Source organism: Anas acuta, chromosome 3 (genome assembly GCF_963932015.1).
Source record: "Anas acuta chromosome 3, bAnaAcu1.1, whole genome shotgun sequence".
In the NCBI taxonomy this organism is placed as follows: Eukaryota; Metazoa; Chordata; class Aves; order Anseriformes; family Anatidae; genus Anas; species Anas acuta.
Genome location: NC_088981.1, coordinates 24,337,357 through 24,390,028, shown reverse-complemented (window position 1 = coordinate 24,390,028; position 52,672 = coordinate 24,337,357). Strand labels below are relative to the sequence as shown.

The 52,672-nt window shown below is 41.6% G+C and overlaps 1 protein-coding gene across 1 annotated transcript; it reads right to left on the bottom strand.

Moving 5' to 3' along the window:
* Window positions 1-3,613: 3,613 nt before the first annotated feature.
* Window positions 3,614-37,665, bottom strand: KCNK1 (potassium two pore domain channel subfamily K member 1). Its single transcript, XM_068676187.1, has 3 exons — window positions 36,501-37,665; window positions 9,017-9,412; window positions 3,614-6,510 (listed from the first exon to the last, which is right to left on the bottom strand). Exons 1-3 carry the CDS (start codon window positions 36,853-36,855, stop codon window positions 6,251-6,253), a joined length of 1,011 nt encoding a protein of 336 aa, XP_068532288.1. The 5' UTR covers window positions 36,856-37,665; the 3' UTR covers window positions 3,614-6,250.
* Window positions 37,666-52,672: the final 15,007 nt, after the last annotated feature.

The window sequence follows — 52,672 nt, the reverse complement described above, 5'->3', positions numbered from 1 at the left end:
AATCGCCCACGCAGCCTCAGGGAATGCCTCACAGAGCTGCCAACGTGATGGTGTTAGGACACTGTCACATTGCTGATGCAATGCCTCTAAAAATCATTTAAAAATTAGTTTGGATTGCATTCAAGAAGGGTGGTAGCCCCTGGATCACAGGTGATCATAAAGTGTAACCGTGATAAAAAGGTAGAAAAAGAACAGAAGCAAATGTTTGCAGCTGATAGTGTTAGCTATCCCTCATGTCAGGATGCAGACAAATTATCTTCCTGGGGTCTTGCCGAACAGAGGTTTCTGTGCTTTCCATTTATTCCCACTTCTCTGCTGCTATGATCATTTCTGGGAGTTTCCGGCAGGCTTGGATTTTGCAGCTGGGGAAGAAAGCCCTGGGTGACTATTTGCCAGAGGACGTATTTTTGTTCAAGCATTCAGTCCCAGCCTCCTGTTTGCATGCAGATCAATACGTTACTCTGTTTAGTCACCAAACTCGCATTTAAGGGCATTTGGGACTAAAACCATTGGAAAAACTATTGATGTTTTGAGATGAGTTTTTGTTTCAATGCGTAACATGCAAGGAAACCAACACCTTGTTAGCTCCCCTTGTGAACAGAAGAGCTAGCAATACTTGTACCGTCACAACAATCAGCGTCTTGGCAGCTACTTACAGGGGGATCCCCGAGGTGATGGAAAGCACTGGTAGGGGTATGGCAGCTAATGCTGCCATAGTTGTCTTCTTGCTTTCTATTTTTGTTTTCTCTTAATGTACAGAAGGAATTTGCATTAAATGGTGTGTGGATTTGAATTTTTGCAAAACGAATTTCAAACAATGCTGGATTACCTCGTGCAAACGGGAGAAATCTGCAAAAGCAGCTACCTAAACATTTTGGGGACTTAAGCCCACAGGTGACACTGTACTTTACTACTGGGTATTGGTATTTTTCACATCTCTTCAGAAAGAATACCTCAAATCACACCTGCCAATCACAAAACAAATTGAACAGGTCTTTGCCCATAGTCAGGACACCAGCCCTGGACAGCAGAACCAGGGTTTGGTAATTCCCACTTAAAGCAACATTACAGTTCGGTGCCTTCTGTTTATGCAGGCACCTTAATTAATCTTTGCCAACACGTGGCTGAGACAGCCACTTTACAGTTGTAGGATAACACAGCATCGCAGGCTAGGATAAAATGAGTCTAAATAACAGCCAGAAGCACAGTAATAAGGAACTTTGAGAGAAAAAGGAGAGAATTTAATCCTTCCAGATGAGCTATTAGTTTTTATAGTCTTTGTTACAAGCAGCATGAACTTTGGCTGGCGTACAGACAGAGCAGCCAGGTGAATTGCACAGTCCTTGCGTGGCAGATGTTGGGACCAGCTTTAGGAACAAGCTGGCAGGACCAGCGGTGGCTGCAGCCAAGCTGCCGGGTGCTCATGTGCTCAGGGACGGGGAGGTTTCAGCAGCAATGCTGACCTACGCTCCTGCTTATAGGGCTGATCACTTAGTGGACTTAATACAGGAAGATTCATTATTAGAACAAGTGCAACATGATTCGGGGAGCACAGAGACGTACGAACTGTGGAAACTGCTCTGCTGATTTGTGGTACATGCAGTGCAACCGAAGTGACAGCTGTGGATTATAAAAAAATTGCAAAAGGCAAAATTCCATCAAGTTTAGCTTCAGATGAATTTTGGGCATATCCTTCATCCTTCCTTCCTCTACATGTATTTTCCTCTTACTCCCAGCAACAGGTAATGAAGCTTGGTGAAAACTATGTGGTCACTTAACAGCCTGCCGGGATGATTTCATCCTGACATTCACAACTGCTCAGATTTCTGCTTCCACTTGTGACAGGCGCTGTGCTCTGCTGTCAGCCCATGCACCTGCCCCCAGCCACACTTTTCTTCCTCATTCCCTAAATCTGTCATTTGGCACAGACTCCACATGCGTGGCAATCTCTTTGTCAGCTAAGGCAATGGCTCTGACAAATCCACCTCACGACCAGCGAAATAACTGCATCACAGCACACATCATCAGTGGCAATGCGATGGCCTCTGAGTGTAATTGGGATAAAAAATTCACAGCAAAAAGCAAACAGAACGGTATCTTAGGAGGTGATGAGATTTACACCATTGACATTAACAGTGCTGCACATTGAGTACTCAATATACATTAGTGAGCATGTGAATTTATAGAGCTGGTCACAGTGACTTCAAAAATTACTATTTGTTTGAAGCAAGCAACACGAAGATGCACACTTTTTGGCTAAGAGCTTCTTGATACACACACTACAATGATGAATGATGACCATTACTAGTGAAATGCTCTGAAGAGAAGAGAAGCCCTCTTCTTTTGCGCATCTGTAATGACACTGCTTGCAGGAATAGCAACTTAATTTTGCCTCCACAGAAAGCAGATCTAGAAGAATAAATAATAACGGCATACCATTGGGGCAGTGATGGTGTAAGCAAGTTATGGTTCATCTCAGTTCACTTCTGACTACACAGCAAAAGGTAATGTGAAATTACAAGGCTCTGTTCCTACCTACCCAGCAAACAGCAATGTCCAAGTAACAGCAGGTAAAAGGCATTCCCCTGCCTTTTTTGAGAGACCATCCCATGCAGCTGCTTTGTGGGAAAGAAATGGGAAACCTTCATTTGATCCCGTGTGGGACAATCTCTTGCTGAGACGGAGCACACACATCAGCATAGCAAGTCTTACACAGCATGCCTGCATTGACTCTCTGTACCTCCCAGATACTGTCACGGACACAGAGCTGCACATTGCTGGTCTGGAGAATATCCTGGGGAACAGTTGTTACATGCTTGCCCCCTGCTTACATGAGCCCACACATATCAGCTCTTGGCCAAAAAAATCCTGGCCTGCACAAACACTTAGTGTACTCATTTCATTACCCATGAACTTATTTCAACTTTCAGCAAGTCTTGAGTTCACCTGCAGCAGATGCCATTGGTAATCCTTCAGAAGAAACTCTTAGGGGACTGGACATGTTCTCAGAGGGACAAACATGGCCATCACTCTGCTCCAACATCAAAACTCAACTGGTTCTTCCATTTTCTCTTCCCCCCCCCCCCATGCAACTGAATAGCCTGCCAGTTCTTTCCCTTGAAATAGTAATAAAACAAATTTGTATTTAAACTGGAAGACAGAGAAGATGGAAAGCGTCAGTTGTAGCATGGGAATAAAGCTAGTAATGGGATATGTGACTGGATCAATTGGTAACAGGAGGGTGGCTACATGATGACAGGACCCAAACAATTTTCTTTTCTGTAGGAGTTATACACTCACTTTTCTGACTCCTTCTTGCAACTTTTATTTCAGCACTGATGACCCATGCTCTCCATTTGGGTTTACATATGCCTACTTCATAGTTTGCTCCCAGGAAAGATGCGCGTTTCTTACCAAGGTACTTGCACAAGTCTGTCATCTTCTCATCTGGATACCTGCTTAAAGCACTGTGATATTCTGTGTTGGCTTCACAAGATGTAAAACCAGTAGGAATTGAAGCTCATTATTTTGATTAGTGCTACTGATAACCAACGACAGTTTTTTATTGATTCCCTCAAATATTGGAGTAGTTGGGTTATAAAGACAAGATAAATGTTATGCCACTATTTTTTATTTGCTATAATCAGCATCTGAAACAAAAACAAACACACTTTGGAATGCTTTTTTTTTTTTCCTATAGGAATAATCAATACAATGCTAAGCTACAATCAATATCAAGGTTAGGTAACACACTCTGGCATTAACCATCCCTCCTTATGGTGAGGAAGACTAACTAAAGGATGCACAATCTTGACAAATGCAGACAGGCTTTTTGCACAGTATGTGCACGCGCACACACACTACTCAAAAAAATACTCCCCACTTCATAGTGCAGGCAGCCAAAAGCCATACTCTTTAAGTTTAAAATAACAAATACTCACCTATATCACAGTACACTGCTTAGTTTATCGCTTCCACTGTGAATTCTGTGCTTTCATTTCATGTGTCTACATTTTGCAATTGTGTACACACTGCAAAATTATCTTTGTATATCACTTGGCATCTGTGCACACCCTCTAAAGCTTAATGTTATGCTGACATTAAAAGAAATCTTGAATTTTAAGATACTGAAAACAATCAATAAAATCTCACTGAAAAAAATCAGTATACATGTTTCTTGTAAGACAGTATGCTTAATTTTATGTTGGTGTCATTTTAATGCCACAGTTTTTGATTATTCATTGTATAAAGAGAAACCTAGGAAAGAAAATCTAAAACACTGTGCCTAAGTTGGTTAAACTCTGGTGATTTATGATATATGTACAGTATATAAATATATTTATGTATATATGTACATATATATTGGTTAACATTCATTATAAATAGAACTGTGTTAACTTAGGCGGTATAAAAATAGCCACTTTCCTGGGAACATGCAAACACAGTATGCTCTCACCTAATCTACAAAACCCAAAACAACCAAAATCTTTTAGCTCTGGTTTTCTACAAATATAAATTGAAGACTTTTAGCGATTTAACCATAAAGTAAGTTTTTTTCAGTAAAGATACAAAATCTGTTTGATGCTAGCTATAATTAAGCTCAAACACAGAATATTTCGGGTTATTTACTTTCAAGTATTTTCCCATGTGAGCTAATTCTAGACACGCTGCAATATTTTTTTTTCTTTTGCAGTAAAATATTGTTCAGCTCTAAACACTAAAAGCCAAATTACAGGCAATCTGGCATGCTTGCACTGCAGGGAAAAGGCTCTCCTCTACACTATTCCTATGTGGGAGGCTGTCCTAATATGGCTATTTGTGCTCCAGATCTTTTGTTCATTGCAAAGCATTACCATGATTCCATTTCATAGATACTTAAGGCCAGAAGAGAGAGTACTGTGTCCACTTAGTCTCATCTCCTGCTCCCTGAAATTCACTCCGAGGTCCCTGCATTCAGCACAGTGACTGGTAGCTGGACTAAAATGCCTCTCCTGTAATAGCCAAAGAGGTTCCAGCTTCACAAGTTGAGTGGGATCTTGACTTTTTAGTGACTTTTCCCAAGGGGAAAAAATTTCGGTTCCATCCGAACCAAATGTGACATTTTTCCTTTTTTCTTGCCGTATGAAAAACTGAAAAATTTTTTTGTTTTGCCCTGAAACTTTCCATTCTCCTTCAAAGTGTTCTGAGTACCAGTTAGAAAGCCAAAAGAAGAAGGGGCTGTGTTAAAAGTTGACACTACTGTTCTTCCCAATGCCTAACAGCTCAGTACCCCCAGCTTGGGCTATGGAAGAAGCAGAGCCAAGTCCTTCCTTGCTGAAAAGATTTCAGCTCTCTACTACACGAATGCCTTAAGCACATGACTGCCAAATATGGCACATGCTGAATTTCAGTTTTTTCATTTTGTTCCACTTAGCTAAAAAAAACATTCCTAGCCATTTCAGAGGAGAGAGGACTGAAATACAGCTGGTTTCCCATCCCTAAGACTATCTCATCCAGCATCCCTAAAACTCCCTCTCATCTTGCTAGCTCTCAGAATTGACGAAAGTATTTTTTCAAAGCAAAACAGCATGGAAGACTCAAGGCACACTCTCTTCAGGATGTTTTTCTTGTTATTAGGGGACATTTTACAGAAGTAGGATATTTGAATGTAAATGGCCTGGGCAGAGGAGGGAATGGCGCCTTGCTTTTTCATTCCTAGAGTTATTGTTTGCACATGCATGTTACTGGACAATAGGGGGATGATCTAGATATTCGCCTCCAGCAGGTCTACAGGTATTGGTCTGGAAATGGTTTCCAGAGTAAGATATTTGGTGCATTTGGATTAAATCTATGACTACCTTTCTGTGAGAATTAAAAGTGCACATCCCAAAATTTGCTGTGTCACCCACTTGCAAGATAGGGCGTGCAACTAAATGAGTTGGAAGTCAGTGAAGGCCTACTCTCCTAAAGATATATGAAGTTGCTTGTGCAAGCTTTTCTCTCTGGCACCTTTGAAAGTGATGCTCCTAACTCCTCATCTCTTAAGCAAAATGGTCTAATGTTCCCAGCCACATCCTACATTTCTTTCCCTGTTCCCAGGGTGGCTCCCACATTTTTCCCAGAAGTCTTTTCTATGTCAGAAGTGATGAATCCTTGTTAAAACAGCACAGTCTTCCAGCTTTAATATTTTCAGGAAAAAAAATGCGAGGCATTCTATATCTTATGGTAAGTAGCATAAGTGCACCAAAACAATGTTATGGACGCCCCTGTATTAATTATTTAGAGAGCTGTCATTGGAAGTTGGAGACTGGGAAGTCACAAAAGGCTCGTTTGCCTTCTGATCGTCCTTCATGGAGGCTGCTTGGTCTGAGATGGAAGAGAAGGAGAGCTGGTCATGTTCCATTATATGCACTTGGTCTTCTTCCTTGTCCTTCTTCACATAAAACAGCTTCCTAAACTTTTTGAGCTCATGGAGTTCACAGAAAGTCTCAAGAACCACCAACATTGCGATAAGGCCAAGCAACAGGTAACCTGGGTACAAAAAAAAAAAAAAAAAAAAAAAAGGTTTTAATTATTATTAGAGTAAGTAGGGCTGGTACAGAGTTTTAACTCTGTACCTTTTTACCTTTTCCCATCCCTACTATCTCCAAAGATTATGTTAGTCTTCTAAAAAAACAAAGCAACTAGAAATGCGTGCAAAAGCAATAAAAACAAAATTAAATTTTACTGTAAAATTGCTGCTGATATTTTAAAAACCTGACAAAATTGCTGTATCTGATGAAACCTTGAAGATCATTTACAGCATTTTACTAACACATAGAAACTATCCCAGCTTGACAGTGTTATTTAAATGTTACTCATGACTTTGGTAGTATAATGACTCTGATTTTTAAAGGTATTAGTTAGCTCCCATAATGTGAGACTTTTGGAAATGAGGTTTTGTATGGTTAGCAGATCTTTTGTTTTCCACTCCAAACATATGTATCCAGAATTTGAGGGAAGGTGTTAAAATGAGCATCTCTTAATCTCAGTTTTTCATTAGATCCTGGCTAATGATCTTTACAATCTAACAAGGAACATGACTACTTAATTATTTTATCATTTCAATGACTAAATCAAGCAGAAGCTAAGTGTATAACTATTAATACATCACGTTAATCCAAAGGCTAAACATTAAATGTGCTGAAAGATGAACACAGATTAATTATTATAATTTACACATGGACAGTGCTTTGTTACCAAAAAGGCAGAAATATTTTACAAGCAGTTGCACGTTATTCAGTGAAAATAACACTCCTCCCTCTCTCTCTTCCAGGAGCAGTGTTAAATCAATACCATGATGCCAGGTACTGATCTAAATCAACAGTACAGCTAAAAATTTATGAATTGTTTTTAAGCTTTATCTCATGAAATTAAATGGGAGCTATGCATTAAAGCAGGGAGAAAATAGCAAAGCTATGCCAATTAAAAAGCATCTATAAATTTGCACCGAGAAATTTTAATTTGCTCTGAAACACAGTCCAGCTAATCAATGCTTGATTTAGGGAGACCTGTGTTTCCCTTGAAAAGCCTGTAGCAATCATCCAGCATTTTCAGATCTGAACTCCAGAACTGTTATTGGAGAAAACTTAGGTTCAGAAAGAGAAAACATTTTATACATCCTGTTTGGTTCTACAAATTCTTTCTTCTTTCATGTGAACAATAATTCAAAAGTTATGACTGCAGATTATTTAACTTCAAAAGTTTAAAAATACATAACTTTGCCTACTTCTTCCATTTAGAATTTCCTTCAATATATTTCTTAAGCATTCTGAAGCTTGAATTTGAAAATTTATCTCTGTCCACAAAAGGAAGATTTGACTTTTCAGTTGGGGCGAATGGGGAGGGAAGGAGAGGATTTGATCCAACATATTCTTTTATGGTTTTAAGCTTTCAGAATGTCTACAAGGCCTTTATTATGTATGACTTCCACTCCTCACTTCATCATTTAGCATCCCCAAATCAACTCTGCAGATCAGCAGGGTAATCATTAAAATCTGCTGGTAAGATAGACAGGACAGGGAGAGGAAGAAACCTGCAATGACCATGAGCCTGGAGGGGACAGGGGAGAAAAAAATAAAGTGCTCTTTTGGCTAGTTCAAGGCCTTGCTTCAAGAAATGCAAACTGAAGGCACAGTTTTTCTTTAGGTAAAACATAAAAACAAGTTAATGGACCCTTTACCTATATTATGATTGCTGGGTCACATATAGGAGCACAGACAGAGACATACCTGACATGAAAGGTTTGTTTTGTCTGTCTAGATCTTTTAATGAGTGCTTCTGCTGATCCAGGACTGCGCAGACTGATGCCGTATCAGAAAATATATTCATTCAGAATGCTAACACACAGATAATTTTCTCAGCTGTACTCTTTGATCAAACCACTGATCTCTGTGCTTCTCTTCTGTGTCAAACATAATTAAACTACATAAATTTAACATTCACGGTCTTGCTTTGTTATCACCTCAGTCTATTTGTTTCTCTTCGACAGCTGGTATGTCCCAACACCAGCTTCCGCTACCTTCTGTTACAACCAGAGTAAGAAACTTTGCTCTTCTGCCCATTTTTCACTGCTCCTTGATTGACCTCTGTCTGTCATCTCACCTTATGAGTTGACCTTAGGTTACATGAACCAACTCCTGACTCTGTGATGTGCTGTGAAACCTTAGCCTGATATGCTCCTGACCATCTCTGTAACAGTAATATGAGCAGTTTTTGCTATTATTAGTAGGAAAGAAGTAGCTATGGATCAGCACAATGGAATTCTGTTTTCAGCTTTTCCTTTCTTTACTAAGAAGCTGACCTTATTTAAAACTTTCCTCTTTACATGATTACCTACAGTGCCCAATTTGCTAGCTGATGCCTCAAAGCAATCACCACCCCTGGAATGGATAGGTAAAGCCTGTTTTCAAATTATTAAGGAAAAAAGAAAAAACACCACAACTAAACAAAAGAAAACCAAACAACAACTCATTTAATTGTTTATTTTGACACTTACATGTAATTCCAATTTTATACAGCTCTCGGAATTTTTGATTGTAGCCTTCTCCTGGCACATAGTCTCCTAGGCCAATGGTGCTCAGGGAAATGAAACAAAAGTAAAAAGATTCCAAAAAATTCCAGTCTTCTTCCAGAACAGAAAATATTGCTGCTGGGATAAAGAAAAAGCAGGAGACAGTGATGAACCCAAGGACTACAGCGTGGATGATTGCAACGATCTGCTTGGAGAAGCCCCAGCGGATGTGGAAATAGAGCACAGGCCGCCTGGTGACGTAAACAATGATGCGCTGCACCACTGCTGTCAGGAAAAGCAGCGTAAATGGGATCCCAATGACTGAGTAGATGATGCAGAAGGCCTTTCCTCCATCAGACAAAGGCACTGTGTGTCCATAACCTGAAATAAAGCAGAGGGAAGACAGACTGAGCCAAATCTGGGACCCTCATGTACCTATTTGATATCAACTATATTGCACAAGGTAAAGAACTGCTTTGCTAGTGCTAAGTCTGAATTCTGCTGTTCTTGACAAATGCTATTCAAAGAAGGTCTGCTTTAAGCAAGCGAATAGAGCCTAAGTGCTGGCAATCGAGAAGTAAAAATCCAAAAATGTTTTTGGATTTCAAAACTGTGAACAAAATTGTATTAATGCTTATTTTGGAGAAGAAAGAAATGCCTACTTGGGAACAGGGAACCTGTGGCAGGAAATCTGAGTTTTAATCTGGGTTTTCCTCCTGACCTATTTGTTGAAGTTTTACAAATTGATGCAACTTTTTCTTTTACCCACCTTATCAAGTGGTATAATCTATACTTCAGGAAAGCATTCCTATATTTACTTTGTAGTAAAACACTCTGAGACCTCCTGTGAAAAGCATTTAAATTGCACTTAAAAGCATTTAAATCAGCATTCCACATGGCACACTTCCATATTCCCAAGAGGTGTTTAGATGATAACCCATCAAACACCTAAAAGCAGAACAACATTTTCACAGCCAAACTCCAGGATCCAACCATTGTGGTTGGATTTTTGCCTAGTCATTTGCGTACCAGAAATATCAATAGTGATCTGTTTCAGCTGCAGGAATGCATCCACTGTTTTATAAGCTGATCACGGCCAGCAACCTCAATTCCACAAACGTGTGCAATTACACTCGTATACAGTTCAAGCAGCTATGCTGCCAAAGCACACCCTGCCAGACAGCCTGGTTTTAAGTGTGAATCACGGGTGCAGAAAAGAACAGTAAAGCCAGCATAAACCAGGAATGCTTTCTTCTGTTTGCCAGCCAAGAAAAATTTGTTTTTATTGCAGCAAGGAAGGAGAAATCTCTTGAAATCTTGTTTGTAGTTGCAGCTCTTTATCCTGATATACCAAGCAAGTGCAGACAGGCCCTAGTAATTCTGCAGTATTCCCCCCTAGTAATTGGGGGCCTCCTACCTTCTGCCCCATTAAACCAACTGTTCATGGAATCATTAAGGTTGGAAAAGACCTTCAAGATTATCTGGTCCAACCATCACCCTTCTACCAATATCACCCACTAAACCATGTCCCTAAGCACCATGTCCAATCTTTACTTGAAAACCCCCAGGGACAGTGACGCCACCACCTCCCTGGGCAACCCGTCCCAGTGCCTGACTGCTCTTTCTGAGCAGAAATGTCTCCTCATTGCCAACCTGAACCTCCCCTGGCGCAACTTGAGGCCATTCCCTCTACTCCTATCACTAGTTATCTGTGAGAAAAGGCCGACCCCCAGCTCCCCACACCTTCCTTTCAGGTAGCTATAGAGAGCTACCCCTCTTATATGAACACCCAGTATTTCTCCTCTAGATTAGTGAATGTAATAGTAGAAGTATTGCTCTTTTAAGTTTTCCAGCAGAGTAAGAAAAAGTAATATATATTTTTTTTAATACACAGAGATGCTTCCAGACAATGAAAGATGGGCAAGATATTGTATCATTCCAACACACAAAATCATACCAGAAGAAATCTATGACACAAGTCTTCAGTTGTATTTGAATTCTAACGACTACCAAAAATTCATCTAAGTTCAGTCTTCTGAACCCCAGAAGATCATAATGGCTTTTTTCTTGTTCACCTTCTGTTTGCTGTATGTGTTCTGAGATGAGAGAACTGAACCACACAGAGCATGTCAGATACAGCTGAACCAGATTTAGAAACTGGCCAAGAACACTTCCAACACTTCCCACTTCCTGATTTACTCTGCTCCTAGTAATACCGGACATCTGGCTGATGCTTCTGACCATGAGTGAGAACTGAGATGACATCTTCTTGGCCCTGTCTATCGGAACGGCAGGGCCTTGCCCCTCAGAGGTATCCAGGTATTCATCTGTGCAGATCTCATCATTCCATATGTGAAACTATGATGGTGTCTGCTGCGTGCATCACTTAACATTTTATCCCACTCATTTTCAAGTGATATTTTATGGCCCAGCTGCCCTATGGTTCTTACAGCTTTTTTTTTTTTTTCTTTTTTTTAATGAAAGTAACCAACTCCAAGTTTCAAGGAAAAGAAAGGGGTGTTTGAGTTGATCATAGCATATCAAACTGACTCACGTTATACAAACATGAAAACAGCAACTGCAATGCTTTATCACATCACAGGGGCTTCAGTAAAACAGCACTAGAGATGTGTTACTTGATTAAGACATAGGGCAGACCTCATTTGGTCTAATCTATCTCATTCTCTACATCCATGCTTAAGAATGAATTCACATGGACAGAAGAACAGGGAAAGGTTACTGAAACAACCAGAGGAATAAAAACTTTTCCACGAGTGAAAGATAGAAGCGGTTGGCTTCCTTGACACAGCTGAATGGAGGCTGAAAACTGATATACTATCTCCTTGTTAATGCAGCAGCAGACAAGTGCTACCAAAGGAAAAAGAAATGTTTCAGATGAAGAATCATGTTAGCACACAAACAAACAGTTTTGATGTAGCCGTAACTAAATATAAACTAGGAATTAGAAATAAGGTTTCTAACCTTCGGAGAAGAGTTTTGCAACAGCCACACACATGCAATACCAGGGAAGGAACACAGCTATGTTTAGGATGGAGCCCTGGTTATTCATCATAACCAGATTATGATGAAGCTTGGTAACTTTACAGATGTTGTTATACCATGAAGCTATACATGACAAGCAGAAATTGAGCTTGCAGATCTACAAAAGCCCTTATGAGCTCCAGGTTCCTATAATTAATGTATGCTTGAACCTTACAATTCATCCAAGTTTTTACTAATTTAAATGCAAATATCTGTATCATGTGTAGAAAAAATAAAAAAATAAAAAAACCCTGATGCATTTGTCAGTTCTTTGGGCACAGGGCAGGTTGATGGCAATTTAATCCCAGCCTCTGTGCTGACCCAAGCAGTGATCAGCTCATTTCTCGGTGAGGACTGCTTCTGGTGCTGTTACCTCTCTATCACTTCTCTCATAATTCCTGAAGGACAGGCAAATCATCTCTCCAGGTGCTACACAGGATACACCCAGATTCAGAGGAAAGTGTAAAATTAAAGACTTCACTACAGGAAAGTTTGCAACGAGGTTTGGTTAAATTGGGTGCTCAGACCAGCCTCTTGGCTAACCCCTACCAAAATTTTCTGAGTTCACAGAATTAGCTGAGATGTCTAAAGCAGATGCTGCCTTCTAAGGTCTGTTCTGCCATACCACATAAAGGTTAGAAAGGGGATTGTGCATCCCTCATCTCTTAACAGGAAGCATAGCAATGCTGAATGCAAGCTTCAGCTTCAGACCAAGGAGAGACTATACACTCCCTTCAGCCAGCCACAGTAAGAATATGACATCTTCCAGCAGCAACAGAGGAGGGATCAACATGCGCTTGCTCCTCAGGATCCAGAGTCACTGGTTGGGAATAACTACACTGAAAAGCTTGAGCTAGAACAGTCACAATTTACGAGGCTGTGGCAGGGAGGAAGGAACATTGCCCATATTTTTTCCCAGTATGAAACTGCTTGCATGACTCATTCCTAGAGATTCCTATATGCTTTAGCCATCGCTGTACAAAAGTCATTAAAAAACAAACAAAAAGCCTACAGCCATGTATTAAAACACAAGAAATTACAGATCCATGGAAGGAGACAACACTCTATGTGTGCCTTCAGCCATTTGCACTTGATTGCCTCCCATCTCTGCTCCTGCATCCGTTTGTTGCTTCCTTGCACTGCAGCCTGTTCAGGGAAATGGCTTTCTGTGATCCCTCCATAAAGTGCCTAGCGTACGCTGGTTCTGCATTAACAATAGATAACACAATGTATGGCAGTGTGCCTTTTTCAGCAGAAACTACCATGCTCAGAAGCATTACAATTGCAATCCTGAGACATCATTTTTGTTATGAGAACAGGATGCTCACAGAAAGCATGCTCACTATTTATATTCTGCTTATTAAAATGAATACGTCTCTTTAATCTATCAGAGAGGAGTTGGATAGACTTGCTATGGGTGACTAGAATTAAATTGCCCACGTAGCATCTCCGCGGCATTTCATAATTACTGATTATAAGAGAGACAAGATTTACAGTGTGCCATATCTTCATATGTATAATCTGAACATCAGACCACAAGCACCTGTTTAAAAGCACTAACCTTTGAAAAACCAAACCTTCAGATAAACTGCTCAAGTGCGGAAGCAAAATGACACCAGGGATAAAAACATATTATTCATGCACAATCCTTTCTGTTGTCCTTCAAGAAGCTCACAAAGAAGCTCATACAAGACCAGCAGGATTTACCACATTTAATAAGATCAACAGTTCATCTAGTTCAGCCTCTTGACACAGACTGGTGTTTGATCTGGTGTTTGATCAGACAAAGAGCAAAACCTTACAGGACATGCATAGTCGGGCTTCGGTTCTGCTAATGTAAGAGGATTTTTTTTTCCTTAAAAGTCGTTTACCCTCTTATGACTCGGAGGACTTAAACTGGTAGAAGTTTACATAAATATACAAAATATATGTATCTGTTCTGATGTAATTTTGGATGTCCCCGCAATCCACAAAGGTGCTTAGTTTTAAAAGTTATTTACAATTCTTAAATCTCTTTATATTGATCTTGGTGCAGGGAATTATACAGGTCAATTATACGTTCAATAAACTATTTACTTTGTCATTTGCTGTCTTTCAAGTTAGTCTTTTGTTCTTATATCTTTCTAAAAAGGCTTGGTCATGACTTTTCTACACTTTTCATTGGTTTATATCCCTCTTGTGTGAGTTCTTCTATTAGTTATTTTCCTCTTCATTCTTCTCTATATCTAATTGTTTCTGTCGCAAAGAGATGCTCAGATCATTCTATTCCAGGTAAGAAATATTTTCTCCCTCCATCTTGATATACCACATGTGGGTAGTTAGGGTCTGGTGGCCGGAAGATGTCGCGATGTACGGGAAGGTGGAGCCCCTCCCTTGATGGACAGTAGCGTGTGGCCTGTGCTGTAAGCAAGCGGAAGTGATGCTATGGGCCTCGGGTATATAACCCCATGGGACTCGACAATAAACGCCATTTGCCATCCACCACATTGGTGTCTGTGAGCCGATGGACCGAGCGGCCTGGGGTTGGCCGCCGTGCCGTTCCTGAACCAGGTCGCCACTGCCCCCTGAAGGCAACAACCACAACACTTTGCTTGTTTTGCAGAGCCCCTAGGTAGCTCACAAGACCATCCAACTCCTAGCAGACTATGTCAAACCCAGCATCATGTACAACCATTCCATAAAACCCTTCTACCCTGTGTTAGCTTGGTGCTTGTTGGCACTGTGTTTTAACTTTCATCTTTCTCAGTTACTGCCTTTGACCTAGCTAAACAGTTCTGTACCATCATCATTGCTTTGTTTCTTCATAGTTTCAGTCCCTCCTGGAGCTCATTAAGTAATCAGACTTCCTTCTGTTAAGAAACAGCAGCCCTCAGAAAGCTTCCCCCGGCCAGCCTCTCTCAGGCTGTGGTGATGAAGCCCAGGTGTGTGAGCAGGCTGCAGGACTGGCCCTTTCCCTTGCCCCTGCTAGACCCATGGGCACTGGCTGCCCATTATCGCTCTCATGAGAACGGGGCCAGCCCAGAGATCCCAGCCCACGCCTCTCCTTTCATGACTTAATCAGTCAATGCCAGCTAATGAGTTTGTGTTGTCTGTCTGCTTCTGCCAGGTGGTGTTCTTCTCCCCACCCTGTGTTTTGCCAAGCCACTGCTCCTTCAGGTCCCCCTGCCCAAGGTGACCCATTGCAACGCCAACAGCACCAAGCTCTTCAGGGCAGGGAGCGGGCCACCCTTGGCATGTCCAGGTGGCAGAGTCATAACACCCAACCCAAACGTGGTGGCACAACACTACACACACACTCATCCTTTTGCTGCTTTGAGTCAGTATCCCTGAAGAGAAATCATCCCTTTCAAGTCTGCTTACAATCTCCGAACGCCCCAACAGACGAAGGCAATTGTGTGCTACATATTAAAGTCATGTAAAAGCCTTTTTCATTCATCCCAAGCATAACATGACTTACTGGAATATGATGATGATGGAGGCCAGAGATTACATTTACGTAATTTCTGCACAGTTGTTCTTATAAACCTTTGACATTTTCCATGTGTTAAACAGTGAAATACATCCTTCTTCATAACTGGCCTATAACCCTCCGAAATCAAAGGGAAATGTCAGCTGATGGCAGACCCATGTGGCAGAGAGATCACATAGAAGTTTCAAGTACTTTTTCTACTGCAAGGAGGAGCATAGCAGTAACCAGTGATCAGAAACTTGCCCTACAGAATTCATATCAACAACACGATTAAAGTAGCTGATTAGGAATTTTATGTAAAGTCAAGCAGTTGACTGGGCCATAAATTAGCAGGCAAAAGTCACCTACTATACAGAATGAAAGCAATTCCAAAGACATGCCGCATTACGCAGTATATCTGTACATGGCAAAGCATCTGCTGAGAATCAAGTTGTCTTTCAGGAAAGTGATTTTGACTTTTCTACTTCTATCAGGCATGCATTGGGAAGGACATAAGTTACCAACTTTAGAGATGGCAGATAGGCAGGTAGTTAACTAGCATTTTAGCGCACCATTGCAGGTAAGCCTCTCTTCCCTGTATCACAGGTGGGAAGAAGAATTTAAAAGACTTGTAAAAGACATGAAAATTTGTCCATAGCTTAAAAAAGACAGTGCAAATCAGTAGTGTTGTGCTGCTAGAAATGACTTTTAGTCAGGTTTGAGACACAGCAAAGCCATTAAAACAAGACATTTAAAACAGAGTTTTATGTGAAAAAGCAGGAGTGAAAATTAGAGAGGTCACCAACACCATTTCAGTGAACAAACCTGAGAACCCTGATTTCCAGCCAGGCTACCCTACATGGCTGAAAGGAGAAGGGGAAAAAAAAAAAGTCTATGATGGGCATTTTTAAGCAGAGGAAATTCATCTGGATGTCACATTTTGCTGCCTCCTCAGTTGAGTCATTAATGGAACTGGTTTTGTGTGCACTGGAAGAAGGAGGAGGAAGATGCACTGTAAACTGTGTTAATTAAACAATCTGCATGGAAAAAATGAGGGAAAGTGAGAAGGAAATTTGTTTGAAACCTAGCTCATTTCACTAATTAAAGCGTACAATGCTGTCCTCAAACAGCTGCATCAGCATAATTAGGGAGGTGATGAAGGGTGTGGCAGAAACCTCTAAAACCAGTTTTGCCATGAAGGAAAGCAGTCATTACATCCATCCTCACACAGCACCAGGAGGGGCGATTTAAACCTCCAGCCAAAGTGATCTGATTCAGTGCTGTTCCAGCTCCCTCCAATGACGTAGCCCTCAAACCTTGCTAGAATAAAAGTGGTAAAAGAGTATTTAAACAATTAAATTAACCTCAAGGGTTATTTCTTCTTCACAATGATTTCTCACCTTATCTCTTCTCAAAAGACCAAATTCTGTTTTGCCAATTTCTAGTTACGATTTCAGTGTGATATTTATTACAGGGACGTGTCAAGGGACTTCTTCCAAAACAAAAAGAGATTCCAACATAGTGATCTGCATGTACTTACTGTGTGTACACAATTTCAGTTCCTTATGAGACTACTTTTTTGCTGCCGTCAGTCATCAGTGCCCACGACCACTAATTCCTCACAACCAGTGTCCTGCCAGCTGAGTTTGGAGTTAGCTCAAAGGACTGCTTCATATAATAACCTCATTAATGTCATTTGCTGCACCAAGAAAGGTAGAATGGCTTTGAACACTGTCAGTTTTATAACTAGATTGATTGTATGAGTAACTTGGACAGCTGTCAGGAACATCTGAACCCAAAATATCAACCCGATAGCATGTAAATACAGGCATCTATATTCAAAGGTAGCTTCAAAACCAACTTCTACCAGAACAGCTGTACATCAGAACATTTATAGCTTGCAAATCATGTCGTCTATCACATCTGTTCCTACACAGGAAACAATATTTTTACCCATCCAAAGAAAGAAACGGGGCTACAAACTCTATCCACAGATGCTGGGAAAAGGGGAGGCTGATGAATAAAGCCGTGGAAAATGTTTGAAGGAGAGCAAGAGATACTCCCCATACGATTTAAGGGGAGCAGTTCACTTTACGGTTTTTTATATTTGGAATTGTTTAAACCAATTTGCATCAGACCCAGCAAATCACTCAGGTTTAATTCCCATCCTGACCAACATGACATGCGTCACCCTAAATACCCAGTGTGACAGAGGTCATGAGGTTATGGCTACATATTCAGACTTAAGCTATCCACTATCAGAAAGAATGACAATTGTTGACTAAAAACAAACAAATAAACAAACAAAAACAAACCAACAAAAAAGTTTCTTATGCCAAGAGCAAAAGGAGTAATGACTTTTTTTTTTTTTTTTTTTTTTTTAATGAAAAAATGTGAGGCTGAATTTGTGACTGGGAACGAGAAGGGCTGAGGCTGGCAGGGCCCTCTGGAGCCCACCTGGCCCAACTCCTGCTCCAGCAGGGCCACCCAGAGCAGGCTGCCCAGCCCCACATCCAGGAGGCTTTTGGAGATCTCCCAGGAGGAGCCTCTCACACAGCCTCTCTGGGCAGCCTGTGCCAGAGCTCTGTTACCCACAGCACAGAAGTGAGACCTGGTGTTCAGAGGGCCTTCCCTGTGCTCTTCTGTGCCCACTGCCTCTTGTCCTGGCACTGGGTGCCACTGAAAGGAGCCTGGCTCCATCTTCTTTGCAGCCTCCCTCTAGGTGTTCACACACATTGATGCAACCCCCCTGAGCCTGCTCTTCTCCAGGCTGAGCAGTCCCAGCCCTCTCAGCCTTCCCTTGTGGGAGAGGTGCTCCTGTTCCTCCCTCATCTTTGCAGCCCCATGTCTCTCTTGCACTGGGGAGCCCGGACGTGGAGCCAGCACTCCCCAGTGCTGAGCAGAGGGGAAGGATCACTTCCCTTGGCCCGCTGGCAACGCTCCTCCTAATGCAGCCCAAGGCACCGTCAGCCTTCTTTGCTCCGAGGGCACCCTGCTGGCTCGTCTGTGGCCATTAATTATGCAAGGAAAGTTGAGAGTGCATTAGGGCTTTCCACTTGAATATACCAACGGACAGCAAATTGATACATACATTGTGCATCTACTTATTTATTTTTAACTCTAGAAAAAATGCAGTGCCATCTGCTGATAACGATAACTCGTGTCTTTTTGTGTGTGCACACTATTATAAGTCCACTTACAAGTTTCTGGAGGGATACGCTCTCAGCTTCTGCAGCCTCACAGCCCTGGAAACCCCCAAATTCCAAAGCACATTTTGGAATTCCAAAATTCTGTCAGTGAAATCCTCGCATTATTCATGCTAATCAGTAATCCATTTCTTGTCCAAGGCATGTCTAAGGAACATTCTTCTTCTTTTGAGCTAGGAAATGTGTTAAGATGGTTGTTGTCTTGGTTCCTCCCTAGCTGCCAAAGCAGGCTAAGTATGTTCTAGAAGAAATTTCTGTACCCTGTATGATATCAAGGTTGCTGTACACCTCTATATATAGGAAGAAGATGGGAAAAGTGAATGTTGTGTCCTGGGCATGTCTTTGCAATTCCTTTTTTTTTTTTTTTTTTTTTTTTCCTCCTGTATCAATTATGTACAAGAGGAACTATTGCCACTTTGAACATTAAGAACAACTGACAATAAAGCACAAATAACCTTTAATTTTTCTGTCTCCACATTCTGGCATACTTTCATATGAATTATTATTAATCTTTTTTTTTCTCACTTGGAGCTGGAAATTTATAAATATATTTTCAAACTAGGAAAAAAATGTACGTTCTTGGAAACTGATGAAAATACTGTCACCATGCACCACCTGTGAGTTAGCTACTCTCATAATCCACAAACACTGACATAAGAACAGGTGTTAAAGGCATTTTTCAATTAAATTCAAGTGACAAAACAAAGCAGTACAAGTACCCTGTTATCATTTCAATGTCTGAGAGAAAAGCTGAAGCCAATGCAGGCAGGGAGATTTAAAATTTTTATTTACAGATGGTAATTTTCTATTAAAATGTGATAATTTTGCTAACTCTCTACTCTCTAAAGAGGTAGTCAGAGAAACAAGGTGCCATGATGAAGAAAATGTTTTTGTGTTTGATTTGTCAGAAAACCAAGCCCTTTAAAATGGGAAAATAATTTGAGTGAAACAGGAGTTGAGGTCTTATTTTAAAAATTTCATCTCAATTTCATGAAAAAAACTATATTTGATCAAATTACTTAAGGGATCAAGTATCTATCAATTTCTGTCCAGAACCAATTATTTTCACTATTGGAATATAAAGTATAGCAATGGAAGAAAGAATTGGGGGGAGGGGGTAAGAATTCTAGGGCCACTTTGTTCACATTATATGCCCACACTTATCGTGTTACAGTGGAACAATCAGTTGCATGGACCTAAGGTCATCATTGTAAGTGAGGGTTTACCTTCAGGTTTGCTCTACTTTGTTCATGAAGACTGGATGTACATTAACAGGTGAGGTGCACTTTGCTGCTCTCCAAGACTACCTCCTTCAGCTTTGTTCAATCGAAGAGGAGTCCACTTTGCATGCTCCAAGACTGGCCCACAGTGTGAACCACGAGCAGAAACGATCCAGGAACTTGTGGCACTGCATGCCTGACCTGAACCAAAACACTACTGCAGATGCACTGACTTGGGACCAAGGAATCAGGCAGACCTCAGCTTCTTTCAGAGTTTAAATTTAATTGATGCTCCTCTAGCATCACCTCCTGCATTCATATTCTGCAGGGCCTTGACAGAGCATCTTAAGAGTATAGCTCCCTAGACAGAAAGCATTTCCTCTTCTGATGGGCTCCAGGTTTTTGTATGAAAGCCCTTCACTTCTCTAAAGTAAAGTTTCTGAATTGCCATCATGACTCAAACACAGTGATGCAAGATGAGTGACGACAGCATTCACACTGTGAGGCTACCTGAACCACAGCTCTCAAGAACATACAAGGACATTCCATAAACTGAGGAGAAATTAGATGAAACTCAGCACCAACCCAAGGGAGTGCTTATACTTTTTTAATTCTAATACAATATCCTACACTTCTTTCCACCACAAGGTTCACTCTATGTCTCCTTCATCACACCATGTGACTTGATGCAAAGATTAGAGCTGGATGGGCAAACTGAAAGGCTAGCAAGCGGTAACGTTTGATAATTCACAGTGACTGCTGTTTTAGTCAGTTATTACCTATGGCTTCTATTTAAAGTAGTGAAAAAACCTTACAACTGCACAGCAGCAATGGTAATGCTGAACCCATTCACACACCAGTGGCTCTAAGGAACTGACCGGTACTGATGCTACTTGGTAAAAGGCTGCACTGTACTAGAGCCACACAAACAGCAGATCTGCATCTCCCTAACCCTGCCTGGATACATTACATGGGAGTGCAGTGTACATTATCAGCCCAAGGGAACTGTTAGACCTTTCTGGCACAGCCTACATGAAAGCACACGTTGCTCACCACCAGAAAGGGACCTGCTGTGTGTGAGACAAAGGTGGCAGGACTCCAGGTGAGGCATATAACCCATTTCCTGGGCTATTAAGCACACCTTTAGAAAGGACATGTAGTCTGTAGGACAAGCTTAGGCACCCCAGGCATTCAGCTGGCAGAGCTTTCCCACTTACCCTGTTTGAACAGTAAACCAGATTTTTTAAACTCTACTGCCCCACAGTAAGCTACACAGTGCCTACAAAACTGTTCATTCTGGACCTTTTTGTTATGACAAGCTAAACCTTCGGCCTGGTATGAGGTTTGTGTGGGCTGGACCTGTGTTCTCGCAGTCCTGGTAGCTTCAATCATGCTTTTTGGAGCAGTGTCATTAAAGACTTCACACTCTGTGTGCATGGCTTCAAACAGTGCTCAATGCAGGAACAAAGACTAAATATGTGAGCACATTCAGCAGACAGAAGTCTGCTAAACCTCTGAGGAAGCATTTGGGCTTCAGTTCTGTCACAGATGGTAGTCAAAAGATGTGTGCATTGCTAGGTTTGCTTGGTTTTACCTTAAAAACAATTTTATTTTAACTTTTTTTTTTTTTTCTCTAAATCTGAAGTCTGTATACTAGAATTCGGGTCCTCTCAAGAGTTATCCTGGACTTAAGATCCTATAAGGGTTAAACTGCAATCAAACTAGGATCCATCTCGGGTTGGGATTTTGCACCCCTTTCCTCCCCCGACCTCTCAATAACAGCATATTTCTAGAAATACCTATCCAAAACCAGAGCATCATATTTAGATCTGCCTCTAGCAAGCAGTTAGCATAAGTAATGAAACACATCTCTTGTATCAACAGCTATTTTCCATGAAACCTAGGATTCATTTTTCAATGGGGGGAAAAAAAAAGATGAAAATGACGAAAGTCTGCTGAATAAAAGCCAACTCCAACAGGTCAAAAGCAAGGTTAGACTTCCTGAGGGCTCCTCTGAGACTTCAGCAAGGAAAATTCCAATTATTCTTTTATTGGTTTACCTGCCCGCTAGGCAACAGATGGTCAAAAATCTGTATCAAAGTGGGGCCCCCCACCAGATTACTTTATTATGAATATTTCCTGACAGAACAAACTCTGCCTGGGAAACTAAAATTTGATTAAAAAAAAGAAATGTGAACGGGCTCTACTAGGGAAGGTCTACTTGTGGTCCTCTGAAATGTTAGAAAACAAGGCAAGGTTTTGTGCTTCTCTTTTGTTAAGGGTTTTTGTATTCTGTTTAGCAACACATGTGCAGCAACCTTCCCACAATAATGGTTTTTTGAAGCCACAGATCACCAAGATTAATATGTAAAGAAATGGATTCATTAAAAACCTTCTTAAGATTGTCAACACCAATTTCAAGGTATTGAAAAGAGGTACAAACCCTTCTGCAGTTCTTCCTAGGATTCGCATCCTTGAATATCCAATGTTGGAAAGAAAAACCTTAACGTGGAAAATGTTTTGGCAGAGAGACCAGGAAAGAAAGTGACATTTTTGACTAGATTTAGTCATTAGTTTGCACATGATCTTTTTGTTTCATGTGTTCATTTAGTAAAAAGCTCGATGAGACTTTCATCTTGTCTATAGCATAAAGGTGATATGTTTAACACAACAGTAATACTTCTAGATTTTGTCTATAGATATGGCAGACTGCAACAATATCCCCTACATAAAAATTCATTTTAGCAGCTTAGAAATGCATTTAGCATTTCATTTCAATGAACGTGAGAAGATAAACACGTTCTGAAGAGACTGGCAGAAGATAGAGCTTTTTCTTTCTTGGGAAAGGTCTGGAACCATGATTCCATTTCATGCTGTAGTTTTCTCTTTCCCTACCTCTGCTAATCATTCTGTAACAGGTTTTAAAGTTCTATCAATTACTTCAGCCTCCACCACTTGAAAGACCTTGTTTATGCACATACTACAGGGATGTGCCAGCTGCCACTGATGAGCCCAGCACCTGTGCAGTATGGTACTCAGCTTGAAGAGAACAAGTCTGGTACTGTGTAGTGGGAAGAGGTTTCTAAAATTGGTAACAGGCACCTGGTGCCATTCCAAATCCATCTTGGGAGGTGTCACAAGCTTTAAATGTGTTGCAGTGGCACTTACTGCAGTGCTTTCATCACATCTAATTAGTGAAGAATACCTATCTGGTTTTGCTATGTTATCATTTCTTGCACTGAAACGAGCCACAGTTGTTCTTCCAACCAGCTGGGAATAAAAAGAAACAACCAGCTGCAAATTAGTATGCTTCCCACCTTCACTTCTGAAACAAAAATTGCTTTATTGGACCATCAGGAAGAACAGGACGTGAAAACAGTGAATGAAACTGGTATTGTGGGCAGTAAAGAATTATCACACAACATTAAAAATTAAGCAATTTCATGCAGGAAAGTTAAAATCAAACCTGTAAGCAGCATCTTTGCATTAAAACACAACCTCACATAGAAGAAAGTATTATCTACAAAATACAGCAGGGGAATAGGAATGTATACTTCTAATCTTGTAGATTTGACATGTGGAGCTTGGGGAAATTACTAGCATCAGCTCCCTTGTTGACAGAGGAAGACACATAGTCCTTACATATGTCTGTAAGATAATTCAGTATTTCATGCTTACATCAATCAGACACAATAATGCATTTGCATACAAATAAGTCATATCCCTACCTTTATTTTTAATAGCTGTTCCTGAGAAATATGAAGGATTCAACAGTATGTGGAGCAAAACAGATGCAAATCAACACAACTAGCAGAAATCAGTGAACCAACTAACCGAAATACACAGTTAGAGCGCATCAATCTCCAGTTTTATGGAAGGTATGTTCCACCTGGAATATTCATTCCTAACTTAAAAAGTAATCCTTATCACTTCTGAAATTAAAAGACAAAGTTTAATCAATGGCCAAAGTGAAATATCTTTCAGATGAGATAGTTTATTCCAAATCAAAGTCCATAACACGATGTTTGATGGTACTCTGCCATCCAAATATAGCCTAGCTGAACAGACTCACACTTTCACATTCAAAACAGAACATTAATTTACAAGACCCAATGGGGAAATACTTTAACTGTTGAAAGCTGGCTTACTGAACTGTAAACAGATTTTACAGATATTGAGTATTGAATCATTCACACATTTAGGACAGCCCATACAGCAAACACCAACTGCAGGAACCATGAACTAAATTAATCACACTGGAATCAGGATAGCCAGCATAATCACAACTGTATGCCCTACCAACAAATACAGGGACAATAGAAGAAAAGAGCAGCACTGTAATTGCACATACTATTTCTGTTCATAAGAGGAACTGTAGACAGCTTTAACTAGAAATTCTTTAGAAATAAATCACAATGTAGTGTTTAGAAAGGCAAACTACAGACACAAGACATTTAGCCAACAACATTAAGATAGAGCAATTTAAATGCTGTGGGGTTTCAAACACTATTATTGTCTGTTTAGATTAATGGCAATTTGTTTTAAGATGGTGAACGTTTTTCCAGCTTGCTAGCAAAATGCCTCCTGGTAGGGTATATGATATCTTCAGAAATTCTTGCAACTATAGTATGATTGACCTAGTGAAAATATATCATCCTAGCCTCCCGGGGACAGAATAAGATAGCCCTGCACACAGTGAAAGCAGGCAACATTAAATCCATAGGGCAATTCATCAAAAATGCAGTGCTCCATCATAATTCTGGACCTACTGCATCAGACCAAGACCATCAACACCGATCAATGATTCTGGGTCCCGTTTCCTCAGGCCCCAGTACCTTAAGGCAGCATATGCATCAACCTGCTGAGCATCTGCCCAGCCTGAAAGACTGAATTGTGTGGGGGGTTCACATTCAGCACTTTCCTATCAGTGCTTGCATTTGCAAACCAAGGCCATCAAGAAAAAGGCTCTACGTGGGATGCTGTAAATGGCAGCTCTCAGATGCCAATGTACTGGCAGGGGAAGAAGGTGATAAACTGGCTGGTGATTCCAAAATAAAGACAGGCAGTGAAGAGCCAGGGTCAGCAATGTGCAAATTGATAGTTAGCACATCTTTTCAAGAGAGGTATTTCTTTGCAAGAGCCTGGCCCTATGCAAACATCGAGTTTCTTGTAATTTTCAAGGATCAGGACTTATGAACTAGTTACGGTAACTAAACACAAAGGTAGGACTGCATTAGTTCTGTATTAGATTCAAAAATGACAAATTATCAAATAATGCTAGTTACCTAGCAGGGTAAAAATAAAGCTCCCCCTAAGATGTGTGTACCTGGGGTAGTGGATAGAGTCCTAGCAAGGTGTGGAAATATGTCAGAGGCAGCATCTCTATCAACAAAGAGGAGCTTCTTTCAGCTTTGCTAGCTGTCAGTTTAATCTTGCTTGAAATATTGCTCCTTCACGAGGGGCAATGAGCAATTGTCAGATACATCATCATTACAGGAACACATTCTTAGGTTGCCAGCTCCTTTTACACCTGTTGTTGATCTGGCCACGCATTTCTGATCCTTCCCATGCTTTCACCAATTTGTTAGGTGAAATATCTGATCTAAGAGTTGCAGCTGAGAAAGAAGATCCTTTTCCCTTTGTGGCTCTACCCCTCTTGCATTGGTTGTAGCTTATCTGACTGCAGTAACTTGGAGCAAACTAATCCTGCAGAAAGCACCTACTTTTCTTCTAGGCCGATAAGCTGAGCTGGCTTACTGCTGTGGTCCAGGAAGCAACAGAGCTGGCACAGGGAAGAAGGCTGCACCACACACTGGGAGTCAACAGTCCAAGATATTTTCCTTCCAGTGGCAGGGTTGTTTGGTAGGCTCAGCACATTTTGGTTTACCTCACCCTGGGCAAACTTTCTACTAGATATAAGGAGAGGTAACCAGCATGCTAAAGCAGAACAAACTCTGCCTTCTTCCCACAAAGGCTATTCACACTTTTGATAAGTTGTGTGGGCTGCATTAACTGATAACCATCTTGTCTTCTGCACAGAGTACACAACTGAACTATTTCCTAGATGGGAGTGGCAGTGCTTCTGGAGTCTCTGCAGAAGACACAGAAATGCATATTACAGATTTTGATATGGCTTCTCTAAGTCCTTATTCAAGAAGCTGCAATTTTCACTATTATTACTGAGCAGAGAAACTCTTACTAAAACAATACGAAAATATACCAAAAACCAAAACAAAATTGAAAACAAACAAACAAAAAAAAACCAAACACCAACCCAACCATCCAATGCAAGAAAATGAAAGCATGCTAAAGCACATCTGCGGGATGGAAAAAGTCAGCTTACTGTAGGGAAACATGACCTAGCACCTAGCAGGAGGAACAGAGAGCTGCAAGACAAAATTCACAGGCTCCTCTTCTCAGCCATACTAATGGCTTACATTAACTTTCACAACTGCTTTTTTCTCTTTGCCTCAGTTTATCCTTTTGCAAAGTGCATACAGAAATAACACTTCTGTTCTTTTACTTGTGGGACAGAAAGTGCTTTAGCCAGTAAAGCAGTTCCTGTTACACACGTGCTTCAGCATCTACTTCTAGAAGGTGGTTCAGAGATTTGAGAGATTATCACCATCTCCCTTGTGACATCTAAGGACATGGTATAATGCAAGGCTAATATCTGGAACCGCTGTTTATGGTGTTGAAAGAATTCCTTTCTTTTAGTTGAGGCTGAGATTTGTTATTACCAACAACTTCTAGGATAAGTGACATTTTCCTCTACGCAGCACAGAAAGTTGTCAGGTAGCAGTTACTCCAGAAAGCATGACCTGAACATTCAACAGGCTTCAAGTAGTACAAATGGCTGCATGGAAAGATCTGAGAGATAAAGATTTATTTTTGCACTACATATAGGCATAAATGTGTAATAACTCCAGTAATGAAGTAAGGCAGGAGCTTGCCCTATCCCTAGATTTTCTCTTGTCTTATCAATGTGCACTGCTGATTCACAGAACGCAACGTCAGGCAATGTTCAGAGCTGTCTGTTTGCCCAACAGGAGCTGCAGACAGGTTGTGAACCTTGATTTCTCAACAGACAAGCTTACACACACAGGTGAATTAAACAGGCTCTTACACAGAAGAGCTTCATTGCCCAATACTAACCATTCAGATGATTAACAGCATTTTGCATTCCTTCCTGTGCATCACTCTTACAGTTTTCTGTAGCTAGGACTTCCAAATGGTAACACAATGACACATCTGAGTCTGAGTCCTTTTAGCTGTACTACTGCGTCACTATTCCAAGTTAAAATGTAACTGTGAAAGTAAGTAACAAGACATGCTGTGAAATGAAAATTTAATTACCCATTAGTAAATCATATACCCTAAAGCTTCCAAAGCTGTAGAAGAAATGGAAGTTCTATGGTTTCCTTTAGGATTTTCTTATTTCCTGTAGGCCTATGTCTGTCTCATACAATACACAGTTGGGTAAATAGCTACTTAAATAATACACAGAGTAGAGATTTCATGGCCTTCTCCTGTTAATCATTAACACAAGAAGATATTTTTAGGACTTCTTTCCCCCTTTCATGAAGTTAGATGTAAAGGATTGTAAAATGAAGTGTCCCAAAGTTAAACGTTTGAGCTACTACTATTTTTTTCAAACCTATCTCTGAACACATTGCTACTTCCAGAGCACACTGTTGCTGTTTCCCAATACAGCTTTCTTTAACACCATGAATCCTACTATGATTCCAGCCTACTAGGGGAGAGACAAAACCAGAATGTGTCTTGCCTTTGCATTTGGTGACTCTGAAGGAGCAAAACCCTTTTCAAACTGTATAAAGCACAAAGGTGGGCATCCACTCTAGCTTGCCTCTGGACTTTGGTGCTACTATTGCACATTACAATGCCTGAGCCTGCCAATCACATTTCAAAAGCTCAGCCTAGCAAAATATGTGGTCAGAATCTTCCTTGTAGGCTTTAAACAACAAATAAAGTAAAAGCCCAACTATCACACAAGAGAGAGGTCAGTGCAGGCTTTAAGATAAGAGCAAGCATGAGCCCCACGCAAGCAAGTGCTGTCATAATTTGAGGTTGTCTACCACTTTTGCATCTTCTTGCCAAGAATTCTTCTTGCATTTTAAAATAACTAGTTAGAGTGCGTATCTAATCTTTGCATATAACCCAAAGGGAGAAGAATCTGGGGAACAGCAGTAAATTTTATAATCATTGTCAAGCCAGCTGCCTCCTTTTCCTTGACGCAGGAGACCTTTGCCCCACAATTCTGTATTCTGCTTAGCTTCGGGATACTCGTGTGTTACCCTTAAGCACATCACAGCTGAAAGGAAGATGCAATAGCGGACGTGCACTTGTGGCAGGATTCTCACAGGCTTAGTAGTTGTGTCCTTTTCTGTAGATCAGACTACGTTTCCTTCCCCAACAGCATGAGAGACAAGCCTTGGGCTCATCCTTTTCAGTCTCACTGCATGCCTCTGTATGAAAAGCCTGGCACATAGCTTTTACCAATGCTGCAGCAAGTATTTAAGCTGAAACAAATATGTACCCTAATTGTTATTTTAAGAAACAGTGTGACCAGCAGGGCTAGGGAGGTGATTGTCCCCCTGTACTTGGCTCTGGTGAGGCCGCACCTCGAGTACTGTGTTCAGTTTTGGGCCCCTCGCTACAAGAAGGACATCGAGGTGCTTGAGCGGGTCCAAAGAAGGGCGACGAAGCTGGTGAGGGGCCTGGAGAACAAGTCTTACGAGGAGCGGCTGAAGGAGCTGGGCTTGTTCAGCCTGGAGAAGAGGAGGCTCAGGGGCGACCTTATTGCTCTCTACAGATACCTTAAAGGAGGCTGTAGTGAGGTGGGGGTTGGCCTGTTCTCCCACGTGCCTGGTGACAGGACGAGGGGGAATGGGCTTAAGTTGCGCCAGGGGAGTTTTGGGTTGGATCTTAGGAAGAACTTCTTTACCGAAAGGGTTGTTAGGCACTGGAACAGGCTGCCCAGGGAAGTGGTCGAGTCACCATCCCTGGAAGTCTTTAAAAGACGTTTAGATGTAGAGCTGAGGGATATGGTTTAGTGGGGACTGTTAGCGTTAGGTCAGAGGTTGGACTTGATGATCTTAAGGTCTCTTCCAACCTAGAAATTCTGTAATTCTGTAATTAATGGCATACAGTCATATCAATATCAGCTAAATGCAGTTCCATTACTGTAAACACTGGATGGATCATATTTAGTGACTAAATAAAATATTTTCATATTGATTTGGGAAAAGTATTCCTCTTATACTCATTTCAGCATAATAGAACCACCATAATAGAACTGTAGAGCCAGTACAACAAAGAAACAAAGTCCCACAATCTAAGTGCTGCTTGAAGTGAATTTACATCTGTAAAAGCCAAAATTTAGAACTTAGATTCATGTATCATTAGGATTAAGTTTCCGTTTATTGAGTTTTGCTTGAAAACATTCTGCATAGAAGTTCTGGCTACTCCAGAAGTTTGTTTTGTAGTAGATGACAAAAAAGAATGCAGAAAGTCTCTACTCCGTGTCAGCTTAACATCAGCCTAGACTCACGATTTTTAGGAGAAAGATGGAAAGCTGTTATTGAAGTTCCTACTGGTAAATAGTATGCAGCTTGGTCAGAGGGAGCAGCTCTGCTTTCTCACACCCAAGCAGAGTGGTACCGAGACTGCTGGGTTGGCTTGTTCTGCTGACAAAACCTGTCTCCCAGGCGAGACCAGGCTGTATATTCCCTGGTCATCTCCCTGCTTCTGTGTCTGCATTGCCTCAATGCCTCAAAGACGCTGTGATGACTTCTGAAGCTGCTTAAACTACTGGTACAAAAATCGTTTGAGAAAACGGACTGTGGTAACACTCAGTGGTTTTGTGTCTGTAGTCTGGTGACAGCTTTGATTCATATGAGGTTTTCCTCCAAGTTTTCATCTGCTACTTTCAGAGATGAACGTGTATCTTTTTCTTTCCAAGGGAGATAAAATCCCTGTTCTTGCAAAAGCCACTCTGACATTTTTTCTGAAGCACAGCCACTTGAAAAGCTTTGTTTTATTCATTTCTTTCTGTCCTGTTTCTTAAACAGATCACTTTGCATTTCTTGTCAGGACAATCTTATAAAAGATTTTAGCTAGGTTCTTTAGAGAAAAACACAGTGACACTTCTCATAGGGTCTCCTGGGTCATCATTAGTAACCACTCTAGGGCTACAGTTAAATTTCGTACAAATATCAACCTACAAGCAGCTGAAATCAGATACAGAGACGCAGTAGGAATTTAAGTAGCTAACTCTTAAAAAACATTTTATTGCTACTCTCTAATCATGAATTCATTGAAACTCACAAAGGTATCCCATTTTTTTCTGATTGCCAAAATTCCACTTCTGCACATGCCAAGGGACATTTTGGTCTCCATATGACTTAGCAGCTTGTGGCCTAATTCATAATTAACTTGGAGCAGTGGCTAAACCAGAAATTTCTCCCTGGATCATCATGTTCTTCTATCAAAATAAAGCATAGGTTAAAACAATGGTGCTACGGGTCAAAATGAAACACAGAACAAAAAACAGCCAATAGATAAATGAAAACAAGAAAAACCAGATATTTCAAAAAAGAGGTATTTTAAGTTGCATACACATACAAGTGAAAATCCTATTCAACAATGGCTAGGAACTGCAGAATTTGGTTATTAAATGCATGCATTTTAGAAGTCCTGTTCTGAAGGCGTACATAACTTCTGGCTTAGGAATCAATCTAGAGATGTCAGCAGAGCAGTAGTAAAAATTCCAACTTTGTGAAAGGATTACAAATTTTTTAATAAAAGGCAAGTTTTTGGAGATATTACTCTTCTTTTCAATAAGGACGTAAATATCACAGAACAAAATAAAGGCAAGCAGAGTAATAATTAGAAATAATAACAGAGTAACTAGAGGCCATATAATCTGTCTATGACATGTAGTTTTAAAACAACAGAATTAGGAAAAAAATAGAGAAATAGCAAAGTTACCATTTATGAAAAGAGTTGATTCATAAGCCCAGGGCAGAATACCATCAACCTAGTCCTGACGTCAGCTATACTCTATGTTCAATGGGCTGTTTTATTAATTTCTTTATTATTATTTTCTCCTTCATTAGAGGAAAAGTGACCTCAGACCTGAAATGGAAGGACAAGAAAGGCGGTAGTATTAGTCCTTCCAGTGTGGAAAGCTGCTGGGTTAGCTCCTCATCCCCGGGAACTTAGCAAGGCAGGCAGCACAGTGCGATGCAAAAGCAAGGACAGAGCAGGTAAGAGAGGCGCTTCATCCAGCACAAGCCAGCATTGCTCTGAGCAATAACACAGTAACACTACTCCTTGGCTTCTCTGGTTTCTGCCAGGAGATAGTCTTTACTACTCCTTGGCCTGGAAAGCATAAACATTAGATTAGAGCTACTGTTGTTGCCCTTTATTTTGGCATGCATGAGCAGGAGTTTGGCACAGCCAATGGCTGTGCTCACATGAGAAACCAGGAACCACCAGCTGGCCCGGAACATGAGACAGGACACACACGGATTTCCTCTCTGCTACTGTCTGCTTCAGTAGAGAAGACAAGAACTTTGTCCCAGCCACACAAGAGGTAATATGACCAGGCTGCTGGCTGCAGTTGTCATCTCTGCTAGCTAAAGAGCAGCTTGCATCCTGCAGCATGGAGCCTACTAGCCTTCCCCAAAAGTTTACTAACTTTGGCTAATACCAATAATTTATAAAACTTGTATCAATTTGATTTTTTCCCCATCCAAACTCAGAACAGTTGAGGGGTTTGTCGGTGGGGCTGGTTTTTTAAACTTAAGTTCCTTCTTGGGTAATTTTAAATTTGAGGTTGTTTTACTTGTCTTGGATGTTTCCATGTTTTTACATTCTAAGATGGGGAAACCAGAAGCATCTAGTCTACCTTTCCTGTCTTATTCTATATGTATTCCTCTTGTTTTCTCCTACAGCTTCCTAACATACGGAATGGTAGTTTTTTGTTTGTTTTTTTCTTCCTCAAGACTAGAAAACCGTAGTTCAAATCCTTCTTCTGAGAACAGCATTCAGCAGAACTCAAGTTTCCCATGTCCCAGGAGACAGCACCTTAATCCTAGGCCCAAACTGAAATATGGCAGCAGCAAGTCTGGAGCTGCTCTGTGGTCTTTATAAATTGGGATTTTCCCCAAGAGGAAAGCAGACACACAGGCAGACAGAAGGACTTTCCCTTTGTGTTTATACTACCAAAGCAAGAAGTGGGATGTCTGGTTCCTGATCTATCACCCCAATAGATCACGGGACAGTCGTTCCTGATCTGTCTGGAAGGGAACAGCCTGAGGGAGCAGCTATGACTGTCTGATGCCAGAGCAGTCTGTAACATCAGACCATTGTCCTGGGGTATGTGTTCAGATCCAAGGAGGGAAAAGAATGCGGTTTCTCACATCCTAAGTCAACATCCAAACAGTTGGCATGTTGAATGTAATCCTGCTCTGGCATCTTTCTCAACTTGCCTCTTCTTTTCCTTTGCTTTCCTTACCAGTACTCCTGCACAAACACCCTTCTATTGCAGAGCACAGCACATTTAGTTTCATCTCCTAGATAATCTCCAGCAAGCTCCATTTTCCTGTTGCTTTCTAAGTAACTAACAACTCTTTAAAAGCTCCTTCCCAAAGTTTGGCATCCCAGACCTGGTCAGTAGCTGCAATTCAAAGGTATTTAAGTGATCCATGAGTGGTTTAGAACAAATAAAAGCCTGCTTTGCCTAAAGCCTCTAAAGTATCTTTCTTCTAATGAAGTTAAATTCACCTTCTTCCATACGTTATGAAATTCCCATGTGGCCTCTTCAACCTGAGGACTCTGTTGTGCATGAATCTTACAGTGGCTTATTGCAAAGACATCATGATGCTTTCACATCATTCCTTAATTGTCCATGGATTTGTCAAGATTCATAATGCACACTAAGTCTGCATTGGATATGGGGTCTGTTCCCCCAGGAGGCAGAAATATAAGAAAGACCGTTTCTTGACAGAAGAATATGGAGAAAATGATGCAGACTGACAGGGTTTTCCCTCCCTAATCACTTCATATCAAGCCTACCTTCTTTTGCAGCACAGCCACTGACTCCAGCACCACCTCTCAGTCTGCTGTCTTTCAGAAGAAAGGCAGAGCTTAGTTTCTCTTGCAAGTCATCAGTAACAATGCTTGTGAGAAATCAGACCTAACAGAGAAAGCCCTTAGGAAGCAAATGATACGTTCATTAATTCCTCATACTGCTTGCCAGTAGAGCTCATATAAACTATGTAACTTGAACACTAAAACTTTCCCTGAAAGACACACTGTTTCTTTACTACTTCCTCACCTGAGCACTTTCAAGATACTAGACACTGTCAGCATCTAGCTACAGTTATTACACAGATCTCTTCACTCTTCTCAAAATACAGCAAGCAGAAAACTGAAGCCAGTGCCTCATGGACCTTGGGCATCACTCCTCATGGTGTGGCATAACATAACCCAGTCCCCATTGACAACACTTAAACTGGTACAGGCTAATTTCTGCAGATGTTGATACCCACTAACCACCTCACAGACAGCCACATTATGGGCTTCAGAAGCATCTGAATACTAACAGCTCTCTCCTCCCTCTTCTTACTGGTCTAAACTCTTGTGGTTTAGACAAGGATGTAGTCTGTTCTTAAACAAAAATGAGAAATGTGCATTGCTGTTACGGAAGACAACTTCTCCTCACCTTTCCTGAGGTCAGGGCAAAGTGCATCTTGCTAACTCTGCCACAAAAGAGAAGGATCCGAATAAGCTCTTTCTCACCATCCCCTCTGGTGAACAGATGTTAAGTAAAACCCTTAAACATGTTTGTGATGGAGGAAAAATACTCAAAGCCAGACAGCCAGAATAAGACTTATCCTCCTTTCTCATGAAATGCTGTAGTATATCCCTACGCTAAAAAGACCCTTTCCAAAAAAGGTGTGTCAAAATGCAGGCCTTAAGTTCCTAAATTGGCATCTCCCTTCCTTTCCTATCTGTTTTCCTTCAAAAGTAAAAGCCACTTTACTCTTCAAACCTTCCAGCACAAGTGATATCATCTTCCTTTTTTATTCTGTTCTGCCTACAGTATTCCCCACGGTGCAGCATTCCCATATTGCACTGATATGCAGTAAAATCTTAGAGCTTAACAGTGAAAGCCCACTACCTGGGAGAGCAAGGGCAAAACATTATTTCATTTTTATTATACAAATGTGTTTTGTCTTTAATAATGGCCCCACAACAAAGCCAACCAGAAACAGCTGCTTCAGCAAAATTATTCATGACATCTAGCACTGACCATACGTGTGCGTAAGGACATAATTGTAATGAGTTTGCAAGACAGATGCTATTTAAATGCACACAACTGTACATTCTTAGTGTTTATGTTGTCAGTGCTTAATGACCAAATTGCTTCATCTTGCAGACTGCTCATATGTCATTCTGCATGACTGCTTAATCTGTACAGGGAGGAATAAATATGTTAGAAGTCGTTAAACCTGCTGCCAGTCACTGCTGTCATCTACTGAAGCCTCACCCCCAGCCCATTTTGCTGCCCTCTGTTCACCCACCCTTCAGGCAGCCTGTGACTGTCCTGTGACAGTCTGCATGTGCACTGTCAATTTCTTCCAAGTAAAAATTTGCCTTATTGTATCTAATCTGCAAATGTCCTCCATTGAAGAATAATTCAGACTTTGTAAGTAGCTTTATCATTTCCTTCAAGGATTTTCTCTAGCTAGTAAGAAGCCAAAGAACACAATAAGGATGGGAGGAAAAAAAGAAGTGGAGCTGAGCATGCTAAAATTAAACGCTTTCCCCATATGCTTTATATAGAAAACTAGAAGGCTGTGAGATAAGCTTTGTCCTCTGAACAGGAGGTAGGTGTGCATTTATTTACATGATAAATGGCAAACTCAGTCAGCTGAACATATGGGACATTCAAGCACTCCCTGCAATTTCTCATTGCTTCTCCTAGCCCAGAAGCAACTATCAGTTGGTACCACCAGCACTGGTTCCCTTTTCCATGTTTGTCCTTACTGTTGAAAAATAAGAGTTAAGCACTGAAGTACTATCACAGTTCTGTGCTTGTCTCACTACTATTGCTACTGTATATTGATTAAAGCTTAAAAATATATTCACTGGAAACATTTAATTGCATATGTCACAAGCATATCACACTTTCTCTTCATATAAACTCCTTGTATAGTTAGTAGGACCAAAGGGGTGGAGTAGAATCCATAACCTTATTTTAAAAAATAAAATATAAAAAGAAATTTAAAAAATCCAACTCTTTATAATGAGCTGACAACCTGATCTATAGATTCAATGACTGTTTTTTGTTTGTTTGTTAAAAAAAAAAAAAGTCAATGCTTGTCCTAATCATTCAGGAAGTGCCAAAACATGATCAAGTAAGTATACTACAAAATATTAAATGTCATTATTGATATCAGCTCATTAAATTTCCATTAACAGTAAGAATGATCACTTCAGGGCAGAGAAAAAAAAAATCATCATTTACAGTAGTACCAATGTACTGCCAAGACTCAAATCAGTTAGAGGGCAAGGCCCTTTGTTTGGACTAGTTTTAGGGTGAATTTTTAAAGTTTCTCTTATTCAAAAAGCCTTGGCTATTTATTTCAGTAAGTAATTCAGTCGCTCATGCACTTTCACCCACAGATATTAAACCAAATCTGGAAGATTTTTTTTTTTAAACAGCTTGACAGCAAGGTGTCATCTCCCCACCCCCACACCAAATTCAGACAAATTCAAAGGAGACAGAGACCCTAAGAAGAGATCTCTAAAAGCATTCCAGAGTTCACAGAAGATGGGCACCCACCTTGCTGTGTTTTCAAAGGCACCAAAAGTTCAGGAGAGGACAGGGGGATGAGAGGTGGGGGCTTGGCAATCAGCACAGTGCCTGCCTCTTTAAGAATTAACCAAAGTCAATACTTTTGCTCTTAGTGTTAAGTAGGGCGGACTTAAAATACAGTTTCACTTTTAATAATTTAACATGTAGCAAGGGCATCAATGTACGTGTTTGTGGGAGGTCGCACCACTGCTGTCCTGGGTTGTGCACCTTACATAAAAGATAGCTTACACAAGCAAACTGTGACAGTCCCGGGAAGTCACCCTGTGGCTGGGATGCCTCCCGTTTCCACTCTGCCCAGCTCATTTCTGGGATGCCTCCTTGTTATCACCACCACGAGATACCCCACCGCCCTCCTGGAGCCAAGGGCAGGTGGGACGGGAGCTCGGTGCCTGCAGACAAGGTTACTCAGAGCCTCTGCAGCACGGCGCTGGCTGTGTAAAGCGTCTCTTCTCCCCTCAACCGCGGGATGCCCCCTAACTAGGTGAACCCACGAGCCGGTGAACGAGCGGCTGCCCGGCTCCGAGGCGAACTTCCCAGCCGCTCACCGGCCGCCTGGGGCCGGGGCCTCGCCTCAGCCCCGCTCCGCAGCCGGGGCCAGGCCCCGCACCCCCGGGGGGCCCAGCCCGGGCCTCGGCGGCCTTACCCGTGGTGGAGAGCACGGTGCTGGCGAAGAAGAGGGAGGAGGTGAAGTCCCAGTTCCAGTTGCCCGAGGCGTTGCTGAGCACCGAGACGCCGTAGTTGCTGGCCTCCAGCACCCGCAGCAGGAACTGCTCCAGCTGCTGCTCCGAGAGGCAGGCGTGCTCCTCCAGGAAGCGCTGCTTCAGCTTGCCCAGCTCCTGCCGCAGCAGGTCCTCGTAGGGCAGCTCCACCGAGGAGAAGACCACGGCGCCGAACACCAGGTAGAGCAGGTAGCCCAGCACCAGCAGGGCGAAGCACCAGGCGGAGCGGTGCTGCTCCACCAGCCGCACGCAGGAGCTGCCCGCCAGCGACTGCAGCATCTTCCCGGGACGGGGAGCGCGGCCGGGGCCGGGGCCGGGGCCGGAGCCGCCGCCTGCCGTGGCTGCGGCTGCCGCTGCCGGCTTGGGGAGCGCGGAGCGGCGCTGATGTGGCGCTCACGGGGCGGCGCGGCGCAGGTAGCGCGGCCGGGGGCCGGCCCGCCGCCGCCAACGGCCAGCAACGGCCGCCAACCGCCGCCCAACGGCCGTAACGGCGGTGGAACCGCCCGCTCGGGTGCCCGCTCCGGCCCCTTTGTGCGCGGAGGTGCCCGCGGGTCCCCGCCCCTCCGCCCCCCTCACGCCTGAGGGGAGCCCGGGCACCGCGGCTCAGCGCCTCGGGGGCGCCCCGCGGGAGGCTGCGTTTGTGCCTCCGGGGCGGTGGGCGCTGAGGTCCCGTCAGAGGGAGCTTCCTCCGAGCCTTGGCTTCACAACGGGGCCTGCTCGGGGCTGGGGCTGGAAGCTGGTGGCCTCCTGAAGCCCCATCCGAGCTCAGTTCCTCGTATTCAGTGCTGCACTCCTGAAAATGCTTAGAGTTGATCATAAGAAACGCCCAGCTGGTTCTCATATCAGTGCCCAGTGATAACGCTACATGTAACACACCATCCAGTCAGCCCTCTGTGATGGCCCAACACAGCAATCTTCCCAAGCCTCACTTGAAATATTCCTCCTGTGCCCATCTCGAGGTCTGGCCAGCAACCACACGGTTAACCCACAAAGAAGGTTCCCTGCCACATGAAATGAGAAGGAGAGATGTGTGGCTTCGCCAGCACGGCTTCTGGTAAACAAGATGGGATCTCAGCACCGCACCCAGCAGGAGCCGGCTGCTTTCGCCCCACATCTCAGTCGCTGCCATAGAAAGAAAGCAGCAGTTTGTAAATTTGGAAGTTAATGAGGTTAATCTGGGGAGTTTGGACAGAGTAAATCAAGTGCAGCAATGTATATTTGTTTGTGAGGTACGTCTCTAAGCTGTAAGGACTAAAAGAGGAGGAGAATACAAAAATGAAAGTCACAAAACAGTTTTGCATGCCAGAAACTGAGAATGATTCACTCGCATTTCCTTTCATACGACAGCTGAACGAGGCTACGGGCAGACTCTGGCCTGGCAGGACAGTTCATCCAGTTTCTGGCCCGTTCCCCACTGCCACCTACAGCTGAGTTGTTCCAGGGGCTCGTACCCCTGTCCCTTGTCACATAGTCAGGACGTAATCCTGAAGGCAAAGAGGCCGAATGCCTGGCCAGGTAGTGCCTTTGGGTGCTGTAGGAGGTACGTACGTGGCAGGCCAAACAAGCAGACTCTAGGTCATGTGCCAGGAGCCCAGGCATGCTTCAGCCTACAAATGTGTGTGTGATGTGCCTGCACTTGCACCTTTTGAATTCAATTTTACAACTGGGGAGGGGGCATTACAGACACTTGGGTATTTTGGTAGAGAGATGCACTTTTCCTCCATGGCTGAACTCCTGAACTGTTAAAAGGCTCCAACTGTTGAAACAGTTTCAAGCTGCCTCCTTCATAGATGTAAATTGTAGCACCAAATAGGGATACGGTGCAATTAAATTAGGGTGAGGGGTCTGAAGTGAACAACTGATGAAAATCTGTGCTACACGTCCAGAAATTAATTGACAGAAGCACAGATAAAGGCATAGAAGTCGTGTCCCTGCATCGTCACTTCAGCACCTTTCACTGTCATCAGTGTATCTTTAAAATATACGTACATATATACATATATATTTTCCTGTAAAATGGTGGTATATAGGTGAAAGGCTATCTAAATCAATATAAATGACGATTAAAAATGAATACTGTCTGAAATAATGTAATGCAGACAAGCTTTTGGAGGGAGTATTCCAAACAAATGCTTTATTGCATTGCACTAAGACAGCACGCATTTAAGCACTGCTGCAGAACAAGAGGTCAAGGAACCCATGGACCAATTTGGAATGCTTGGCCAACTCTACCCAATTACTTAATCACTTGTCCCCTCGATGTCCAAATGACTGAGTATCTCAATCTGTAATAGAAAAGCCATTTAGAACAACACGTCTGACATACTGGGCTCCATTTGGACCAAGTGCGCTCAGTTCACCAGACACAGTAGGCTTCATAATATGATCAAATTTATGGCAACATCTGGTAGGTACAGTTGCAGTTGTGATGGAGAATGGGCATGTCTTTGCTATAAAACAGTATTTTCCCAACCTTCAAGCCAAATATTTGTTTAAAGGTTAGAAATGTTTGCCTAAGAACACACCTCTCTTCAGCAGTGACAGGAAATTGTGGCTGGGTAGTTGAAGAATTTTTTTCACTGGCCTCTTTCAGTTTTCCGTTTTTATGAATCAGTCATTCTCCATTTTTAGAAACCTCTCACACTTGCAGGCTTGCTGGGCTAGGGAGAAGTGCAGGACTCTCTGCCAAGCAGAACCTGCCCTGCCCTTGTAACTGAGTCATTTTTCCCCAAAAAAGGTTTTTAAAGGCATGGGCTGGGGAGAGGAGGCATGAAAGCAGAGCAGCTCAGCTGTGTCACTGAAGCATTCACATTCTTACTTCCAAAGGGAATGTCTGGACAATCAGAGTTTTAGCCACTGTTGTTTAAGTTTGTGTTTTAAATTCAAGCCCTTAACATATCTGACGATTAAATTACGGATTTCTTTGGGATAAATTTGCAGAAAGAAAAGTGTCATAATGTTTAGTTTTCTGAGTTTAAGTGATATTTACTTGATAATACTGCAAGTAATTTAGGATAATAATACTGTATGCGAATGCATGTATATAATTTCATTTTCTTTACAGAGTAAATTAAGTCCATTTTCAAATCATTTTACTAGTTAAGGATCAAGCTAGTCAAGGGTTCAGTGTACTGATTTCAGTATTATGTGCTGTATAGCAGAAAGCTGCCACATGCCTCAGCAAGAAATGAATTTTTGAGCAAGCTATTACAGGTCAGTTTTTATTTATTTGTTGTTGTTGTTGTTTTCCAGCGGAAGTTTCATCCTACTGCAATCATCCCTCTTCATAAACCATTAATCCAGTTAATAAAGCAAACCATATCATCACATCACTCATACACTAGCTACGCTTAGTGATGTCTGGACTCCTTACTGCTGGAGAAATCCAGCTGCTAGCAGGGTGAGAAAAAACTTCTACTGGTAGATACTGGTGCTCATTATCGCAACAAACTCAGTTCTGAGGCACAGCAAATACAGGTACAGGCTGCCTGTCCCATGAGGGAACCCAATGGAGAGGGTAGAAGAGAAGATGTGTTCTAATTCACCCATGCAACTGAGATAGAAATTGTGTTTGTGCCCTTGGGTGCTAAAAAACTATACAGAAAGTAAGTAGCCTGCTCTAACTCTGCTACTCAGGGAGATGTAATGACTCCCCTGCCACATCACTGGGCTAGGAACCTCTCTAGTCTATTCCACAGGCTGCTAACCTTTGCTGAGGAAATCCTCTCTCATACATATGAAATGTAAGGCACTCTCAGAACAGCATGAATCACTGATGCTTTCTGTTAGGAGACATGAAACTGAAATAAAGAGGTTCTGTGTTAATCACAGCCTATATTTCTCTGAGCTTTTATGCTAACTAAAGAAATATTTTATCCTGACACATTTCCAATGAAAATCTGAAGTGCTCCAAACACCAAAAGACAAGGAGGTGGTGGTAGGCTGGAAGGAGATGACTGCCTGGTGGCAGTCAGCGAGTGACCAGAGAAGGGGGCCGCTGTAGGCTAGTCTTCGTCCCAGTAAATGTAAGATGACCTGAGACAAATGCTAGCTTTGCTTGAAAGCAAGAATAGCTCTCGATAAACTTCCAGTGCCCAATGACTGGTCTGTGCTGAATGGCAATTTGCAAAAAGGAGATTTGAAGCTGGAGCTCCTCAGCTCTGCTTGCTGAGCTCTAGACCATGAGGAGGAAGAATGTGGGGAAAGGCAAGCAACCACATTTGTTACCGTTATCACCATCAAGGCTATTTTCATTACCTAAAAGAAGTAATCAAAAGTTATTCAAGTGCACAGAGACTTTCAAGTTGAATGAAAGGTGATTTTTTTTTTTTTTAATTTATTTTTTAGAGCTAGTCTCAAAGCAAAATCACAAACTCCTCCTTTTTGACATGTCTTATGAGAAAATAACCTTCCTCTCTCTCTCTCAAAAAAAAAAAAAAAAAAAAAAAAAAGAAAAGAAAAGAAAAGAAAAGTTTATTAATTGTGCTGAAGAACTTCAAGTAACTCAAATCATCTACTAGACAATAATCATCAATCAAATACGCTCTGCTCTGGCATGCCTATAACATGAACTCAAAGTACGCTGAACAGAGTGGGGGGAGAGTGGGATGAACCAGGACAGTGTGGGAGCCAGTAAACGGTTACTTGCAGAGAAAATGAAATAATATCAAAACTGTCACCCTGACAGCTGAATACTGAACAGCAACAGGGAATTGATTTGTCCTTCAGTTGTGTTTGTTGTTGTTGTTTTTCAAAGTTAGTATCAAGTCTAAAATATCTCTGATAGGTCCTAAATTACATGCACATGAAGGAAGGAAGACATAAAGGTAAGATTCTCTGAATTCTCTTGCATTAAGGATTCTGCCACATTTAATTGTTCTGAGGAGTAAAATCCTTCATAATCTGCCATGTCTGTTAAATGGAGGTTGAAACATAATGTATTTCCTCTTCTTGTAGAAGAAAATATATCCGAACAATTGTTTCTGAATACTCAATTTGTGTTTTTTTGCAAATTAACAAGGTGATCTAGTGGCTCTGACTGAATGTCACGCCCTCGTGGGCAGCAGGATGAGGATTTTTAAGAATCATGTCCTCACAGACACCAACACAAATGTAGTTGAGAAGCAGTCAGATGGGTTGCCATGTGTTGTGTATCAGATGGGTAAGATGTTCTTTCTATTCTAGCTAAAAGAAATAATCTAGATTTGGGTCAAACAATATGAGTGTTACAAAAATTGAAACAACTCAGCCTGACTTTGTAGAAAAGAGTAGTCTTAGAAGAGAGGATTCATTCCCATCTTAATGAGGCAGGAGGATGGAGATGTGATAGGAGAGTACAGACACATTCAGGTCTTTACAATTTATCACCAAGCAAACTAGTGACAGGAGAAATATTGCCATGGAAGGAAAAAGAGTCAGCAAAGTCTGTGTCCATACCATTTCCAATATCCTGCCTGGTTGCATTCTATTTAAGAGGGAGGCTGGAGATTTAGTGGCTTCCTCAAAAATCATTTTATGCTGTTAACTTAACGGTGCAACACTGTCCACAAAGGATAAAACCACTGATCTGTTACAGCAAAAGAATGAATGTATGTGTTTTGGGGGGGCTATGCTTAGGGGAAGGCTTACGTCACGGAGTAGCAGTATTTAGAATCAAGAAAGTTTATATGCATGGTCAGGCACAAATTCTTTCTCAAGTGAGTCATGCCTTGTTCACAGTAAATGTAATTTCCTTTAGAGTTGTAATAAGGATTCATATTTAACCTGTGATCTCAGTGTCCGAGTGATACAGCTGATAGCTACTAGTTTTAATGAGATAACCATTTAATGTCATGGCAAAAATAATCTCATGTATAGATTTGCAGTCAGGTTTATCCTAGAACATTATCCAAAAAGGAGCTTGGTCACTCTGAGAGGTGTGGGCTCAGTGGTGATGAGGGCCTTGTACATAAATACGTACATTCAGAGTGTGCTTCCTCAAACTTTCCATTGTTATTTATGTTCCAAGTTGTGTCACATCTTGGAAGAAAGGTAATTATCTGTGATTTGTAGGATTGTATTAATGCTGAAGGAATGTAATGACCCAGAGAATTCAGGATGTCAACATGACCTTATTAGAGTACTACATTAAATAAAATTCAGTGTTTTAAATAAAGTGACCTTGTCCTCCTAAGTCCTGTGGCAGTCAGCCAGCAGAATCAATCTTTTTAACCTCTTGTTCAAGACGCTGAAAAGAGGAAAACCAGTCAAAATACTTAATACGTTGTAGTGAAAACAAGGGGTCATAAAATGCTTTATTTCTCTTCCTTCTACACTGTAGAATTTTTAGTACTTCCTCCCCCGTCTTGGCAGCCTGGCGTTAAATATGGTTATGGAAGAAAACTGAAGAATGCAGTAGCTGAGGTGGACTCACAGCTGTCAGAGGCTAAGATCTTATCACCAGCTGGACTGAACTTGGTTTTGTCTCGAAGGTGCTGCCCTGGTCCTTGGGCACTCAGGAAATGATGCTAACAGAAAGCCTGCCAGCTTTCTCAGGGACATTTTCAAAACACAAAGCCCCAGAAAAGGTTATGCACTGATCGGCCTGTCTGTAATAACTTTTCTTCAGCAGTTACACCTTATTCCTTGTTTTCCATGTGTGGTTAGTTGAGGCCCAATCCCAGTCTCCCAGTTTATTACTATAATTGGGGAGTATTGGTAGGTCCTTTGCCTGTTTTAATTCATTCTGCATTGCCTCAGAGTGTGTCCTCATACAGACAAGTTTATGCAGCTGGCTGAGCTGGACGAGTGCTGTGGCGGGACATGCAGCAGTGAGCCTTCATGCAGCGTGGTGACGTTGCCCTGACAAGTAACGCACCCTCGCTCCCATTCAAGGAAAGGTCACGGTAACTTGCCAAAGCTTTCAGCTTCAGCTGCCTTTGACTCCGCTTGTTTCCCTGGCCTCTGGTTGTGTGCTCAGCACAGCACAGCTCTCCAAGGCCTCCCTGACCTTGGTAATTAGCTCAGACTGAGCAGCGTGTGCGTTTGGACTTCCTCGTGCGCTGGAGACAGCGTGCCGAAGCCTAGTTCAGATGCTGACTGCTCTTCAATTCTGAACTGGGCAGCTCTTGAAACTGCTGTCACTTGTAACAGTGAAATTCTGGATGTCTGTGACCATCCTGGCCAACGTGAGGCCTTGCGGTAACCACACATCACCTCCAGGCCAAGTGACTTTGCTGCAGCAGGGAGTCTGGTGGTGCATGCGGCTGCCTGTGTGAGCACCGCACGCTGGCCATGATGCAGGTTCTTAAGATGACGTTCAGATGCTTCCTCCACACAGCCCAAGAAGTAAGGGGCCCTGGAAGGTGGAGGGATGCAGCTCTGAGAAAGACTTGCTTTCCCATAGCTGAGAGCTAGGAAGTGTGGCCATTTGGCCTCTTGGGGCCAGGCTCTTGACTTAATTCATACAGAATTTAAATTTAAACCATTTTACAACTGGTTGGCAGTCTCTAGTACATAAAACACTCTCTAGCCTGGGTCCTCAGCTATCCCTGAAAATGAGGCACACCAACACAACACTCATGTCTGATCTTAGATCTTTCCTGTGTTGGATGGATTCTACAACTTGAAGGAGCATAATGGCTGTCTGTAGGCTAGCACACACAAAACATTTTCGTATAACCATCCTAGTTGGATGGAGAACACAGGCAACCCTTTTGCCTTTACAGCCAGCATACTGGAAGGTAGTGGTGAAGCAGGCGCCATTCCCTTTGGTCAGTCCTGACAGCTCTGCGCTGGGAGTGCAGCACAGAACACCACACCCGAGCCTTGGTATTCATGCCTCACTGCCCAAGTCCCATATTATCACAGCAAAGTAAGCAGGGATTACTCTGAGGAAATACAATGCTATGATCTTAGAAGTTACAATGAGCAAACAGAAGCAATACTGTCTGATCTGTGATACTTCCACCTAGCCATGATATTCAGACAGATCGATTTTCCAGGCAACTCTGCCTCAGCAGGGTTAAATTTCAAGAACTGCAATTCATTGTCTCGCTGAACCAACGCCTGGAACAGCCCATGGGTACTATTGCCACATGCACCTGCTATAATGAATACCAAAGCCTACTTCAGTGACCTGAATCTTTTGAAAATTTAGTCCTTTATTTTTATCCACTTGGAGGGAACACAAGCTGCAGTGCCCTACTTTTTCTCAACTGTGTCATCTGACTCATCAATCAAAACTGATTTTCAGTCCTATTTTCACCCACTGACTCTCAATCAACCCAGAAAACCTTTCAGAAGTACAAAAGGACAATTTTGTCACTCAACACAAGATACCCTTGTAAATCTTGAATCATGTGAGGCATTTTAAGATTTGAGAAAATCACTACTTGGCAGAGGCCAAATATTACACTTTCCTCTGAAAAGATACACTTGGATAGAAAGAACATCATGGGAGAAAAGAAAAAGTTTTGTGTAGTAAGATAGCTTTAGTATGAGGGGATTTTATGCTATTGGGATGACTGATTTTTAATCTAATACTATCATCACTTAATCCATTTCTGTCAGAAAGAACCGTGCATTCTTGTAGCATTTACCAAATGTTCATGAGGGCATGTGTGCAAGAATTATGAAACCTCTCTGGTGTACAGTTGTTAAACAAATGGTTTAAAGTTTAAGTTTACACAGAGTAACCTTTGTTAAATACCTTACTGTTTTCCCCTGTATTTTCAGAAATGCATGAAGCAATTAAAAAAGAGAGGGGAGAGAGAGAGAGAGGAAAAGAAATAAAATAAAGAATCTGGTTTTTGTTGTTGTTGTTGTTGTTGTTTTTGTTGTTGTTGTTGTTGTTGTTTTTTTTTCCAAACAAACATCACAGACCTGATCCTATTCTGTCTAGCTCATAAGACATATATAGGAAACAATTGCAACATATGCTAGCAGATAATCATTCCCTCCTCCCTCCTGAAATCTTTCACAGAATCCAGCCTGCTGTCCTTCAAACAAGTCCTCAACCTTGCCAGGAATCAAGAATAAAAGACTGGAAAACCCCGTTTTCAGAGGAAAAATATATTTTTTACAGAGCCAACTTTCCTCTTTTGATCTCTCACACTTGATTTGAAGACAGATCTACAAAATACTTTCTCAAGATGAGATTGGGGACTAGTATTTGCAATCCTTTTTGAACATTGCCAACTATGTATTCTGATTTTATGCTGCCTTATAATTTTCTCTACCTCCCCCACTTCTTTGTTTAAACTAATAATACATGTGCCCGTTCTTGCTCCTGGCTAAAGCCCTCTTCTCCTACACACTCCACCAAATCAATTTTATAACTACATTTTTATAAAGAGGGAAATGAAATCAATGTAATGCTACGTGTATATTTCAAGCTGTCCTTTCATTAATTAACTCTCCCAGGTTCAGAGGAGTGTTGTGGGTGCTGTGCAGCACTGAACAAAGTAGCAGACAGCGCACACACATTTAGGAATATCTCTTATGCTCAACCTGTGACCTGTATTTGTGTGCTGTCTCTTTCTCGTGTGACACTTTGATGACACTCCTTATACTTTCTGTACATGCCTACTACAAAAAGATCTTAACTATGACTGAAGTCCTATGCATCACCTCAGTACAAATAACTAATGACAAAATCTTACACCAGGCTGCAGAACTGACCATTAGCATGGTTTCTTGAATGAAACAGATTTGATGTTAAATTAATTCCAGAACAGCTTGTATAAAACATTGTGTTGTTTCTGGCAGGCTATAAGCTTTAGATGGACTTCTGTTTTCTCAAGTCAACATCAGATCTCTCACCAACATAAAATAAAAACATAATGATAATACTAAAGTTTTAATTGACAATAATCAGATACATTGCCACAATGACAAGTACTGTTCTTTGTGTTTACTCTGCAAAGGGAAGTATTTTTCTGTGCCGTGCATGGAGAAGGAAGGAGGAAGAAGAAAACCCTAACATTACTGAGCATTAAAACAGCTTTTAATATTAACAGTCAATGGGATAAAGGGATTGTTTTTACATTGTTCTGATGTCTTTTATTTCACTGCTGTTACTTTCTTTCCAAGCCTAGTTTGACAATAAAATCCAAAGGCTTTCATAGGCTGTACAGCTACCACACCCCATGAAAGGTTTCTTTTCGAAAAAGCTCTATCAGTAGCATACAATTTACCTGCAACAATGCAAGTCAATGTTGGTGGGCAAAAGCTAATCTGCTGTTGCAACTTGGTACATCCAAAATCCATTAATGAATTGAAAGGGAGTGCATTGTTTGTAGAAGCAATATCTCATGGGCTAAATACACTTCATTAATTGGTGTTTGATTAGAACAAATAAAATATAATGTACAGTATGCTCTGAGGAGCCAAAATGGAGTACAAGAAAGTCTCAGTAAGTTTTTTAGTAAGTAAGATATATGATGAAATATATTAAAGGTTAGGCTTCACTGATATTAAGCTTTTCTATACTGTGGTCTATCAAATGACCTTTCTCCCAGTGGTAGGTCTTCATGGTTTGTTTTTCTCTTGCTTTATTTTAACCCTGTAGCTTTCGGTTTATCTCAACTCTTCCTTCCCTCCCACCTGCTGAAGGTTCTGTCACCAACACTTTGCACACTTTTCAAATGTTTCTTTTCTTTTGCTATTAAAATGTCTCTTCCTCCACCCAGGCATCCCCAGCCCTTTGATTTTCTTTGCCCTTCCAGGGGTTGTTGTGGATCCTCCTCCCCTGAACTATCCAAGCAGGCCAGAGACAGGCAATGTTGGCTGCCTGCCTGGCATCTGGTGGTACCATTCTGAATGTGTCACCTGCATTGACCCTTAGAGGTAATTACACTGCTCTGGGTTCTTGTTTACCAGTGTCTGCTAGCCAGCACATTGCCCTCATTGAGCGAGCTGGATTAATTATTTTAATCAACACCAAGCATATCTAACCTCTGAATTATTAATGTGTATTGCCATCATAGCACACTAAAGGGATTACAGTCTGCATCCTTGAGTCTCACATCATGAACCTCCTAACACTACGTATTTTTCAAACTTTCCACTTTATTGATGATGATTATTGTAGCTATTAGATGTTGACAAGTCTGCACTAGAAGCAAGATCTTTCCTTGCTTTCACCATGCAGCATGCTCAGTGCCACCGCAGGTGCATCAGCGATGCTGGTTCCACATTACAGGGGACAACACAGACAAGGACCTCAGTGACCTCCAACCCTCAAGCTTCCAACCTGCTCCTTTTTACTCCATCACCTCTCAGAGGTGTCAACAGGACATCTGAGCATATACAAGCCCAGGAACAGTTATATTAATATCACCAAGGCATGCTCTAATGTGTGGGTATGAACAAGCTGCCAGAAAGAGAAGACAGGGATGCCTCTAGCTGTTTTTGCTGATAAAATCCTTCTTCCCTGAAACAATCTCAAAAGAAGCAGTTGATTCCTATCAGCTGGTGGTGTACACCAAATGGTGTACAACAAATCCACAACAAGGCTGTCATATTGTAGAACAGTTCTACACTACCAGTTCTACAAGGCTCCAAATTTGCTTGCTGAGTTACCGCAATGGAAACTGAGACAGTCAGGTGATCACGGTAAGAAGATAATCAACAGGAATCAGCTGTTAGGTATCTCTGCCTCCTGAGGACCAATTCTGGTTTGCACCAACAAGAGTTATGCCCAAGGACATTTGAAGGGAATAAATGAGATTGGTATTGGAGACAGGAATATAGGAGCTGACACAAAATCCAACTGCTGATACCTGCACCCTCATGCTGTAAGGCAGGCATTAACACTGATGAGTTCTTGACTTTTTTCCTGGTGGATGGAAAATCCCCAGATCTAACTGAATTTCTAATTCTCTGAAAACAAAGTAGTCAAAATCAATGTTGCAAAGACTGATAATGCGATAATCTTGCTGCTCTTCTCTCTCCTGACTGGTTTCTGCCTTTTTCAAGTTTCTCAGTGACCTTCTACTGAGATCTCATTTTCCACAGAGCTTAATGGTAGGGTGAGCAGTCACCAGCTGAGAAGACACTGTAGTTCCGCTCTGTATAGTTTGTACAATTATGTGATCTGTCCGCGAATGCATGCCTCACCGTTACCAGGGTCTGGTTCTACACGAGGCAGTGAGAAAATCCATGCACTTAAGACGAGGCATGGTGAGATACTTGCATAAGAAGTGAATGAAACTTCCAGAGCATTTTCATCTGGCTTCTTGTGTAATTTCTGACATGGAAGTTTAAACAGCTTTGCCCCATTGGTTAGCTGCTACAAGCTTCAGTCCTTTCAGAGAACCAAAGCAGTAAAATTGGGCAAATTTAAAACAGTCAATACCAAAGAGTAATTAAACAGCAACATAGCCCTCTTCTTTTGCAGCGTAATCCTGCAAGAGTAACAAGTAAAGGATAATTCCCACAGGAATCACTGTTTCCTAAGACCAGTTTTTAAGTTGGCATTAGATTTTAAGTTGATAGTGGACAATGTACTTTTCAAATTAGCAAGGGAAATCACAAATGCAAATTCTTATGTAAGCTCATAGAGTCACAGGACCCATTAAAGAATATAATATTCATGAATTACCACATTACCATGTATTAAGATGTGACCATGGAATCTAGCATGGCTGAAAATAGAGTAAGTATATTTTAGTTTAGCACAAAGACTCTAAAAAGCAGGGATATGTTAGTAATGCCACCGTACAATTGAAAAATAGTGATGAACAGACCCCTCAGTCCTCAAAGGCTTCTCAATCCAGTCATACACAGGAAACAAGCTGAAAAGGCAAGATGAATATTCATCCAGCAGCTAGTTGTTGAATTTTCTCTCATCTCAACACTAGTGAAGACAAGTCTCCACCAGGCAAAACCAGTGAATAAGTCTTGTGATGTTGCCTTAACTTTTTAAGGCACTCAGAAGTAACTCATGTCAGTTAAAAATAATAATAGAAATCACAGGATCATGAAGTGGCTGAGATTGGCAGGGCCTTCTCGAGCCCACCTGGCCCAAGCCCTGCTCCAGCAGGGACACCCAGGGCAGGCTGCCCAGCCCCACGTCCAGGCGGCTTTTGGAGATCTCCCAGGAGGAGACCCCACAGCCTTTCTGCGCAGCCTGTGCCAGGGCTCTATTACCCACAGCACAGAAGTGAGGCCTGGTGTTCAGAGGGCCTCCCTGTGCTCCAGTTTGTGCCCACTGCCTCTTGTCCTGGCACTGGGTGCCACTGAAAGGAGCCTGGCTCCGTCATCCTTGCAGCCTCCCTTCAGGTGTTCATACACATTGATGCAACCTCCCTGAGCCTGCTCTTCTCCAGGCTGAGCAAGCCCAGCCCTCTCAGCCTTCCCTCATGGGAGAGGTATTCCAGTCATAAAAATATTGACAATAAAAATAATTAAAAAGTAAAATGATAATGTTGATGATTAAAATGATGTTGCTTATTTCTTCTACATAAAACCATAGCAATCAGGTCTGTGGTTCCAAAGAACTTTCTGCTCAGTATGTTATTGCTTAATTATATGCTCAGACTATCACCAAGTCTATTTACCCATCAAATTGATCTAAGTTATTATTTGATATTATCACGCCATGATTACTGAGCAGTTTAATGATTTTGAGCACTGAAAAGAGAGAAAGTTTCAGTGCTTTTAATTTCCCAACAGCCTTTGAGTGAAGTTCTGCTTTCTTCATTTTATATCTGGAAAATGGAGTTTTCAGAAAAATAGAAACAGACAATTACATTGAACCCCAGCCACCAAGGGATATGGACAGGCATTTAATAGCATAGTCAAGAATGCCAGCAAAGCCCTACTGAAATCGTTAGGAAGTTGACATGTACAGTTCATGGCAGTACTCTCGCAATCTCATGAAGCACTTGACTGCATCCTCAACCTCTAATCCCCAGCTGGTATTTAGGGCCCTGTCATGCTAGTCCTGCTTAGAGGAGAAAGCAATGATGGAATCAGCTGTTTGCTGCCAGCAGATGAGTCAAAAAGCAAAGCACATGCAAAGTGAATTTTCTACAGCTTGTGGAAAAGATGCTCAATTTCCAAGCTGGCATTTGCCAGCAGGTTTTGTCCCTCAGTAGGTTCTTACCTTGCTCCTTTTCTAGGCCACACTCTTTATCATTTAGCACTTTGTTGAGGCCACTGGGAGATCTGGCTTTAGAGACTTACCCCAGTGCCCATGCTGTGGAGGAAATGTGCTTGGGCTACCTGAGCTGCTGGCATGCTGCCTTCTCCTGTATGGCAATGAATAGCCAATGGCACTAGCCCTGTGTGACTAGTTCCACAGGTGAAGGGGACAACAGACCCAGAGGAGCATTACACATAAGGACTTGCAAGAGCACAGCACCTGAGGGAAGCCAGGTGGCTTGTGGTTGGTCTCCTAAACAAATTCAGGAGCTAGAAGGTAGGTACTCTGAAATTTTTAGCCACAGGCTTCTGTCTGCTTAGACATTCCCATTCATATTGTGTGATTGATAGAGAGACATTATTTTGGGAGAACAATATGTGCTATTACCACAGGATCGTATAAATCCTGACTGTCTTCTGGGAAGATCAGACTGAAAGAAAAGCTGGATGTAACTATCCTAAGGCATTAAATACTTATGAAAAATATATATCATAGTATTTTACATACAATTGTGCAATATACTTTTGACTTCACTCCCAAGATACTTCTTTTTTATCTTAAGTTGTTGACAAATGATTCAATGTTTTGCAGCAGAAAAAGGTCTCCCCCCAGATGAAGTCCCCAAGACATATTTCTTCTGCATGATGTTAAAGCAGAAAACTGAATTTTCACCTCATCATTTTATATTGAAATGGTTTTGACTATGAAACTAGAATACCCAAGAAAACTACTGTTTTAAATATAGCATCACCAAACTACAGAGGAAATTACATTGTCTGATGAGTATGAAAATCTGTTTATAATTAGATTAAAATGTCATTCTTTTCAGAACATTTTAGCATTTCCCCAGATGATTATCCTTATGAAATATATAGTTTCACAGTATAGCCTTCCTCTTATTAAAATTAAAACCCCATGGCATGCTTTCATGAGAGTATGTCTTTATATTTATCTAAAAAAAAAGGCAATCTAATAGTTGATGTGTTTGTTGACTAGTTTCCTCTCATTCCAGTAGCATAATTTGTTATCACTTGCTTTTCTCTATATATTTTTAAGTGCTAAAAGTTTGGGAGAATAACAATTCTTCTGTAGCTAAGGGTAGCAGAGAATTTTACTATAAATATCTAAATTTTATATTTTACAAGTGATGCTTGTTTATATAAAATGATATTTACTCCACTTAAACAGTAGTGCAATTTCAGCAGCTATCCTATTTTCTTTTGTTCTGCAGTCTTATTATATAAATAAAGGATAAAGGTTGTTGAAATCAAAAGATATTTAAGAAAAGCACAACTGAGCTTTTGCAGAAAAGATGCTAATTGACCATCTGTTGGGTTTGGTTGTGGTTTTTTGTTTGGTTGTTTTTTGCTTGTTTTCATTACCTTTAACACCACAATAATGTCATCTCTTAAAGGTTTTTTGCTCTTGTGTCTCCTGGCCATGTTGTCTCTCTGCCTGATGTCCTGCTGTCTGTCACACACTCCCTGCTCAGGGGTAGAGTCTATTTTCTGTACTGGCTGCTGTGAGGTCACGACTAAGTGCTCAAATGATTGATTTGCATTTTAGATGTGGGTGTCTCTGCTCCATGGCTGTGGGTCACATCCCTGTGAGGAGCAGAGCTGCACTCCCCATGTACTGCTGGTGGGTTTTCTAATGTTCTCAGGTGTTCACCCATTGTTGGATTTGTGTGTAAGCCAATTGGAATAGAAAACAATGGAAATATTTCCCTTTTAGGACCTCTGGTTTTCAGAAGAAAAAAGAAAAAAAAGAAATAGTTCCCCTTGTTGGCCAGGAACAAACTTTAAAAATCACACCTCAGCCCAAATAAACCCTGACCATGGTTGAAAATATCAACTGATCAACCTGTGAACTTCAGATTCTTGCTTAGAAAGAAAGAAAGAAGGAAGGAGGGAAGGAGGGAAGGAGGGAAGGAGGGAAGGAGGGAGGGAGGGAGGGAGGGAGGGAGGG

Coding starts and splice junctions, on each gene's coding strand:
- KCNK1 (XM_068676187.1), bottom strand. CDS start 36,855: ATGCTGCAGTCGCTGGCGGGCAGCTCCTGCGTGCGGCTGGTGGAGCAG. Junction 9,413..36,500: donor CACCGTGCTCTCCACCACGG/GTAAGGCCGCCG, acceptor GCTTTATTTCAG/GTTATGGACACACAGTGCCT. Junction 6,511..9,016: donor GTATAAAATTGGAATTACAT/GTAAGTGTCAAA, acceptor TTTTGTACCCAG/GTTACCTGTTGCTTGGCCTT.